At 46.7% G+C, this 71,698-nt stretch overlaps 3 protein-coding genes and 4 pseudogenes across 3 annotated transcripts in view; 2 read left to right on the forward strand and 5 right to left on the reverse strand.

The window, feature by feature from the left end:
• The window catches only part of LOC137145562 (olfactory receptor 6F1-like), a 2,526-nt gene extending 340 nt beyond the window's left edge, over nucleotides 1-2,186 (reverse strand). The window contains exon 1 of the mRNA XM_067536408.1: nucleotides 1,342-2,186. Coding sequence (XP_067392509.1) covers nucleotides 1,342-2,186 — 845 coding nt within the window. The remainder of the gene's footprint in view (nucleotides 1-1,341) is intronic.
• An 18,812-nt stretch (nucleotides 2,187-20,998) lies between these two features.
• Nucleotides 20,999-21,958, reverse strand: LOC137145553 (olfactory receptor 14A16-like). The gene has a single exon (XM_067536405.1). It carries the CDS (start codon nucleotides 21,956-21,958, stop codon nucleotides 20,999-21,001), a length of 960 nt encoding a protein of 319 aa, XP_067392506.1.
• Nucleotides 21,959-26,627: 4,669 nt separating this feature from the next.
• On the reverse strand, nucleotides 26,628-29,476 carry LOC137145557 (histo-blood group ABO system transferase 2-like; annotated as a pseudogene).
• Nucleotides 29,477-37,482: 8,006 nt separating this feature from the next.
• On the forward strand, nucleotides 37,483-38,380 carry LOC137145554 (olfactory receptor 14A16-like; annotated as a pseudogene).
• Nucleotides 38,381-44,865: 6,485 nt separating this feature from the next.
• Nucleotides 44,866-48,807, reverse strand: LOC137145558 (olfactory receptor 5G9-like; annotated as a pseudogene).
• A 2,236-nt stretch (nucleotides 48,808-51,043) lies between these two features.
• Nucleotides 51,044-51,997, forward strand: LOC137145560 (olfactory receptor 6B1-like). Its single transcript, XM_067536407.1, has 2 exons — nucleotides 51,044-51,508; nucleotides 51,695-51,997. Exons 1-2 carry the CDS (start codon nucleotides 51,044-51,046, stop codon nucleotides 51,995-51,997), a joined length of 768 nt encoding a protein of 255 aa, XP_067392508.1.
• A 10,028-nt stretch (nucleotides 51,998-62,025) lies between these two features.
• Nucleotides 62,026-62,975, reverse strand: LOC137145561 (olfactory receptor 11A1-like; annotated as a pseudogene).
• Nucleotides 62,976-71,698: the final 8,723 nt, after the last annotated feature.

Here is a 71,698-nt window from a genome sequence, read left to right on the forward strand (position 1 = left end):
ATGTTATGCATATGTTTATAGTTAGAAGAAGTATAAAGTGTAACGTTAATAGTAATAATAATAATAATTTAAGTGTACCAATAAGCATTAAGAATTTATGCATATATAATTTCTTTGTTTGTGTTTGTATAAATATGCAAGAGAGCATGCCTTCGGGGTCTCACACTGACCACTTGTTGGGAAGTGTCCGACCTCTGCAGAAATAAAACTTGGAGACTGCCCAACTACCTGCGTGGATCTCTTTTCCTGGTGCAGGGCTAACGAACCTCATTTGGATATTTTTCCAACAATTCTGGTGTCAGAAGTGGGATTGCCTTGCAAACCGACCCTGAGTTCCTGCGCCAGCCAACGCCCCAGCCGGCAATAGGGTGAGTTCACCCAGAGGGCTTTTGGACGGGGTTTGGAACTCGAGGGAAGGCTGTAAAGCAGTTGAGACCTTTTGTAGTCTCCCAGTCTCCAAGGGATTCAGGTACCTGTATGTTTTGTGTTGTGTCTGTCCGGTTTTCTTAGGAGATTCCGAAACGGGCACTGTCCTTGACAGTGGCCACGCGCTGGGCCTAAGGGCTATTAAGCGCGGAAGTTCTGGGTGGCACAAGGGTTTTTGTGCATGGAATCTCCTCAGCTTTTCTATCTGTTTTGTTTAGGACCAATTATTGGGTCCCTCTCGGGTCTCTCTGGCAGACTTTGTTTTTCTTTTCCCGCAAAGAGACCATAGCTTATTCTATTCTGTCACTTTGTTTTTGCAAAATCCTCCGGAGGTGTGTTGTTTTAAAGAGATAAGCGCATCCCCGATTGTTCTGTGCACAGGTCGTCCACGAGGTATGAACGGGAGAAATAAGTGCTAGTTTAAGTACTAGGATAAGGACTCGGATCAGGTTCACTGACCTGTCCTTAAGAGGACAAAAGCCGAGGCTGTGTTGACACAGAGAGTGTGTGGGTGTGTGTGTGTGGAGTGATAGTGGTGGACGGGAAATGGGGCTCGGAGGAAGTAAAAAAATCCCCGAGGACAGTCCCTTAGGGACGGTGTTAGCAGCATGGGCTGCGGGTAATTTACCGGTACTAAAAGATATGAAGAAAACTCGAGTCCTAAAACTAAATACAGAATGGCAGAAATATTATTACAAGGATGCCCAAATTTGGCCCACCTATGGTACCTTTGATTATTGCAAGCTACAACAACTAAGACATAAGTTAGAAGAAAAAGCCCCGAGGCAGATGGATTATTGGTATTGCTGGGCACATCTCTCTACTGGAGCTTGCCCTGTAACGACAATGCCTGCAGTGAAGAGGGAAACTCTACCCCCTTATATTCCAAGCTCTTTGTTATTGAAAAGCCGACAGGAGTTCAAGGTGTTGACTATTTTGTTTAGATCCAGTGTGTGCTGTACAGAAGGTTTGACATACAGGAAAATGGTGGAGCCATACCAGATAATCACAACAGTGAGATGAGCAGAGCAAGTCGAAAAGGCCTTTTGCCATCCCTGTGCTGATGGAATTCTCAGTATGGTGGAGATAATATAAATGTAGGAGATCAGGGTTACTACACAGGTGCCCAGGAGGACAATGAAGGACGTGATGAAAGCCACCAGCTGAAGGAGTTGTGTGTCTGGGAAGGAGAGAACTATCCAAGAATCTAGGTCACAATAGAAATGATTGATGACATTGGGGTTGCAGAAGGACAACCTGGTTATGAGATATGCTGGCACACAAATAGCTAGGAAACCACACACCCAAGAGCAGAGGGCCAGCCAAGCGGACAAGGTGCTGTTCATGATGGTGCTATAGCGCAGTGGGTAGCAAATAGCCAGATAGCGATCATAGGCCATGACGGATAAGAGGAAACATTCCGTGCAGCCAAAGGATAGAATGAAGTACATCTGTGTGATGCAGCCAGTAAAGGAGATGTTTCTGCTTGTCCCCAGGAAGATTGCAAGTGTCTTGGGAACACAGGAGGTGGTGTACCATATCTCCAGGAAGGAGAGGTTGCAGAGGAAGAAATACATGGGAGTTTGCAGGTGGCAGCATGTCCACACTAGGATGATGATGGCCATGTTTCCCATGACTGTCAGAATGTACATCATGAAAAATTGCACAAAGAGGAAGATCTGCAGATAATGACTCCCAGGGAAGGCCAAGAGGATAAACTCGTGCACTCTGGTTTGGTTTGCCATCAGAGTGCCAGGCATGTGTTCCACCTGTCACAAAGCAAAAGATTGTTATCGAGGCAGTTAAATATATTGGATATAGCTGACCCTTGAAGTAGTGGTCAATTTGTGTCAGGGCTGAGCCCCGGCACCTCTCAGTTTGGCAGTTTATAGCCCCAGAACCTCGGGGTTTGCCGTACCAGTTAGGAAAGTAAAAATATTGCTTAAACACTGCCTTGAAGGTGTAAGTTCGCCATCGCAGTCTGTCAGGGTACCTATTACCGATTGCCGTGGTGACCTGGCTAGGTTATGGCAACTGTGAGAGAGGCAGGCACCTTCTCCTAGTGGCCTTCACTTGTCTAAGGGACAAGTGTATTCCATCCATAGATGTTCAAACCATCATCCTTTCTATTCATACACTTTGGGTCCTTTGTGGGCAAGCGTTTCATTGACTGTTTTCAGGTTTTGTTTTCATCTAACACAATGTTTTCATCAATTCCCTTTTTCACCAATTATATTTCCTTTCAGGTGTTTTTTTCCCTGGATGATCACTTTCCGGTGCGTCTGTGGATTTTATTTCCCTTTACTTCCCTTCTCTAATAATGTCAGCTCACAGACTCAGATCTATTTTTTTTGCTTCTCCTGACATGAAAACTCTCCTGTTTTTCCTTCTTTCTTCCTTCTCACTTCCCAGTCCTCTACTTTTATTCTCCTCTTCTTTTATTTTATCACCTCACCTCCTGCCCCAGCTTTACTTCATCCGCTAGCCCAACATCTCGATTTTTCTCCTCCTCTCACGGCTTGTTGCCATTTGCTCCTTTCTGGGCTATCTCTCCAGATCAAGCTTCCCTTTCCTTGTCCACCTCTCACCCCAGGACGGCATTCTTCGCTGCTGCATTGCAGCTGCAGCCGATGCTAGTGCCAGGGTGCAGGTTACTACACTTGACTAAGAGATATCCCGTGGCAGGAAATGTACACATCAGTGAAACCAGCAGTGGATACCTAGCTGCTATGTAGACATGCCCTGAGTGACCACATCTATTTCATAGACTCATAGAAGATTAACCTTGGAAGGGGCCTCAGGAGGTGTCTAGTCCAACCCCCTGCTCAAACCAGGACCAATCCCAGCTAAACCATCCCAGCCAGGGCTTTGTCAAGCTGCAGCTTAAAAACCTCTAAGAATGGAGATTCCACCACCTCCCGAGGTAACCCATTCCAGTGCTGCACCACCCTCCTAGTGAAAAACTTCTTCCTAATGTCCAACCTAGACCTCCCCCCCTGCAACATGAGTCCGTTGCTCCTAGTTCTGTCATCTGCCATCAGTGAGAACAGCCTAGCTTCATCCTCCCTGGAACCCCCCTTCAGGTAGTTAAAGGCTGCTGTCAAATCCCCCCTCATTCTTCTCTTCAATTACTCCTGCAGCAAGTTTCACGGGTTATTGGTACAATTTAGTCTCTTCTCATTCACTGTGGTTGTAAGTTAAGAGTAATTTCACTGAAGTGAATGGGGCTCATTCTCCAGTAACTCACTCCAATGCAAATCAGGAGTAAGTCTGCTGAAGAAAATGGAGATGATTCTCCACTTACACATCTCATTATAAATCAATAATAAGTCCATTGGCATCAATAAGGCAATTTCTCCTGTCCCTTACCCTGATGTAAATCAGAAGTCACTTTACTGACAGTGGATTTGCAGCAGTGTAAAATGGGCATGGAAAGAGACTCAGGCCCAATATGTCCTTCTATTTATTCTAGGGTTTACAGTGTAAGCAGAAAACAAAACAAAAAAAACCACAGTGAAATATGCTTACTTTGTGTATACCAGTTCAGTGATTCCTCACTCTTGCAAACCTCACTTGATGTGCAGGATGATTAGTTAGCTCCCATTTCCAGTGATGCACAATATATTTCATAATACAGAAACTATATTTAAGAGACAATCTGACTTTGGTCAAAAGAACCTATCTTTCCAGCGCTACTGACAGAGTTAGTCAACGCAGCCCACTTCCTTCACAGTCTGCGTCTCTTGATATCCTTGTTCCTTAACACACATTATATTGCTAGGAGGTTTGGTGTGTCTGTGATTCACCCAGTCTGATACATTGCAGATTTGAAGATTTCATAGCCAAAAGTTTCTGAACGATTCTGTCTATTTCTATATAGGTTAGACCCTCTTCCTCTTCAGAAGCTCAGCATCTGCTGGGAGGTTTTGCCTTTGGCTGACAAATGTATGGCAAGTGACAAGGTGGAGGAGAAACCTCCTTTTATATTCCTCCCAGCCCCTATGGATTTGTTCTCAGCAGAATTTCACAGACTTCCTGATAATGTGCTAAGCCAGGGCTGCATTTCGACACAGGCAATATTATTCATGCTTCATGTTATTACATCAAAATCTCACCTTTCACTGAGTGGGGGGAGGATGTTTTGTAGCTCTTGTGGTTGTAACAGAAAGCTGGAAAATGTGACCCGAGTGTAAGCAACACAAGGCTAGATCCACAAAGGTGGCTTTAGCTCAGCATTGCAGTACCTAATTTTAGGTGCCTGTGACACAATGTGCCCCATGTACACCCTTACGGTGTGATCAGTGTATCATTCATGTTCACCCTTATAGTGTAACTGTGTATTGTTAAATGCAAAGTGTGTCATGTAAGGTGTTTTTGGAACGCTCATGACACAGTGAACATTGTTGTTATGATAGTGTGCTTCTCGCAGTGTCACATGCGTGGTTATGGAGCTCTGCTACGTAATGTTCCCAAATGTGTGTCTCACATTGTTTGCAGCAGATCCAGGCCGACAATGACTGCAGAGTGAGAGCTGACGCCTTGCTGAGGCATGCAGATAGGAACAATGGACTGGCCTGAGGTCTGATAAGGTGATGCACATTTGACTCAAGTGAAGAAAGCCATGCCAGACATGGCCGATCACCTGACCAGGGGGTGGCGAGGGGAATCTGTTAAAATGAGAGGCATTTTGATCTCTGGAGCACTGTCCTCTAATCCACCTACAAGACAACACCAAGACAAACTACCTAACGGGGGGGAATCTGGTTGGGGGCCGACCAACTAGCCTATGGTGAGAATCGTCTAAGACTGTAAGGCTACTAAAAGTGTTAAGCTTAGTTTAGAATGTGATTTGCTTTTATTTCTTCCCGATCAAATCTGACTCCTATTATTCTGGTTTATAGTCACTTAAAATCTTTCTGTGCTTAATAAACTCAGTTGTTTGTTTTATCTATAGCAGCACTCGTGGTTTGGGTGTGCGTAGAGACTTTGTTTAGAGTGACAGAGCTGGTGCATATCAATTTCTTTGATAAATTGACCAACCAGTGAGCTTGCAGAGTCCAGTGGGCAGCACTAAATGCTGTAAAAGGGCAATTCCTAGGGTTACATCTGGGACTGGAGATATCGATTGGGGGTCATTCTACTGCAGAATCCTGTGAGTGGCTGGCCAGAAGCACTCACTCACTAAGGTAGGAGTCGTTTATCTGCAGGAGTCTGTGAGTGAGCTGACCCAGGAGTGGGTGGTTCGCACAGCAGGGCAAGTGCAAGGCAGGCTCCAGAAATTAGGTATTGGGGTGACACAACTATGTACCAGTCCAGATTGCAAAGATTAACATCACAGAGCCATGCTGCATTTTGGAGTAAGGCACACAGGCTCGCCATATGCAGTGCATGGGGAGAGGAAGGCACCTAAGAATGGGTTGCATAGATGCTAGAATGTGGCATGAAAAGCTGGCTAGCTCACCAAAAGAAAAATGACCAGGAAAGGAGAGCAGCCTAGACTCTGCCCTTCAAAGGAAATCAGGTGATTACAGCACTCATATGCATATGGAAGACCCCATTTAAATCCCTGCTCCACCTGACTCAGAGCAAGGACCTGAACTCCAGTCTCACGTGAGTGCCCTAACCACTAGGCTGTAGGGCTTTTGGGAGTGGGTCTCTCTTGATCTCGTCTGTTGCAGATGTTCTGCTTTTTATAAAATAGCTAAATATTCATTGGGCCAGAAAGAAGGAGAGAGAGTGAGAATGACTCTGTAGCCTAGTGATTTGAATATTCACCTGGGAACTCCAGGTTCAATCCCTGCTCCAATGAACCTCATCCCTGTAGATAATCTTGGTCAGATCAGTTTCTCTAAGCTTCATTTTCCTGAGGTGCTTCCACATGAATTGGAGCTATTAAGGTTAATGATCCTCTGTTTTCCCTCTTCTGGGTAGCATGTGTTATAGCCCTGACAGCAGATTGCAGACTCTACATACACTGATGGATGTAATAATACCACAATTTCCCAGGCTCAACCAGAATTCATAAATTATAAATAGATTCCTCAGTCATCAGCCCCAAAGAGTTATTTCCCTGCATCTCACTGATAACATGGAGATCATGGTTTAAAGTTTGATCACTTAGGTTGTATTCCATCATTTTGTACCGTGTGTTACCAATGTACTTTTAAATGATGCACTCTCCACAAAACGAGGGGGGGAAAAACCAAAAATAGAAACTTTATTTACCATTTAACAGCAAGAATGGGCCAGATACAAATACACAGAAGTAGAAAAGAAGAACTGAAATAGGCTTGGAAGAATAACAAGGGAAATGTGCCAAGATGCATGTACAACCAGTCCGAGATATTTAAATTAACCTAAGAGAGTTTGGGCCAGATTTTTAAAGGTATTTACGTACCTAGTGGGATTTTCAAAAGCATCTGGTTGCCTAACACTCATAAGTGTGCTTCTGATGCTTTTGAAAACCCCAGTAGGTACCCAAATGCCTTTTAAAATCTGGCCTTATAGCCCAAATGCCTTTTAAAATCTGGCCTCATAGGTATCAAAATCTTCCAGGTGACTTTGATAAGATCAGCCAAAGTGTCAAATGAAAAATGTTCAACAGTAAATAATGTTCATGTCCATTCCTGCTGTATAATAAGGATAATGTAACAACAGTTTAGTTACATACTTATGTTTTCAATATGTATTTCCCATATAATTTCTATAAAGCACGTAACTGATTGCATTATTAATACATTTGGCTGTTCTTCATGATATTTTCAGGGCTTATCTTCAGCTGGTGTGAACCTAGCATAGCGCCATAAGATTTACATCTGAGGAGGATCCAGCTCAAGTGTACTAACCAAACTGTATTGATGCTGGCTATGATTATTAATAGCATCTGGGTGCTGAACTCTGGCAGGCTTCCCAGAAAATCCCAGCCCTTTAGAGGCTTGGAACATATGCTTAGGAAATAGTGGGCAAGAAGCTGGATATGAGTCAGCAGTGTGCGCTTATTGCCAAGAAGGCTAACGGCATATTGGGCTGCATTAGTAGGAGCATTGCCAGCAGATTGAGGGAGGTGACTATTCCCCTCTATTCGGCACTGATGAGGTCACATTTGGAGTATAGTGTCCATTTTTGGGGCACCCACTACAGAAAAAATGTGGACATGTTGGAAAGAGTTCAACGGAGGGCAACAAAAATGATGAGGGGGCTGGAACACATGACTTATGAGGAGAGGCTGAGGGACCTAGGCTTGTTTAGTCTGCAGAGGAGAAGAATGGGGGGGATTTGCTATCTACCTTCTACTACCTGAAGGGGGCTCCAGGGAGGACGGAGCAAGGCTGTTCTCAGTGATGGCAGATGACAGAACAAGGAGCAATGATCTCAAGTTACAGTGGGGGAGGTCTAGGTTGGATATTAGGAAAATCTTTTTCACTAGGAGGGTGGTGAAGCACTGGAATGGGTTACCTAGGGAGGTGGTGGAATCTCCATCCTTAGGGGTTTTTAAAGCCCAATTGACAAAGTCCTGCCTAGGGTGATTTAGTTGGGGTTGGTCCTGGTTTGAGCAGGTGGTTGGACTAGATGACCTCCTGAGGTCCCTGCCAACCTGAAACTTCTGTGATTCTATGGTTCTATGAAATGCTCCTGAGAAAAAAGGTCAAACATTCCTTCCATACTTGTTACCCCTTTACCACCCCCGTACTTTGCCCTTAAATCTTTCATTTAGTTTACAAATTCCCCATTCCTCATGTGAACATCCCTTTTAAGATTTCTAAATTTCACCCTGTATGTTTTGGGGGGTAATTCTAAATTGTTTCTAAACCATTTCTTTGAATTTGCCATAATTTAAAACATCTTCCACCGGCATCTTATTGAAGATATCCAGAGCTTTACCAGTTAACTTTGCAACCAAAGTGGGGATTTTCTTCTCCTCAGGGATGTGGTGAATCACACACAGCCTCTTAAAGGTTGAGAAGTACTCTGCAATATCATCTGTCTTTTTGCTCCAATTTGTGGATTTTTGGAAGAGTGGGAATCAGTGGTGTGTAAGGGTTCTGGTTCTTCTCTAGCAAGTAGAGTTGGTGTTTTCTTTCTCTTTCCTTCTCCTTCATCGCTAGTTTTTGCTCGCTTGCTCGCTCTTTCACTTCAGCTTCTTGTTTCAGCTCTAAAGTCTGCCTATGTGCTACTTCCATAGCTTTCTTCTGGGTCCTCATTTCCAGTTCTTTTAGCTGCAACAGTCTTTTGTGCTCTTTCTCCTTTTCAGCTGCCTGCATCCTGCACAGTTCCAACTTCACAGCTACCTCACTTTCATTCATCTTTTCTGCTTTTTCTGTCTCTTATATTCCTTTCCAGAAATAAGCAAGAAACAAACAAACTGGTAACCTTCCCTTTAACTGTTTTCAGCCACCACACTTAAATCTCACTCAAAATCTTTGCACCAGTGTATGAAGTGTAAATCTCATTCAGAACAACATGCCGTGCAATTCACCCTGCTTGCTGTTCCACTGTGACAGGATCCCCGCCTCCCCTGGTGCAACCTGGAAGCTCTGGAAGCACTGTGCCCACTTAACTATCTAGCTTGGGTTGCCTCTCACAATGCTTTTCTGGTGACAAACAGCAAGCCCCTCTGGATCCTGTTACAACCTAACATGACAGCAAGTGTAGCCACAGACCTAACTGAGTTACATGAATGCTTTCCAGCCATTCACCAACCAAGAATGGATAGCGGCACCAGCCAATTTCCCCCAACTTTTCGGTACTGCACCCCAGAATTGTTCCGCCTTGCTCTGGTCAGCAATCTGCTCAGAGTAAGCTCATCATTTAGTCCACCCTTCCCTCGATGTGAAGAGAACATGCACCAGTCCTTGCTAAATGAGCTGAGATTGTCCAAACATGACACAATGTTTTAGGTAAAATTATAAAACAGATTTATTAACTACTGAGAGAGAGATTTTAAGTGATTGTAAGTGGTTGGAATAAAAGGTCAGAGATAGTTATCAAAGAAATAAAAATAAATTTGCAGTCTAAATTCCTGTACACTAAACACGATTTAAATTAGCGATGTCTCACCCTGACTGGTGACACAAGCAGGTGTGGAAGAAACGAAGCTTCACTCTGTGTTTTTAGTTGAGGCTTATCAGATATCTGAGACTCTTTTATTATTATGAAGCACAAGCATATGCAAGGGGAGAGCCACTGACAGAGTTGCCTCTGGTCAGTAAAGGGTCTCTGGCTTCAGGCAGATTTTCACATATATTTATAACAGTGTTAGAATCACAGCATTCATTCTTCTTATCATTAGTCAAGGTCACAGACATAAGCAAACTGCAGTACAAGCATTGTTTCAGTTCAGACTGTTACATTTTCAGCACTTTCTCACTCTCTGTTTTACCCCCTTCCTTTATCCATAAGACATACTTTTCTTGACCAAAGTTTAAGGCCTAAGCAGTTTACTTCAACAATTCCCCCCTTTGGTGCTGTATAGCACCATACTACCTTAAACATCCGCATTCATTAAGTCTTCAGCTTCTTTCTTCACTTGCTCATCCCATTCTTTTATCTCAGCATACATATTATATACTGCTGTTTTCTGTTCTGGGCTCAGCATACCTGTTTGCATTTCCTTTGCAGTACATTTGAAGCAACATTTTATAATTATTATGAATACTTGTATACACACAAAAATGCCAAAAATACCCCCAAATACAAGTAACACGATGTAGAAAATTTTGGACCCCCATCCTTCAAGCCAAGACCGCAGGCTCCATTGTTCTGTTTCATGGAGCTTTGCTACTTCTTTTCTAATGTGCTCGGCTTGTGTGAAGATGTCATGGGTGTTATTTGGTATGTAAACACAACATTAGGGTCCTATCAAGGCACACACTCCTCCCTTGCTTGCTAGGGTAAAGTCTAGGGCCATCTGGTTCTGCAGAACCATTTGTCGTATACTACCCATTTTAGTGGCTATGTTTTCAAAGCCCTGGGTAGTGGCATTGGTCACTTCTTCAAGCACCAAAGCAATGCGCCTGATTTTCTTGATAGTGTATGCAACTCCAAGGTGAGGCAAGGTGTCACCCCAATATCGTTGGGCCTCGGTGATTGCTCTTTGGTTCCGGAGCCTGCCCTGGGGTAGTGTGGGTGTGTACCTAATGTCAGGGACGATAGCTCCAATGTAGCAGGAGCCTTCCCACCACGGGGGTAATCTCTTATGGGCCTTATTTCCACAAATAAAATAATGACCCACTAAACCTATGTGTTCTTGTGAGTAAGCTACAGAGCTTTGCATTAAGTGAATGCCATAATAATTGATGTTCAGGGGGTAGGGAAAAGAGCCTCTAAAAGAGCTCCCATTCAGGGCTATATACCCTGTAGAGTTGATAGTAAAGGTAGAGTTACAAATGCTATAACCAACCTTTATACTTTTGTGGAGTGCATTCTTCCCCCACATGGAGCGGTTGGACTTAAAGCAGTATTCCCCTTGGGCCTCATAAGCTAGGCGGATGTATTCTGTTTTATTCCGACCCACGTCAGCCCAAGTTTGTTTCTTTCCAGGAAAAGGAATGGTAACTCCTTGTACTATTTGTGTGGTGTTTAACACAATCGGAGCCATGGATATATCTTCTCCAGAATGCAAGGGAACATGACTGCAAATCCAACAGTTAGACACATTTAAGTCTTTTCGTAGTTGGTCAATTACTTGTAAAAATGTGTTAGTACAATCCAAGGAGCGTTTTCTTCTATGGTCCAGTCGCTTAGTTTTTAATTGTACCTCAGAGTCATCAGGTTGTCGGCCTTCTACCCAACGGACCTTGGGGATTTCCTCGACAGGTGTGCTGGAAATCAAGAACCTTTTTTTTTCCTGCTTAGACCAAAGGAGAGCCATCCAGATAATGCCAATACAGAACATCCAGAAGATCACTAGCCATACCCATTTAGGGAACCAGTGACTTGGAGGAATTTTAAGTCTTTCTCCTGCGGTGGTAGGGTTGACGTTGTGACACATCCTCTTCGCTCTGGAGTAGCAAATCCTTTTCTAGAGCAGGGGAGAGGTTACAAGCACTTGCACCCTGCTCCTCTGACCTTATTTCTACAGGTGCAGAGGTTTTTTTACAATGTGAGGCATGTATCCAGGACTAGTGACCTCGGCACTTCACAGCAGTGTTGGTGGTGAGGAGTACCTGGAATGGGCCTTTCCAACGTGGTTCCAGGGCTGTCTTTTTCTGGTGGACTTTTACATGGATTCAGTCACCTGGCTGTAGATCGTGACATGCTTCTTGAGGTTCTTGGGGAAAGGTTTCTTGTACCTGTGAATGAAAAGCCTTAACACACTTCATTAATGCCTGACAATAAGCCAAAACAGTTTCATCAGCTAAATTAATATCCATCATGTGAGTTGATACTGGTGGAGAACTAGGGAGCCTCATGGGTCGTCCCATTAGGATCTCATATGGTGATAGTCCAGTCTTTCTGTTACATGATGACCTCATACTCATAAGGGCAAAGGGCAGGGTGTCTGGCCATCTGAGGTAGGTTTCATTGCAAATTTTGGCTATTTTATTTTTCAGGATGCCGTTTTGTCTCTCCTCTGCCCCTGCAGACTGAGGGTGATATGGACAATGAAAGTTCTGTTGGATACTGAGGGTCTTGCAAACTTCTTTCAGAACTTGGCCTGTGAAATGAGTGCCTCTGTCACTGTTGATAGACAGAGGGATCCCAAAGCGAGGGATAAATTCTTTCAAAAGTCTTTTGCTGACTGTAATAATGTCAGCCTTTGCACATGGGTAAGCTTCTACCCATCCTGAAAACATGCATACAATTACCAGTACATATTCATATGAAACACATTTTGGCATTTGAATGAAATCAATCTGAATATTTACAAATGATCCCCATGGTGGGGGATGTGCTGCCCTTTTTGTTATTACTGGTTTACCCACATTGTGAGCCTGACAAATAGGGCAGGTTTGGCAATATTGGTGAGCTACAGAGGGGAAAGTAGGGGCATACCAATCCCGTTTCACTGCTTCTATCATCCCCCCTTTGCTCAGGTGGGCAACCCCATGATGCACTCGATCAAAGTAAGGGAAAAGGACCATGGGTGCCGCCAGGCGGCCGTCCGGGGAGCGCCACAAATGGTCTGGGTGTAAAAGGCACCCTGCCAGTCTCCAATTCATCTTTTCACTTTTTGGGGCCTGATTCTGGAGGAGTGCAACATCCTCAGTAGTACCCATAGGAGACTGGACTGATGTGAACAAAAACATGGATGTGACCTGAGGTGCAGAAAGAGCCACAGCCTTAGCAGCAGAGTCTGCCAAAGCATTCCCATGAGTAATTTCATTATAAGGAATTCGGTGAGCTTGACATTTAACAACAGCAATGGTAGAAGCTAACTATAAAGCATCTAATAAAGCAGCAACATAAGATCCATTTTTAATATGTGAGCCTCCCGAAGTGAGGAAGCCTCTTTGTTTCCAGAGTTGACCATAATCATGGACGACACCAAAGGCATACCAGGAGTCAGTAAAAACATTAACAGATTTACCTTTGGCCAGGATACAAGTCCTAGTTAAAGCAAAAAGTTCAGCAACTTGGGCAGAATATACAGAAGGGAGAGGGTTACTTTCAATGACCTTGTGCTGGGAACAGACAGCATAGCCAAACACAAGATTACTTGTAGAGTTTCTTTGACAGGAGCCATCAACATAAAATACCCAATCCGGGTTCTGCAAGGGGTATCTTTAAGATCAATTCAAGGCATGGTGAGGTGCGCGGTCACAATTAAGCAATCATGGGGTTCACCCTCCAGAGGGGTGGGTAAGGACTGGACACCGGGTGAGTGTAATATGGCCTGCAGACAACAAAATAATTTCATATTTTGTTAAGTGAGCATTTGACAAATGCTGTGTTTTGGTTTTCAACAACAGGGCAGCAACAGCATGGGGAACAGCAAACACTGGCAAATTTACAGCACATGGCCTTACTAGCACCCCTGCTGCCCTTGGCACAAAACACAACCGGATAGCAAACAACAAAACAGGTCACACAACCCACTTACTACCCAATCGGTCCCGACTGGACCCGCCGCATCACTATCTCAAGCATGTCACAAAATCTTCCGTGATCTTCACTACAATCCACCCCTTGACAAGGCGGGTATGGTTTGGCCATAAACAATACACTGCAAATACAAAACACTTTTATAAACCCTTTTCAACTTATAACAAACATATATATATATATATATATTACAAATATTAACACAATCACACCTAACATCAAAACAATTGGGAGTAACATCAAACTTAAAAATGTGCTGGCTCTCGGGGACCAATTGGTAAACATATTATACCGATAATGTGTAATTAACTATTGAATATGGTGTGCTGAGTGAACCACCCCTTGTCTGTCAATTGTCATTTTGAGGGCAGCTGCTCTGGTGATCGCCTCAGCCTGGGCAAACAACCGTTTCCCACGCAGCCCTTCCCACTGCAACTCAGGGACCCGGCAGGGAAACATGATATACTTGCAGCCACTGGTGCGGTAGAGCAACCTGCAGGGTCCTTGCTTGGATTTTACAGATAATCAGCATAAAGCACAAAACACAATCTTTATTGCAGTAATAAATTCATGGTGGTGTTCTTCAGCTCTTTTGCTGATGCCCACTTTTCCTGAAGTTTTGAAATACAAAAATAACATTTTCTACCCCCCTTTGGGGGTGGCAGAATATTGCTTAAAATACCTCTTTCTTTCACAAAATCTTCTTGCTGATTGCAGGCAAAACAGAGGAATTATCTCCATATTTTCCTGCATCTGGCTGACTTTTCCACAGCCATACCTTTGGCTTTTAAAAGATATTGAATTTTATAAAGCATAGAAGTACCCAAAGGGTTACTTTGCTAACAAAAACATATCACAACAAAATAGGGTTTTACAAACCAAAAGTGTTAGTTTAAATCCTTAAACCCTTACAAATTTACACAATATACTTACACACACAAAATTTCTTCTAAATATTATAAAAATAACACTATTACCCTCTGAACATTTCCACAACTGTTACCTTTGAACATTTTCACATCCCTTAACTGTTTAATTCCCTTCAACTTTTTGTAGTATTAATTTCTTACAAAAGCTACCTTTAACTCCTCTCCTTTGCTTAAATTACTTACTTTTGCATTTTATTGACTATATTTACACTTTATTCCATTATTCTTGGCTGCCATAATTTTAACACTTCACCGGCAACGTAGTTCTGTGATTTAAAACCTTCCTTTTTTTTTTTTTTTTTTTTGGTATTTATCAGTTACTGTTTTTTTTACTGAGCTGCATTCTTAAGGTGGCGTACTGTGATTGTAAAACTTGAGCCACCAAGCACAATATTTGCAATAAAATCAAAAGTGCAAATGTGTGTGTGGGGGGAGAAAGAACACTAAAAGAATCTACTATATCTTCGGCCGGATACAAAGGAACATGCGGAGTGCTAGGTGAGCAAGCCTGGCCAGGTTTACACTGGGTCTTCAGTTCCTTTATCTGAATTTTCAATTTCTCTTGGGAGTCCTTTAGACTCCTTACCCAAGATTCATGCAGTCTTTTAAAGGTTTCCTCATACCAATCAAAATATGCATCCCATTGGTGACTGTAGGGCTCCACGGAGGTGTACAATTTTATCTAGATCAAAAGTTCCAATCAAAAGAAACTACTTACTAGGATCCTCTCTGGTATACCCATTCCACTTAGCCAAATATCTGCAAGTATTTGGCCATAATGTGTACACATATAAAATGCTGGGGTTCCCTTTGGCTGGACGGAGGCATCCTTTGACCCTCCGACCCCCATTTTCCTCAATTCACACGGGTACAATCACACAGGGAAAGTTCATAAAGGGAGTCCTGTTGCCAACAGGGCGCATCCGAGGGAAATGCCAAAGCACTCCAATGGTGTCTCCTACTGTGGCTTCAGGCTCATTACCGTGGATAAAGGGGAGGAAAGAAAAACAGTCATTCCCACTGGGTCACAGGGTTCCACCAAGCCCCATTGCGATCAGTACTGCCTTTTATCAGAGAGCCCGGGGGCGGCTGAACTCGGCTTAAGTCCTAGACCTGGTCAGCAGTTATAATCTCAATTCACACAATATAATCTCAATTCATACATCCCAGATGGTTTTCTCAATTCACACACTGGTTATGATCTCTATTCACACACCGGTTATAGTCTCAATTCACACACTGGTTATAACCACAATCACACAACCCCCATCTTTTACTCTTGACTAGTCACCTTTATACCTTAACCAGTATGACTGATGAGCCTCCTTTCAAAAAGTTCGGATCGCGTCAGCCACAGTTCAGGATTTCCAAACCCACGGGCAGTCCTACACCAAGCACTCCATCAGAGATTTCAAAAGGTCTCTTACCTTGGTGTGGTGCGCCGGGGTTCGGAGGGAGACAGCCCGCAGCCTGTGGGGTCCTGACTGGGCATTTAGTGATCCGAGTCACGGCACCAAGAACTGTGGAAGAACCGAGGCTTCACTCTGCGTTTTAGTTGACGCTCATCAGAGATCTGAGACTCTTTTATTATTATGAAGCACAAGCATATGCAAGGGGAGAGCCACTGACAGAGTTGCCTCTGGTCAGTAAAGGGTGTCCGCCTTCAGGCAGATTTTCACATATATTTATAACAGTGTTAGAATCACAGCATTCATTCTTCTTATCATTAGTCAAGGTTACAGACACAAGCAAACTGCAGTACAAGCATTTTTTCAGTTCAGACAGTTACATTTTCAGCACTTTATCACTCTCTGTTTTACCCCCTCCCTTTACCCATAAAACATACTTTTCTTGACCAAAGTTTAAGGCCTAAGCAGTTTACTTCAACACCAGGCTGCTATGGCTGCTTGAAGTTGGTCACTAGGAGGTACCCAGAGGCAAAGACTAAAAACTAAGGGCTGAGTCCTCATCCAGTTACACTGAGTTGAGTTTAGTTGGGGATATTTTCTCTCACTGGGGATACGGGCCTTTGATTCCCGTTGAGGTATCTTCATTTTCAGGATATGGCCAATGACACAGTTATACATCCACATTCTTTGCCCATAAATGCACACACAATGGAAACACACACACAATAATGCATATTCACAACACACATGCAGTTACACAATACTTTTCACTAATACACACACAGTGTTGTGTATTCACAAACAGGCACAGTAATGCACACTCAGAAACACACTCCCTTTCCAGAACAAACACTGACAATCACACAAAAGTCACACACTGTTTTTCAGTAACAAACACATGATATTGGACATTTGCATCAGGTAGGTAGGTACCCAAGGACTCACACAGGCCTGTAAAACTCACTACTTACAATGTAATCTCACAAAAAGAAATACATAAGAAAGACCTGCACTAGAAACTTTCTCCAGCAGAGCCTTGTTGGTTAGGAAGTGTGATTTTTTTTTTTTGCAAACAGCCGACTCCACCCTAGTGGGTCTCACGCTTCTGTTGCTTGTAGTGGGCCAGGGCATCTCCAGTCACCCTGTCTTCCCCGAGGAGGGGGTAGGGACCTGGGCCCACCAACTCTTCCTGGGTCCCAGGCCAGGGGCCCTATGAGAAGCAGCTATGTGCTGCTGGCACCGTGTTCCCAACTGCAAATTCTCTTCCCCTGGGCTAATTTTCCCCCTCCTTCTGGCTTCTTGAGCCTGGTACCTTCCTCCAGTCCGCTCCTCCACAGAATCTCTGCACTCTGGTCTGCTCCTCCTCACAACTCAGCACTCCTATAATATAATATAATATAATACAGCACAGCACTCCTACTCCTCTCATCTCGTGACCTGTCTGTTTGGGTCAGAGGGTTTTTATGGAGCACCTGGCTGGTCCCTAATTGGCCTCAGCTGCTCCTAATTGCCCCCTAACGACTCTCAGCTAAACTGCAGGGAACAGAGGCCTGAGCATTCTGAGGCTTCCCTATCTCCCTTCGATGACTTTCCTACAGCCTTCTGCCTTCGCTATATCACAAACATTTCTATCCCAGTAAAACCCTTAGTGGAATTATGGTTAAAGTAGCTTAAAAGTGCTTCTGTGGTGTGGCTTGTTTATCTCAGAGAACCAGTATAAGCTATCCCAGCAGAACTACTAGTCCATATACACTGGGAGACTTTGTTTGTATTGCAATATCGGGAAAGCTTTTCTAGGGTAGATCTGGCTATTCGTTGTCTGGTTATACATTCTCTTTCTCTCTTTTGCTCTCATATAAACACACATACATCACACACAGATTCTTCCCCATTTACTCCGAATGGGTAAAATTATTAACTTCCCAAGTGATTTAGGTACCTAAATCTCATTTTCAAAAGTGACTTTGGCACATATAAATATAAAACGCCCAGATTTTGATAGCTATTTAGGTGCATAAGGGAGATTATCGAAAGCACCCAGGTGCTTGAAATCCATGGTGCCTAGGTTTGTCCTTTAAAATCGCACAAGGCACTTTTGAAAATGGAACCTTGATTCTCTAAGGGTACGTCTATGCCAACCCCAGATCGATCTTTGAGCAGTCAGTGTAGACCCACTCAATCGATCAGGAAGTCGACACAGTAAATCCATTCCTTCAAGTGGCATAGCACTGCATTGTCGGGAACGCGGTTCCCATCGGCTCAGTGCAGTGAAGATGGCGCACAGAAGGGAAGCACAGCAGTCGACGCGAGTTACGCAAGCTATTCTGCGTAGCTTGCGTAACTCCCATCGACTGCCATTGAATTTCCAAGTAAGTGTAGACCAGGGCTTAGTCATTGATGTGCTTTTGCAAAAGGGGTCCTCACTATGTGACAACCAGCAGCCAGAGGCGTATTGCAGCAGGTCTCAGATGATCAAATAGCAGTTGAAGGACATGACAACGAGGTGGAAGAGGTCATTGAAGCCCACCAAGAAACAGAAGTAGAGTTGGGTGTGAAAACTAGGAAGAAACTGGTCCTCCGATTGCTCGCCCCGTTGGTCAACATCTTGGGGATGACAATGCTGGTGAGCGGGACCTCCAGGAGGTTGGGGATGAAGGGACATAACGGGCTGGTGAGTCTGCAGAAGAAGGCCCAGGGATTCTGGCTTCACAATAATCTTGTTATTTTATGTAAAGAATTCAGACCACAGAAGGAGAGAGTAATTCCAGTGCACCAATTGTAGTTTTATTTGACTGGGAAAGGAGAGAAATGGGGACACTGTCAGCTTCTGATTCAGTTTGGTGTTAGCCTTAAGCCATATCCATAACCCTAACCCATAAACCAGCTGGGATTTAAGCATGAGTTCATCTTTAAAACTTGAATGGGGCCAATCTGATGTTTAAAGTGAAGAATGGGCTGAAGTGACTTGTGGGATCAGGGCCTTTGCACAGGATACTCAAAGTGAGTGTTAAATTCATAATCACAGGTATTTGGACCACATCGTCCAAATTACGTGTAAATTCTCAGAGATCTATTGACATCAATAGAACCAGGATAAATTAAACCCGTTGAGAATTGGCCCCTTGATGTTTCAGGAACCTGAGTGTGAAACTTCCATTTATTTAGAGAAGCAAAGCAGAGCATATTTAAAATGTATCCAGTGTAAACAGCTCAAAGCTCAAACACCGAGTCCTTATGATGAGCTCTTTGTAAATGAGCGATGGAGTAAGATATAGTCATAAAAAACCTTGTTAAATAATATTTAATAAGGAGTACTTATAAGAAAATTATGATCTGAACATAGACAATCATTAACAGGAAAAGAAGCACAATAATGTGCATGGAATAATTATCTAGCTACTTACCTAACATAATCCAAAATCAAATAGAAATCTATCATTATGAGGTTGTGTGTTAGGACAAGAAATGGTCCTATCTCCCCATTTCTCTATCTAATCACGTGCTTTCTCTGTCATACAAGTAATGTACACAGCCATGCACAAAGATGGTATCCTAATACTACTAACAGACCAACCTCTGAGACACTTTCTCAGCTTGGAAGTGAGTAGATCGAATCACGATGGTGTATGGAATAACAGATCAGAGCGTGTGATGGCACTTTTCCACCTTTACCCAGGCTAGAACAAAATGACCCCAGTCAAGTAACTTACACCAGGGTTTAGGTCTTTACTGAGTGCAGAGACTCTGGGCTAGAACCTCATCAGTGTTAAACTGATGATTGTAGTGGGTCTAGTCTATGTGGGTGGTGATCTAGATGAGTCGGGAAATCAGACCCTTATATCTCCATCACACTCACTTTCCCCAGGGAGCTCTCAGCCAAATCTGGATGATTTGTGTATATAGGTTATTGGCCAAATCCTAATCACTTTGAAGTGAAGGGCTAAACCCCAGTGACTTCCATGGAATCCAGATTTGGTCTCATTACGCCGAGTGGTGGAGTCTCCATCCTTAGAGGTTTTTAAGAAGCGGTTTGACAAAGCCCTGGCTGGGATGATTTAGTTGGGATTGGTCCTGCTCTGAGCAGAGGGTAGGACTAGATACCTCCTGAGGTCCCTTCCAACCCTCATCTTCTATGATTCCATGATTCCATGAGTTAGAGTTTCTTTAGAAAACACTGGGAAAAGTTTCTCTTCAAGGCAGTCTTTCCACCATAGCCAGACTGACACAGCTTTACATAGAGAATGTGGGTGAAGTAAAATCTTTCATTGGACCAGTTTCTCTAGATGAGAGAGATGAGCTTTTGAGCCACACAAAGCTGGTAGGGTCTGGGAAAGAAGAGATCTGTGTAGCTCGAAAGCTAATCTCTCTCCTCAGCAGAAGTTGGTCCAATAAAAGATATTACCTCCCCCACCTTGTCACTCTAATATCCTGGGACTGACAGAGATCCACTGCATACAGATTTGACATAGTCATTGAGGGTTAAAATAATAAATAGACACCACCTGAGTTTCTTTGTCCCTCAACACATCATCAATAACACAATAATATCCCAACAGTATAATCATTTCAGGAGGAACTTGGCCATGAAGAAACCTCTTTTGCACCCTTTATCATTGTGGGGAGAAAACCTACAGCTCTCTCAGAAAACCCCATTAAAGAGAAGACATACGGGCACCCTCAAGAGAAGTCAAATATTGAAAATCTTGTCTAACCAAACACTGACCATCTCTCCAGGCCTTCCCCCTTCCAAACCCACCTGGAACACAGATACAAAGAAAACTAACAAACAACTAAGGAAAGATAAACTAAAACTGTGACTAACGAACAAAAAACACAAAGAACAAATGTGCTCATATCTCTGTCAGAGTTTTTATCCTTAAAATTAAGAAGAGCCACAGACCACACAAAGGATTTTGTTATAGTTAGTATGAACAAGGTGCTCAGATACTATGGTGAGGGCAGCAGTACATGATAGATAGATAGGTATGTAGATAGATAGATAGATAGATTCCAGTCTTAATTGCATTAACGTAAACCTATAGTAGTTACTTTTTTTCTTGAGTTATATTTTCCTGGATTTTCACTAGTGTTAAAACCCAATACTTCATAAACAGATTGCACAGTATGCTCTCAGGGAGGCAATAATGTCATCAGATGATTATATTTATAAAGAAACACCGAAGGAAATTGCTACCGAAGGAGACATATGGACATTTTATTCTTGCTGAATAACCTCCAGCACATCCATTTACTCACTGCACCATAGATCTCCTTGTTCCTCATGCTGTAGATGATGGGATTCATCATTGGTGGCAACACGGAATAGAGAACAGCCACTAAGAGATCCAGCCCTGAGGCTGAGCCAGAGGTGGGCTTCAGGTAGGCAAAGGTAGCAGTGCAAAGGAACAAAGTGACCACAATGAGGTGAGGGAGACAGGTGGAGAAGGCTTTGTGCCGGCCCAGCTCAGAGGGGATTTTCAGCACTGCTCTGAAGATCTGAACATACGACATAGTTATGAAAACAAAGCAGCTGAAGGCTAAGCACAGACCAAAGACAATAACTCCAACTTCACTGAGGTAAGAGTCAGAGCAGGCCAGCTTGAGGAGCTGGGGGACTTCACAGAAGAACTGATCCACCGTGTTGCCTCCACAGAAGGAGATTGTGAAAGTGTTCCCGGTGTGTAGCGCAGAGTTGAGAATGCCACTGATCCAGGCACTGGCGGCCATTTGGACACAAGCTCCCCTGTTCATCACCATCTCATAATGCAGTGGTTGGCAGATGGCGACGTATTGGTCGTACGCCATGATGGTCAATAAGGCAAAACTTGCTGAAGCAAAGAATGAGAAAAAAAAGACTTGGGCGACACATCCGGAGTAAGAAATGGACGTGGTGTTCATGAGGGAATTGACCATGGATTTGGGGATGGTGACGGAGATGGAGCCCAGGTCTAGGATGGACAGATTCATCAAGAAGAAGTACATGGGGGTGTGAAGACGATGGTCGAGGGCTAAGGCTGTGATGATGAGAAGGTTCCCCATCAAGGATGCCAGGTAAAGCACTAGAAACACCACAAAGTGTAAAATCTGCAGCTCCCAAATGTCGGAGAATCCCAGGAGAAGGAACTCGGTCATGGTGGTTCGGTTGGACATTTTTTTCCTCAGTCCATTGTGTGATGGCTGTGGAGGGAATGAGACGGGTGATGGTTATGTGGAATCAAAGAAATAAGCATTACATTTATTAATAGAATGCTTGGTCTGAAACTGGTCATAGAAGGCCTGGCCTGAAGTTGTAGCCTGAAACTGAAATAGAAGGCCCAGGCTAAGCCATTAACAGAATGCCTCAACTGAAATTAGGATAAAGATGTTAAAACCCCACAAGAGGTCTCTGAACCACACCCGAGAGGCAAGTCTCTGTTATGGGCCTTAAGCTTTATTGAAGTGTGAACAGACTTCACCTGTTTTGATAAGTACCAGTACCTGCCCCCCTTTGTCTTACTGGCCCCATAGAAACTCACTCCATACAAATTAGCATTTGAACAGGTATTAGGTAACCACCCATCTTCGGGTGTTAGCCAGGGTCCCTGAAAACCTGATTGTATAATCAAGTGACTCATTGGGCTTTCCTGTGAGGGCATCTGGTGTGCCCCACTGTGCATTGTGATTGTCTTTTCTGTTAAGTATAAACTGTTATTCAAATTCCACTATACGATCAACATGTAAATGAACCTAAGCAACCCCTATATAAGTCTTTTGTATCTGGTAGCCAGGTGAAGTACATTTGCCCAGCATCCAGACATGCTGCTTGACTTCCCTATAGCCACCTGGGTTTTCCCTATGGCTATAGTATTCCCCATAGCTATGGTTATGTGATTGTGTGTGTCACAATTAAAGCTGCACCCGATCCAACTCTAAAATGTAGCTGTGTGATTCTTTTCCACGACAGTTAGGATTAGAGCTACAAAGGGAATGGGCCGGATTCCCCTTTCCCTGAGATCTGATTGCATGAATGTCAAAGGTGCAGAGCACTCATCGTTTACAATGACTAGGTGTTGTCAGTGCTCCTCACGTTGACAATCAATCAAGCGTGTTCTCACACTGGTGTACATTGGATCAGCTCCTTTAAAATCAATGGAGCTTTGTTATTTGACCTCATCTGAAGCTGCGTCTCAAGGAGTGGCTTGTTCAAATGCAGAGTGAAGGATGGAACAAAGTAAAAACCAAATCCAACAATCCTCGCAAAGAAGGGCCTTCCGTGGTGACCATCACCAACCTCACACCTTGGCCATGAAGCTGATAGACTAAAACGCCAGCACCGCCTGATTCCCACGCTGCAGGGCAACATGATGTGGACTCCTCCAGCATGGGAAGTGGCAGCTTTTCTCCCCCAGCTCTGTGCCTAGACGGCTGCTGCCTGCTTCCCAACTGATTTACGGCACCAAATCCCAGCTGCACTTCTGCCTGCGTGTAACAATGGGCCAGTCTCATCCCTCCATTACCGCTCTGTTGCATTGTTTACTCTGTGCTGTGTGGTGCGGTGGTTGCCAGGACACTTGGGCTCTGTTTTTGTTCCTGCCAGTGACCTGCTCTGTGACCGTGGGCCAGTCATTTCCCCTCTTGGTGACTGTTCCCCTCCCTCCCTTTCTCTGCCTTATCAACTAGGCCTTCAAGATCTTTTGGTGAGGGGCCCTGGTCCATAATTTAAAATGTATTGTGGCCCCTAGTGGGATTTTCAGAACCAGCTATACACTGAACAACCCTTCAAATCAATGAAGTTTACGCTCCTAGTGCTTCTGATAACCTCATTAGGTGCTTAAATACCTTTGGAAACATCACCCCATGTCTCGTTATGTGTACGTTCTGCACACCTGTTTACGCTCAGCCAGCAACAGTCTGGAGCTCAACCAAGAGGTAATTCTCTTCCCTATGAGCTCCTATTTATCCTTGAAAGGGGTCATGATAGACAGGCGTTTGCTGCTTGGTTCAGCTCGAATCCAGTGTTTAAAGGGGCTAGTTCATATAAAATATTCTGTGTGCTCTATCAATTTTACTAGTTATTCAGTTGTTAGCTCCTGGCAACTATCCCTTTGAAAGAGAAATCACACAGATGCAAGAGAATAAATGGGTTTGAAATCAAGAAATCGTAATGTTCGCCAATTTTATTTAAAGTTTAAGGCTGGGTGGAAATGTTTGCTGCATTGTTCTTAAAGGGGGTTGGGTTTTCAGCTAAACAACAAATCTCAGAATCTGTCTGCTTTTCTCCAACATTTTAGGATTGTTTTGTAAAGAAACTGAAACCTCAAAAACAAAACGCTTTTGGTTTTGTGATTTAAAAACCCTCCAGTTTTTGGCAGAAAGTTTTCAGTTGCCAAAACTTAAAAGAAAAAGGAAAGGATTTTGAGTTCTCAATGAGAAATCAAAATTTTCCTGAAGGGTGGAAAAATTCCAATCAGCAGCGGGTATCTGATTAAACTGAGAGTAAAAGTCTTCATGAGTTAATAGAGCAATTCATATTTATCATCTTAATTTCCCCTATATTTTGATCCCCCAACATATTTAATTGAAATAGCGAACTTACTGTACGGGTCTTTGTGGATTTTTCCCCAACAGGTGATGCATCCAGTCATCCAGCACCAGGATTCTTTGATCAATATCCATCTCTGTACCAGAATCTAGAAGCTGAAGGCACAGCTATCTGAGAATCCTTCTCCCTCATTCTAAGACTGTCCTGACAGAACCAGACTCAGATCTGCCACTCTCCGCAGATGAGCTGTGTGTAGCTGGCTGTGAGCTGCACTGACATTAAAGAAGCAATGCTGCGGGAAGGCAATTTATCCACATCTGTTTGCTAAGGGCTAGTGGGACTCACTCCCTGGAGCCCTGCACGGCTCAGAAGCAGAGGCCCATAGGCAAAAGTTCAAGACAAGAATTAAGGGTACCTGTTCATGTTATAGTCACTAAGGAGGGAATATTCAAAGAAGTTTACAGGAGTTAAGTGCTTACCTCCCATTAAATCGGGAACTGGGCACTCCTTGGAAGTTCTTTGAGAAATCACAGGCGACCTTTTAGTCAACGGTTGTTCTCATGTAATGAAAGACTTTATCATAATGCATACCCAAAGGAACACAGTCAAGGGGGGGTTGTACATATTACTGCATGTCACTGGGAAAGCAAAAATTACTATGGTTTTGCATACACACAACCGGGCAAAGGGCATTTGGGGTGCCTGGTAGTGCAAGTTCTTGTTCAAGTCACTTAAAGAGACAGATTTAAAAAAATCCCACAGCGTATTTCTTGTTATATGCTAGGGTCAGATGTTTAAAGGTATTTAGGTGCCTAACACCCATTAATTTCAATGAAATGTAGGATCCTAAATCACTTGGACATTGCCATGTTGAGTGGAGCAATGAGTAAGCACTTTAAAAATCTGGCGTATCCAGAGTCCCCAGCTGAGATCAGGGTCCCCTTGCGCTATGTGCTGCAGACATATAACAAGGCAGAGTCTCTTCCCTGAAGAGCGTGCCGTCACACCTGTGTTTTCCCCCTCTGCAGTCCAGCAAGGCCACCCGCTCTATGCTTCCAGCTCCGCAGCCTTCACATCTCTAGGGTGGAGACGTGTGTCTCTCTTCCTTCTTATCGGGGAACTCCCTGCCTACACAAGAAGCTGAGCTTTTGCCTAACCAGAGAGGAGACATTTGCATTCCCCTCCCCCTGGAGATCCCTTGGGAAACCCTCTTTTTGTCTAGCCCTTTGTTTCAAATAATCCTTAGAATCTTCTATCACTTCCCAGGGTTTGCACTGGCCACGTCTGCCTCCTGCAGGCATTACACGTAATCCCACAATAATACATACGCTTTGCATTTGTAATACAATAAACCCAAAGCTACTGAAACGTCATTCCATTAGATTTTTCAAGGATATTGCAGGTAATGGCGATATCTGTCACACATTCTTAGTAGACAAGACTGACAAAGGGGAGGGGAAACTGAGGCACAGAGTGGGGAATGGTTCTGTCCGAGGCCATGCAGGAGGTCATTGTCAGAGCAGGAGCTATTTACTGGATCTTGATGCTTCTCCATAGACATTTGGAGGATTTTGTCTACCTATTTATCCACCACCGTACATTACAGGTCGGAGTATGCTCTGATATTGAAGACTCACTGCGCAGCACATATCTTCAAAAGGCTGGGTTTCTGCATAACCAGAGGTGGAAAATTTACGTTCACGAGCCATTGATATTCCCCAGGCAAACTACTTCCTGCTGTTTGTTCCAAAAGTCCATTCTCATCTGGCACATTGCTCAGTATAGTCCCTTGAAGTCCATAACACATCCCAGGGCTCACATCCCATCTCCTCCTCAAAGAGTTTACATACAATCCCTGACCACTATAATATGTAAATTTAATGCAACAAGGTCTTTCAAGGAGATTGTAGAAAACTGCCAGATTGTTCATGCCATTTCGGCTTCAGGAGAATTCTCTGGTTTTCTTTAGGATTTTGTGGAGAAGTCAACAATGGAGGGGCACACATAATGGCATCAAATTAAAAGAAAAGAGTTGCAGAATAATGTCTAATACAATGAAAAAACAAACAAATGATTCACTTGCTGATGGCCTGTGAAGTTTAGGAGGTGGAAAAGAGAGCTGGAAAGCTATGAAAACACCATCCCTCTCCTGGCTCCCAGAAGTCACATGACCTTTGCATTTAATACAACAGACTCCAAAGATACTTAAAATTTAGTGCAATGACACTTTTTTCAAGGGTACTGCAGGAAATTGCCATATGCATCACAGCATCCGCCCATCTTTCTTTTTTCCTTCCCTCAGTACCTGATTTCTTTCAGATCCTTGTGTACCGAGGACAGTCTCTACCCTTGACAATGGGAGGTATGATCAGCTCCTCATCCCAGTAGTACTCCGGGGACAGTAGGTGTGTGGGCTTGTGGTACACGAGGTATTTATTCAGGTGGCTTTCCTCGTGCCACTTGGCTTCGATGCCGTTGGCTCTGTCCTCCGTGACCCCTTTGAAGCAAGCTGTTGTCAACTTGTAGACCTCAGACATGCTTCCGCCATAGAAGCTGGCCGCATAGTAGAAATCCTCTACCCCGCTGGGGATGGTGGCTCGTGACTCCGGCCATCTCTCATAGGAGTTGTTCTCCCGGGGCTTGGTGTATTGCCAGGAGCTGGTGGTCCCCACCAGCGATCGATGATCTCCACCCCAATGTGCTCGAACTGCTGGACATTGATGTCCATGGAATAAAGATAATCTATTTCATAGCACCAGCGGCTGCGGATGTAGCTGCTGCTGATGTCCATGCGGTTCATGGAGATGTCCTGCCACCCTTCTATGAACCAGAAGTATCTGAAAGGCAAATGAGTGCAACAGTGAACGAAATGAGTTATTAGTGTGGTTTTAGCTGTGAATGTCTTTGTAAACAGGTTATAAAGACTGTCTTGTGTTCACCCCAACCACGGTGTCCTGGGGATCTAATTTCCACAATCTGCAGCTCATTCTTGCTGATGCTACCATGACAAGATCCCTAGAAGAACCTCCATCCTGCTTTTCTTTCTTCTGAAGCACGAGGTGACCTCAGTTTCAAACCTCAGGCCTCTGGATCAAAATGGTTAAAACTTTTCAGCTCCTGGATCCTTTCAGAGTCAGGAATAAGACACACAGGGTTGGTTTCCAATGGGGCTTCAGCATCAGGTGAGTCTCTGGAACAGGTGGACTGGGTTTTGTGTCTTCCTTATCCTGGGTGATTGCTCTAACCCAGCGGTGCTCCAACTTTTTACGAAGGTAACCCATGACTGTGTTTTGTCTTTTTTTGTGACCCACCTCCTCTGCTGCCACCCCCTCTTAGCTCAACGAAGGGGACATTGATCACCTGCAGCACCCCCTCTGCTCAGCATCACATCCCTAATCCTGGCCCCGGGGGGAGACCCAAGGCTGTGAGGGATGGTTTCCAGACTCAACCTGGCTGGGCCCAGCTCTCTGCTCTATCTGTTGCAACATAGCACACGAGGTCAGTGAACCACTCAGGTTTGGCCTGGATGGAGTTAGGTGTCTCAGTACATTTTAAAAATCAGGCCCTTAAGGCCGTGTTGTAATCCCCGGCTTTATATATTATTGTTGCTTTAAGTACCTGCCTCTAGTTTCCTTTCATAGTAGGAAATGGAGATCGGAATCCCCCCTTCAACAATCTTATTTTAGGGCTTAGATCAGACTGGGGTCCATTGGGCCCGATAGCCCCTCTTCGTCATTTGTTCTGGAGAAGATGCAGGTGACCATCTTGTGGACAGTTATGGAGCAACTCATCCATAAGTGACAATTGTATCTACCTACCCACCAACACTTCTATATAGTCTCCTGTATATTTGAGCACACGACATAACAGGCACAAATAATTGGAAATTTCATGACATTTCACACAAACATGTTCACATTTTCCTTCCAGGATCTTTTGTCACTCAGAAACAATGTACGATGTTCACAATGGCTTGGGTTTACAAAGGAGCAGAGAGGAAGGAGTCACATTAAAACATAGTGGCTTGACTGTGTAGCGGCCTTTGAGAAGCCAAATGAGATGACAATTTTTATGCATTGGGAAAAGTGGAAGTGGTAAATGATTTACATAGGAAGCCAGATCAAATTCTAAAATGTAAAATGATAAAAAAAAAAGTTGCATTTCCCCCCTAAAATAAACTCCTTTAAGTGAAAATCGGCCTTTTGCACTTAAAAATAGTGTTTTCTAATGAAAAAACAGCCAACCAAAAAGTCACTTTTAAACAAACTGGCAGTTTTCACAAAATCAAATTGAAATAATTCCGAGACTTCTCTCTATCTATTTTATTACATTGGCAGGGCTAACGCTCTAGGTTCTTACAGTGGTATCATCTCGAATTGCTGAGTTGTTCTGACCTACAAATAATTTTTTAATTTTTAAAAAACATTTATCCACCTGAAAACAAACTGTCGGAAGGGCAGAGCTACTGAGGCTTGTCCACACATGGCTGAGGATATGACATTCTGCTGAAAGAAGATATGCATTGCTGGGATGTAACCATCTGTATTTAGTGCTTTAACCTTCCATAATGGCCAGTAAGAATGAGTTAGACATGGGCAAGTGTACTTTATTATGGGCACTAGAAAAATGAGTCTGGTAGAGTTGTATTCTACGTAGACCGATTCTGGGAGTAATTCCCTTTTAAGGTAATGGCTAAAGAGACATTATTCCTCTCTATGGGCCAACCAGCGAACCACCATAAACATGCATGCTATGGAGACAGTGGAAGATCTCAGAGAAGAGCCATCTTCCACTTTATCAAGCCCTTATCCAGACTCAGTCCTTCTATATATTTATTGCCTGTGTAGCCCACAGAGCTAGCTTTAGCATTTATTTTATTGAGTAGTAACGCAAGGAACCTACAGGTAACCTGTGAGACTCTGACTTCAGCAGTTAGTAGAAGGCCTGAGGACTACGACCTTTGACACAGATAATCACCCCTGAATTTTGGGGAATTGGAAATCGAGTGTTTAAGGGGGAAGCTTGTACATAACGACTCCAGGCAGCTATAGGAATATGAGCTAACACCGGCTTTTGGATATTTTAGGATAGAAACACCTGGTGATGGGGAGGAAGGTGATGGTGATGAAGAAGACAATGAGTAACATTTCCGGCTGTTCTGCAAGGGATGCTGTGAATATATGGATGTTCGGCTGTTCATTCTGTATTATCTCTACCTACTTTGCTGGGTTACAGTGTTTGTGACTTTGCCGAATGCATTAATAAACTATTTAAAACACAGAAAGATACCTGGAGTGTGAGTATGGCAGCTGTGCACATCGAGATTCCCAACTGAACAATAATTTTAATAATACTGGGCCTGATCTTGGGACCAGAATCTGTCGAACCTCAGAGTGATAACTGGGAATGCCTAAGGAATCGATATAACGAATACACAATTCATAGATCAGGCTATACCTCCATGGACCGTCTTTGCTTTGTTTACCATGGCCACAATCTTAACTATGTATTTTGCTCTCTGTTAATGAATGCAGAGCACCCATCCTTGCGGTGGAAGCACCGAGAAGGTCTCATCCAGGTCAACTTGTCTAGGAATGAGAAAGAAAACAGAGAGAAAGAAAGCAGCGGGGACCGGCTGCATACATCGAGGTTCAGGAGAAGGGAAGGGGTGATGGTGGTGGCCGGGGAAGGGGACATTCTGGGAATGGGAGGGGCAGAGGGTGTGAAAGCTGCTGGAAGTGGGGTGAGCCCTCTGTGGGGGCTGCCAGGGTAGGGTGTTGGGGGGGAAGATGCAGGGGTTTGTGTGGACATGTCAGCGCCCCTGCCCCAGGGCTGCAGTGATAAAGGCCCTGATTAGTCTAGAGCCCAGATCCTTTAGGCTGTAATATCTGTGAGGATCTGAGCTGTAGGAGACTTGGTTCAGTGGAATATTTTACTCTCTCTCTCACACACACACACACACCCCGAACTGTCCTCATTCCCTCCAACAGGGAGTAACACACACACGTACACACACACACAAACACACACACACACACACTCTGAGCCATCATCTTTCTTAGTAGAAATGAAGCATTTCAGCACCGTCAGAATGAAATGTTTTGTTTTGATGTGAAATCTTTCATTTTGATCCTCAGCCTTTTGGCACAAAATGGCCAGAAGACGTCGCGACCCGAGTTCAAAACTCTTTTCCAACTCAGGCTGAGAAAGATTTCAATGGAGGCCTTTGATGTCCCAGATCAGCTCCCTAAGTGTAACAGCGGCTAACACCTCAGAGGGATGTTGAATTGTTTCTACCTGAGACCATGTCTACGCTACAAAACTGAATGACCCTAACTGCCTAGCTGCCACTGAAATGACATTGCTTGGGCATGTCTACACTTTGCCCCTTGGGTCAGCGGTGCGCGTTCGCCCCAGAAGTGATTGTACCGATTGTACTGTCAGTGTGGGGAATTGGGGGATGGCTTCCCAAAGCCAGTAACAGTCAACGTCAGCAACACCATGTCTACACTGACACCGCGTCGACCTAACAACATCGATCTTGACTCTACGCCGCTCGTGAAGGTGGAGTTATTGAATTGGCGTAGTGGGCCAGTTACATTAGGAAGAACCAAATTTAAGTGTAGACACATCACTTGTTATGTTGCTGTTAGCTGCCTTGTGCTGACTTAACTCTGTGGTGTAGACCAGGCCAGTGTATTAAGGGTTATATCAAATCATTTTTAAAAAGCATTTTTTTTTCCCGACATCTAGAAAGAGAGTCCAGAGGAAACGTGGATGACGATGTCAGCCTTCACGTATTAGGAAACAATGCTGGCTTACACTCTCTTCTTCACATTATAAACAACCCTTCAAGCTAGAAGGGTTTTAGCTAACCTGAGCTTGGAGCAACTTTTGAACTAGCTGTAAATGTCCTTTTCACTGTTAAGCCCTTCACATTCTCAGTCCATAAAATCTGTTCTCCTGGCTTGGATGGTGGCCAGAAGAAAGGGTAGAATCTCTGTAATGGAAAATTATGGATTAATTAACAAAGATGGAAGTTTTCTTCATAACTCCTGGTTGTTAAAATTTGCTTCTGCCCTGAAATATAAGGATTTTTTCCCTATAAATTTCCGTCCTAGATGTTATAATGGTGGACAATATTCTTATTAAAATAATTCTTTGTCTTTTTTTTTTCAGTCCTGCTGAATTATTTTCCACACCAGTAAGTTTCACAGGTAAACAATATCACATGAAATCGATGCACAGAATGACTGCTGTGATACAAATTACATGAATTGAAGAAGGAAACCCCACCTCAGTTTTATGCTATAATTTATTAATTATATAGTAGTATTATTTTATTACTTTTTTTGTAATAAACAATTGTGAACAATCAGCAACTTCACACCTGCAAATACTCTTTCCCAGTTCAAACAGCCTCTCCAGCATCCCCCAACACCCCCTCTAAATCCTCCCCCCTCTAGATCCTCCCCACTCCCTCCCCCCACGGCAGTGTCCTGTGTTTGGGACCGTGAAGTAGGCTCACCCTAGATAAAGTTGAATTTTAAAGGCACGTTTTCTGTTCCCTTTCCTGGGGTGACTGCACTGGGACCTGGCTCTGGAAGTCTGGATGAGCCACAATTCCAGCTGGGTCTCAGGGGGCAATTCCAGGAGGGCAGAGGGATTTCCTGCCTGGCCAGGGCAGAGGGAGACATGCCCTTTTCACTCCCCTCACTCTGAAGTCTGGGCCTGGAGCTGTGTCACAAGGCTGTGTGAGCTGGGTACATGCTGGGAAAAGCCCTGAGTGGGGGGCCTCAGGCTGGTGCAGAGAGGGGATGAGAGCTCGCAGGCCCCCAGCCCAGCTCTCTCTCTCCTTCCCCTCTCCACCTCTGGACCTTGTGTGCCCAGCTGAGCTGGGCTGAATCTCCCCCGGGGGGCCCAGCCGAGGGACACCCCGTCTCTCTCTCGCTCTATCCGGGTCTCTCTCGCAGGGTCAGGGTCACCCTCCACTGACGGAAGAGGTGCCTGGAGGTTGCGCAGAGTCTCGCTTGCTCAAGTGGGGATGGCTCCGTCAAAGGCAGAGTCGCACCTGCCGACATTCTCCACTCCCGCGGGGTCTGTCCGCCAGCTACCTCGTCCCTGGAGCGCGGGGTGTCCCTCTGCCCCACACGGAGGGAGCCCTCATTGCTCATTGTCCAGCAGGGGGGTCAGCTAGCCTCCTGCACAACCAGAGCAAGAGCCTTGTGTCCGGCAAGTGTCAATGGGAGTGGTTCCCCTGGGCTTTGTCTGTGGGTCTGGGAGCCCAGGAGGGGGCCATCCCTCACTCCCAGGCTGGGGTGGCCGCACGGCCAGAGTGAGACTGCTGTTAGCCCTGCCCCGGGGGGCAGAGAGATGGGGGGCAATCGGAAGCTGCTGGCATTTGATGGGGGAGCTCGTGTCCCCTTGACTCTCACCTCTCAGCTGTTGGTTCAATTTCAGATTTTACTTTTTTTTTTAACTCTTTATTTCAAATTTTAAATCTTATTTTTCATATTTTTCAACTTTTATTTACTTTGTTTCTTTTATATTCTGCTTAGTCCACACAACCAGCCAGCCCCATCTCCACCCCGTCCCTCTGACCATCTGACCAGCCGGCCCCGTGTCCACCGCCTCCCTCTGATCACCCCATGAACCTCTGGGATTTGTCACATCAACTTATTCTGGCCTCTCCTTACACCAGCCCTCTGACACCCCCCCCCCCGCCCCACCAGCCAGCCCCTCCCATCAGCCCCTGTCCCCCACACCCGCCAGCCCCTCCTGCCAGGTCCCTACCCCCCCCCCCAACAAGCCTCCAGTAATACCCGTGGCCACCCCTGACAGCTCCTCCAGTCATACCCCAGGCCCCCCACACTCTACGCCGCCCCCTCCAGCCAGCCCCATCTCCACCCCCTAGTCAGGCCAGACCAGCCGGCCTAGCCAGGCCCCTCAGCCCCACAATCTGGCCAGTCCTTCCAGCCAAGCCCCCCCCAGCCCCTGCAGCCCCTGCAGCCTGACCCCTTGCCTCCTGCTCTGGCCTGCCCCCATAGCTGGGCCTCTCCCCCACCTCTCTGCACACTCCAGCTGACCCCTCCAGCCAGACCCTTCACCCCCCTCACTCTGGCCAGTCCCGGCTGCCAAGCCCTTTTCCTGCCTCCCCTCCCCCAACTCCTTCGCCAGATCTTTCATCCCCCCCGCGCACACACTCTGGCCAAGCTGCCCAACCAGACCCCTCGCCTCCCATCCCACTGCATCCAGCACCTGCCCGACCCCCCACAGCCAGACCCCTCGCACTGTTAAACAGGACTAGAGTCCTTCGCTTGCTTGCTTGCTTTTTTCCCTAATCCTAACCTCACTCCTCATCTCCCCAGCCAGGTTGTATCTGTTGGGTGAGGGGGTCGGCAGGACTGTAGTCCGCTTCCCCTCCCCCTGCGCACCCAGTCCCCTGCTGGGGTGGGGCTGATGGGGTCTTCCAGAGCAGTGGGACTGGGAATGCGAACCCCTGGAGGTATCTAGGGAAGTTCCCTCTCCCAGACCTATTGTCTCAGGCTCTGGGCAGACTCAGGCTGGGCTGTAGTGGCTCTGGGCAGACTCACACAAGCTGGTGTTTCAGGCTGTGGTGGTGCAGCATGAGGTGCTGGCTGTCAGACCCGGGCACTGGGCCTGTTGATCGGACTCTGTTTGAAGAAAAGGGTATTTCACCCATATCTACAAACATCATCAAATAAAACCCCACCCTTCACATCCGAGCTGGTGCTTCAGGCTGTGGTGGTGCAGCATGAGGTGCTGGTCCTCAGGGTGTCAGTGTGGCAGACCCTGGGAGCTGGCAAACTGGGGACTCTGCCTGTTCCCACAGGCCCAGCCTGGTGGGAGGGGCTGGTCCAGAATATTAATGAAATGGTAAAAAGTTTGCATATCAAATACATTTAAAACTTATAAAAATGTTTGAAGAAAATGTGACGATATTTTGCCCCCCAGGGCACCCAGATCTACAAACATCCAGTAGGAGCTCAAATAAAACTGACTCATTCAAATAACCCTTATTTACACCATCCATTGTGAATTCTTCCTCCAGTGCCCGGTCTTCTCCCCCCGGTTACAGTTGGGGCAACTGAGGCACAGACAGCTGAGCTGATTCAGTTGCATAGCTGGGCTTAGATCACAAGAGCTCCAGGTGACTTGACTTCCTCTCTATAACCCTTGCTGCCTGGCTGCCCTTGTTATCGTTGTAGGCTGGGATTGTCAAGGCAGTCAAAGGGAGTTAGGCCCCCAAGACGTGCATGCCTTACTCTCCCTTAGGCTCCTTTGCAAATCCCAGCCTTCATATTTCTGGAAGTCAAGAGAAGCCCAGGCCTTGGAAGATGCCAAGAGAGACCCAGAGCCAGAATTACAAAGGGGTTTAGGCATCTAAAGAAGCTGATAGTTGCCTAGTGGGATTTGCAGTAACATTTCAGCAAGTTAGGTGCCTAACTCCCATTGGATGTCCATGGGACTTAGCTACATGGCTCATTTAAGAGCTTTGATACATCCCAGTGCATCCCTGTCTCCATCTTTAAGTGCCCAAATCACCCGGTAATCCTGACCCACTGAAAGCACAGAAGCTGGAGTCAGGAAATCCTAGGGCCAGGCAGGGGGTCAGACTAGAGGAGCAGAATGGCCCCTTTTGGCTTTAAAATTAATGAGTCTTTGAAGTTTTGCCTCTGGGCCTCTGCTTCTGAGCTGTTCAGGTCTCTCGGGAGTGAGTCCCACAAGCCCTTAGGAAATAGACACAAGTAAATCACTTTCCCGTAGCATCGCTCCTTTAATGCCAGTGACGCTCAAAGCCAGCTACACACTGCTCAGCTGCAGAGAGCAACCGGTCTGAGTCTAGTTCTGTCAGGTCATGCTCAGCGTGAGGAGTGAAATGACTCTTACACACTTGTGTCCTTGGTATCTAGATAGATCGATCGATAGATAACGACCGAAGAATCCTGGAGGTGGACGACTGAATCCATCACTTGTTGGGAAAAATCCACAGCGGCCAGTACAGTAAGTGTGCTATGTCAATTAAATGCGTGTGGGGGTTAAGATACAAGGGACACAGATCAGACTTTTTGTCAGAACTCATTTAAGCATTTTCCTATTAAGTTACTCAAACAAACAGAGATAGTCAGAAGAAAAAAAACTCCTCCTGTAGAAAATGTGGATTTTTCATCAAAAAGCCCAAACCCTTTTTTTTTTTTTTTCAGCTTTAGGCAGCTGAAAGCATCCAGGTGAAATTTGTAGATTTTAGATGAAAACCAAACAAGATTGCTTTTTGAGTATTCAGCTTTCCAACACAAGAACAGATTTTCAAGGAAAGCAGATACACTTTGTGAAAAATGTTGGTTTGCTAAAAACCCAGTTTTCCTCCAAAAGAGCAACCAATCAACCAAACACCCAAAATTCAACTGAAATTGTCCAATAAGATTTAAACTTTAAACAAAGGTGGGAAACTTTAACGTTGTCTAATAACACTGTAACAGGAAACACACTGGTTCTGTTGCCTCTGCTTTGATTTCTGTAAAACTGTGTGAATAGCAAAGCTGATACCCACAGGATATGTTTTCCATGGATTAGGACTTTTGAACCCAGTTTCAGAGTTGACAGCCCAGCAGCCAAATCTATCTATCCTGACATGGAGCTTAGATAGACAAGGAGGAGGTCAATGGTGTTAGAAATAACCAAACAGGTTGTCCCTGGGGTGGATTGGGGAGACAGAACCCTTTATTGCCTGCTCGTTCTACCTCGACACCACAAGTGAGCAATGAGGGGGGTTACTTTACAATCCTTTTACCCATAACAGTATGTAAATGTATACATTTCCAGCAACTCCCCATAGACCCTTATTTGGTTACATGGACTCCTATAAAATGAATATTAACAACTACATAATGAATATGTTTGTGTTTAAAGAATTACCTCACAGAGTGCAGGTGCATTACCTTAAAAACTAACGTTCTTTAAGATACGCAAGGGAGGGAAAGAAGATAATACTCTTTTCCCACCAAAGGCCTTGCACAGGAGGGGAGATAGTTATTTTGTTAGCCTTATCCCCTGAGCAGATGGCCAGGAAGGGAGGGAAAGAAAAGAGACAACACAACTCTAACTAGAACTCACACAATTACCAGAAACAAGGTTTGCCCGTGCCATGACCCCGTTCCCTGTAGCTTAGGCCTGACCATTTGTCCAGCTTTAACTCTTCACTCTCCTACAAATGGGACTAGAAACCTCTTTGTCAAGCACCATATCCAGGCTCCATCACTGCTGGCAGCTGAGCACAAATATAGTAACTAGGTGCACAGAATAGACATATCATAAGGCACAGCCCATCCCCCAAAGAGCTCAGAGTCCTAGTAGACAAGGCAGAGGAGGGGAGAGAGGGAAGGAGAGTCCCAGGGAGGACAAGTGACTGGCCCAAGGTCACACAGCAGGTCAGTGGCAGAGCCAAGAACAGACCCCGGGTCTCCTGACTGCCACTGACCCTCACTGCACAGACATAAAATCACAAAGGGAAACGATACAGCACAGCAGTAACTGAGCCATGCTACTAACGCATCGTGACATCGCTATGTAAACGTGGGTGGCCCTGGGGGCCATAAATCCATGTGTGATCTGGCTGCAGGCTGTCTGTGTGGTGCTGGGGTAGAATCAATACAGCAGAGCTGCCATGTAGGACACTGGGTGTGTCTATGTCGTATTTCCCCTGGCAATGGGGCTCAGGCTGGGCTCGTGTTTTAGAATTTCAGTTCCAGGCCCAACCTTCCAGCCTGCTTTTGGTCACAATAGAGGGACTTTCTTTCTCTGGTAGGAATGTAGGATTCAGCTTGTATTTCGTTCCATCTTCTGAACCAGCCAGGTCGTGGCTCAGATCTTCACAGGTGTGAACTGACCCAGTTCCCAAGACGTGTGTGGATTGACATCAGAGGGATAACGCACCGCACTAGTCATCTCATTCTCCGCAGCGAGGAGCCCTCACCGCCCCTGCTCAGTGGGTGTGATCAGGGCTGTGCTCGGACAGTCACATCATCAGTTATTATGGAGAAAGGAATCGGGGTCATTCCCTCGGTCACTCTAATCCTCACCGTTGCCCTTCTCCTTCCCTCCGCAGGCAGGACACAATGTGCTGAGGAAGAAAATGTCCAACCGAACCACCGTGACCGAGTTTCTTCTCCTGGGATTCTCTGAGGTGCGGGAGATGCAGATTTTACACCTTGTGGTGTTTCTAGTGGTTTACCTGGCAGCCCTGATGGGGAACCTTCTTATCGTCACAGTCACAGCCCTCGACCGCCACCTTCACACCCCCATGTACTTCTTCCTGAACAATCTGTCCATCCTAGACATTGGCTCCATCTCTGTCACCATCCCCAAATCCATGTCCAATTCCCTCATGAACACCAGGTCCATTTCTTATGCTGGATGTCACCCAAGTCTTTTTCCTCATTTTCTTCATGGGAGCAGATCTTTTCTTTCTCACTATCATGGCGTACGATCGCTACGTCGCCATCTGCCAGCCGCTGCACTACGAGAGAGTGATGAACAGGGGAGCTTGTGTCCAAATGGCAGCTGGGGCCTGGGCCAGCGGTGTTCTCTATGCTGCACTGCACACTGGGAACACATTTGCAGTATCCTTCTGCAGAGGCAACAAGGTGGATCAGTTCTTCTGTGAAATTCCCCAGCTCCTCAAGATCACCTGCTCTGACTCCAACCTCACTGAAACTGGGGTCATTCTCTTTAGTGTCGGCTTATTGTTAAGCTGCTTTGTTTTTATAATTGTGTCATATGTTCAGATCATCAGCACAGTGCTGAGAATCCCCTCGGAGCAGGGCCGGCATAAAGCCTTCTCCACCTGCCTGCCTCACCTCACTGTGCTCTGCTTGCTAGTTTGCACTGCTGGCTTTGCCTACCTGAAACCCCTCTCCAGCACGATATCATGGCTGGATCTCGCGGTGGCTGTTTTCTATTCCGTGCTGCCTCCAGTGATGAATCCCATCATCTATAGCATGAGAAACAAGGAGATCAAAGCTGCCTTGAGGAAACTGACAGGGTGGTGGTTACCCACTAAAAATTAAAGGTCCATCTTCCTCCTTTGAGTGTGATTTCATTCTGTGTCTGTATAGAAATGTAATCAATAGATGACATTAATGTCTCTGTGAAAACATGTTTTGCAATCTCCTTACATGCAAAGGGGTATTTACACTGACAAAACTGCAGACAAACTCAAGTCAATGGAGTTACTGTAGATTTACAGAAGTGTAAATAAAATCAGAATCTATTTATCTATCTCCATGTCTATCTTAGGTTTTTGTACTGCCACCCATCCCCAGGCTATCTGAACACCTTCCAGATAAAATCAGTACCCAGATCAAAGTCTAGTGGACTGCGTGAGATCTCTGAATCTTCTCCTTTTGGGTGTATAACCTCTGCTTGAGGTATGATGGCTGTTGGTTTAGTGTTTGCTCATGTAACTCAGTGGGATATGACGGTATGAAATGTCATATCTGTGGATTTATTGGCAAGCTGATGGGACAAGGCCGCTCTTTCTCAATGGCAGCGTGTTGTGCTGTATTCCAGACAGCTGCCCTGCCTGGGACAGGTGTTTGACACCTTGCTGAAGGACCACCACTGACAGCCATCAAGACTAGTCTTTGGGGTCATTGATTTTTATGGTCTCTGAATGATTTCCCTTCCCCCCTCCAGGGAAAATGATCCGATAGCAGATAGAACATCACAGTTTGAACCCATATCACAGAGACAGGGGCCTGGTGAACAGGGCGTTTTTGCTCTGTGCAGGGAGGGGCTGAGTGTAAGGGGACTGTTGGCCCCTTACTGAAACTTAGTGGGTCATCTTAGTGGGCCATCTCTCAGTACCAAAGGACAGGGGAAGGGAGGGTGGGAAATCAGGGCCCTGAGATGGACAGCCCCCAGGGCCAGTGCAGAAAGGCCAATATCCAGATCTTCCTGATTGACAGGGCGGGCAGGCCAATGTGGGGGGGGATGTCCTCTGTGTGAGCTGGAGCTGCCTGCAGAGAGCGGGGCCAAGCAGAGAACAAAGCAGCACCTGAGACACGGGAACCAGTGGCTGGGAGGTCAGAGAAGCCCAGGGAGCTGAGCTGAGCAGACCCACCGCAGCAGAACCAGAGGGGCCCGAGGTGCAGCCCAGAGAGCCAAGCTGAGCTGAGCCACATTGAAGCAGGGCGGGGCTGGAACTGGGACTGGAGCCGTCTGGAGCCGGGTGTGGTGAGCATCTGGGGAGAGCGAGGGGGATCCTGGGCACAACTGAGAATTGAAGCCAGTTCTCCTGAGTCTCAGACCACTGCCGGCCATGAGATAAATGCCAGTGGAGAGAAGAAAATTATAGGGCCTGGGATTGTTAAAAGGGGCTGAAGGGAGCAGATGAAATTCCAGGGGATCTGGGCACCCAAATCCTTTCAACCCCTTTGAAAATTGCACTCATAATAGAGGGGATGTTTGATCAGCTTTATTTGGGAAAAAAGCATATTTTACAAAGGACAAATCTCTGCCCTGCTGCTTTCCTGCATGTGGGAAAACCCGCAGTGCAGAATACAGGCAAAGAGCTCAGGAGGGGATGGATGCAGGCTGACAATCTGATGGTTCACCATGCCCCGAACAGAGACTTCCATATACTTGGGTGTGTTGACTTCAGGGGAATTCCCACGCCTTCTGGAAAAGCACTGAAATGCTCTGCGATGTTCTCATTGGCTGCAAAAGGTCAAGGAGTCCATTAGGCCACATTCATCCTCAGTCTAAATCCATGGGCTTTAGTCATCATGGCTGGCTAACTGGCCATCAGGTCCCTAAGTCGCTTTTGAAAATGGGAGCCTTTTAGGGGCAGATTTTTAAAGGTCGTTAGGTACCTAAAAATGCAGATGGGCACCTCAACGGGGTTTTCAAAAGAACTTAGGCCCTTAATTCTCCTGTAAATCAATGGGATTTGGGAGCTTAACCTTACGTAGGCACTTTTGAAAATCTCACTCGGCACCTAGGAGTCTTCAAACACCTACCTGGCTTTTAACAATGACCCTAAGGCCAGGTCTACAGTGCAGTATAAGCCTCAGGTTTGAATTTAGGCTCAAGCGTAATCCTTCATCCATCTGCACACAAGTGTTGGGAAACCAGCACTTGGACTCAGGGCCCCAGAACCCCATGGGGTGGAGAGTCCAAATCTGAGTGAATCCAGGAGCCAGAGTTCAAGCCCTATTGCTTTGAAGTCTAGATACAGCCCCCACTGGATTTGTAGTCTGGGAGTCCGCCAAAAATATCCCACAATCCCAAGAGCCAATTTCTTTTGTCCACTAGACAGTCCAGTGTGGTTGACCACTCAAGTTTTCCCACATGCACCATGAACATAGGGCTAGAGTGGCCCCGGTTTGGAAGGGCGCTAGGAAGTCTGGGCAGTTGAATTCAGGCACAGATAATGCACGGTAAATGCTGAAGCCACAGTTTGGGACCAGGGTTCGACAAACTAAACCTGGAGCTGCAAATGAATGTAGATGCTCAAGCCCTAGGTTAACTAATCCAGGGTCTGCTAACTCAAGTTCTGCTATCCCTGAGCTTACGCTGTAGTGTAGACAGACCCTAAGTGACTTTGGCACCTAAATTCCATGTTCACTGAAAGTTACTCCAATGTTTTCCCTTCACAAGGAGGGTTCATATTTCATGCATAAGCCGGTGATGAAAATGAGAAGTTTTAGATTGTGATTTGCTTTGGAGAAGTAACGCATGCACAGATGTGAAATGAGACCCTTGGTATCAAAACCCCAAGGGGAGGATGTAGGCAGAGTGTAAAAAAAATAATCCCAGGAATAAGGTAACTAGACAAAACTCCAGTTGAAGAGATGGGCCTGATTCACCTCTATACATCAGGACAATTTCTCTTCCGCTCTTGCTCTCATACATATCAAGCCCCACCTCTTCCTCATTTACTCTCCCATTTAAATTATCCTTAATTTAAAGATAATTAATTTAATTTATCTTTAATTCTGTCATTCAAAACATAGGAAAAATCATTACATAGATAGATAGATAGATAGATAGAGCGTAATGTGGTTGCAATATCTAACAGTTTTGAGAATTTATGAATAACCAATATAGAGCGTACCAAGCGTACCTTACTCCCGATTCTGTGCCTACACTTCACATTCTTGAGTGACATGGAAATTTTCTTGGGGCCTGGTGATTTTTAATTCTTGTTTGTCTGGGTGCTGGATGTTGATGTGTGTGAAAGGTGCATTTGCTCTGTTCTTCCTCCATTTGCTTTAATATAATACAAATGAAAACCCTAAAGAAAAGACAGGTCTTTCTGTTCCACTTTGGATAAATGATGAAAGAGCCATTTGGCCAGAAGGAGAGAGGGGAAAGAAAAAGTAAGAAAGAAAAAGCAAATGACTCTAGGCCTGTTCAATAGTGCGAGGGGTCTGGCTGTGGGTGTTGGGCAGGTGCTGGGTGCAGTGGAGTGGGGGACAAGGGTTCTGGCTGCAGGGGGTGTGGCCAGAGTGTGTCGGGGGACAAGGGGTCCAGCAGCAGGGACTGGCCAGACTGAGGGGGAGGGGACGCAGCTGGGAGTGACTGGCCAGTACAGGGGGTGAAGAGTCTGGTTGCAGGGGCTGACAAAGTGGAGGGGCAGAGGTCTGGCTGGTGTGGGGGGATAACGAGGGGCTTGGCTGGAAGGACTGGAAAGATTGGAATAATGAGGGGCCTGGCTAGGCGGGCTGGTCTGGCCTGACTAGGGGGTGGAGATGGGTCTGTCTGGAGAAGGCCAGCCGAGAATGTGGGGGGCCAGGGGCCTGGTGGGATGGGCTGGCTGGTGGTGGGGGGGGGGGGATGTCAGAGGGCCTGGTGGGAGAAGGGGCGAGAATATAAAAGAAATATAAAGTAAAAAATACTATTTTTTCTAAAGAGCTTTGAAATATATATACACTAAAGTTTCAAACTTAAAATACATAGTAAAATACAGAATTCAAAAAAGAGTGAAATCTTCAACTGAACCAACCCCTGCCGGGTGTGTCAATGGGACGTGAGCTCCCCCATCACACGTCAGGAGCTTCCCAGTGCCACCCAGGGCAGGGCTAACAGCAGTCTCACTCCGGTCATGTGGCCACCCCAGCCTGGGAGTGAGGGGGGGCCCCCTCCTGGGCTCCCAGACCCACAGACAAAGCCCAGGGGGAACCACTCCCATTGACACTTGCCGGACACAAGGCTCTTGTTCTGGTTGTGCAGGAGGCTGGGTGACCCCCCTGCTGTACAATGAGCAACTTTACTCTTTACTTCAAGTTTCAAATTTTATTTGACATTTTTAAACTTCTTAAAAATTAAATTATTTCAATTTACTTTATATTTCTTTTATATTCTGTCCAGCCCCTCCCACCAGCCCCCTGATCCCCTCCCCCCACCAGCCATCCACTCCCACCAGCCCCATCTCAACCCCCCCACCTAGGCCAGACCACCCAGCCACGCCCCTCACACTCTGTCCACCCCTTGAGCCAGTCTCTTTACCCCTCTAGCGAGCCCCTCCAGATGACCCCCTTATTGCCACCCCCTCTCCAGCCAGCTCCTCCAGCCAGACCTGCCTCCCGACAGCCTGCCCCAGATGGCCTCTCAGCCCCACCTCTGGCCAGCCCCTGCAGACCATCCCCCTGCCCTGACAGATTTTCAGCCCCTCCAGACAGGCCGTTCGCCCACCCCACCTCATCAAGCACCTGCCTCCATGACAACCTGGCCCCTCGCTCTAGTGAACAGACTCTAGAGCTGCTTTCTCATTTTCTTTCTCTCTTTCATTCTCTCTCCTTGTGGCCAAAAAACTCTCTTACCATCTAGCCACAGTGGAACAATGAAGTCTCTGTCTTTTCTTCAGGGTTTTTATTTTATGTTGTATTAAAACAAATGGAGTAAAATAAAGAAGAAACACAACTTTCAAACACATCAGCACCAACACCTACACAGACAAAAATAGAACATGATCAGGCCCCATGAAATTTCTGATGTCACTCAAGAATGTGAAGTATAGGCACAGAATCAGGAGTTGGGTGATCCATAAATGCTCCACACTGTTATGTATAAAGGCCCCTTGAAATTACCATTTTCTGGAGCAGAAAAAAAATAATTTGGTTGCCCTATCTATCTATCTATCTATCTAGATGGCTGGCACAAAGAAGACATATAATTAGACTATGGAGTTCATTACCAACAAGGGGAGACACTGAGACAAATAAATGGAGCAACATTTGGAAAAAGATTAAATGAGAATACCAAAATGTTAGTCTCTGTGCTTAAAATGAAATTAAAGACAGTCTATGACTCAAAGTGCTTAAATATAATAGATAGAGACACTGGAGATGATGATGATGATGATGATTGATGATGATAAAGTAGTCCAAAATTAGTGGTTTGGTTCTGTACAAACATTGGAGATGGCCCCAGGAAAAAAAAATTTCCATCAGACAGGAAATTCTATATTTCAGTATTTGTTTTAAATCCCAAAATAGGCCCCAAAGAAGAAATGTGAACATTTTTACAAAACGAAAAACTCTAAAATGTTTGGCTGCAGAAATGTCTGAGGCATATCATTTTGACATTTTTCACTGAAACCAAACATTTCCTTTCAAGTGTCCGTTTCATTTGAAACATTTCACTTGGAATGAATATTTTGACTTAAAATGACGTGGAGATGAATCATTTCATTCTCAATTGGCAATAAAATGTCAATTCAAAATGAAAGTTGTGATTTAAATTTGAGATTTTGAAACAAAAAAACAAACATTTCCTGTTGAGAGGAGAAGTTGAAATGGAACCTTGTTCTACTACTACTTCTACTTCTATTTCTTCTTTCCAAGGAAAATCACAGCTTTTTCTTCAAAATTCAGATTTCCCCACAGAAAATTTCTATCATGATATAACCAAATGTTCAGACTGGGGGAAAAAGCAGAACTAAGAAACATGAAAGCACTCATGACTCCTGGCATGAAGAATTTACAGTGCAACAGAGTAAGGCGTAGGACACCCTACGAAAGCAGGAGGTGAGAGGGTAAAAGTTGTGAACATTGATGAGAAAGAGAGACAGGTTTCTCCTTAAAATATTCCCATTTTTCAACCAGCTGTATTCATTTTGTGTGTGAAAGAAGAAATTCTGCCAGTGAAAATGGGAGAATTGTTATCTGGGACCAAGGTTATTCCATGAACACTAACCGATCACGGGAAGAGATATGGCACTAGCAGTGGGCACACAGATGGAATTGTTCTTATGGACTTTAGATTGGGACTGGGCCAATCAAGCTCCAATGTCCGGCTCTCCACAGCCTTTTCTGGCTGAGCCGTAGGCACATTTCTGGGACTTAAACCATCTAATTGAATTGGAGTTGGGCACCTAACCGCTGTCGGCACTTTGAAAACCTCAGCCTATTGGTTGACCCCTCATTTACCCCAGTCCACATCCTCTTTCAGCCAAACTTTGACTACAAGTGTTGCATTCTGAGTCACATCTTTATACACAGAGGCAAGATCCTCAGCTAACACATCGCCGTGTAGGCCTGTTGATTTTGGGGCAGCTGAGAGACTTGCATTTCACCAGTATTTTCCCTAGAGCTGTTTTCACTTCCTTGTTTTTCAGGCTGTAGATGATGGGGTTTAGCATGGGTGAGAAGATGATGTACTGGATGGAGAGCATTTCATCCAGCAACACAGAGGAGACTGAGCTGGGTTTTGTGTACCGGATAATACCTGTTAGGTAGAATAAGCCCACCACAATCCGGTGGGAGCTGCAGGTGGAGAAGGCTTTACACCTGCCCTCTGCTGAGCGTATCCTCAGGATGGAGGAGAGGATGTGAATGTAGCAGACCAGGGTGAGGAGGAAGGCGCTCAATCCCAGTATCACAATACAAGTAAGAAGCACCACTTGATTGGTGAGGGTCTGAGTGCAGGACAGTTGTAGCAGAGCAGGGAGCACACAGCTGAAATGGTTGATTTGATTGGGCCCACAGAAATGCAGCCTGGGGGCAAACACTGTGTGAAGCAGGGCTTGGAAGATGCCAATTGCCCATGCACCACTCACCAGCTCAACACAGATCGCTTTGCTCATCGTCTCCACGTAATGCAACGGGTCACAGATGGCAACGTAGCGGTCACAAGCCATGGCCGAGAGAATGAAAATTTCTGTACCAGCTGCAAGGACAAAGAAGAACAGCTGAGCAATGCAGCCCTCGACAGAAATGGTTTTGTGCTCGTCTAGGGAATCACCAATATCTGAGGGACAATGGCTGAGGAATAGGAGATATTGACCAAGGATAAATGGAGCAGGAAGAAGAACATGGGGGTGCAAAGGCAGAATCAGCTCTTATCACCAGCATGATCATCATGTTCCCCCACAGGGTGATGATGTAAATAACTAAAAAGAGCAGGAAGAGGAGCTTCTGTCCTGGCTCTGTCCCCTGCCTCGTCTGAAGGCTCAGGCTCAGCTGGGCACCTCAGCTCTCTTGGGTCCCTGAGCACATGAGAGACATGCTCACACTTTCTCCTCTTCAGCCCAGACCCCCACTGGACACTGCCACCCACCCATCAGGGTGACCTGATGCAGTTCCCAGAGTCTGGCCCAGTCTCAGCTGCCTCTGCAAAATGCCCTTGGAGATGGTTCTGGTTGGGGGTGATCTGAGACATCCCCCCACAGCAGTGGGCCAGCCCAGGGCCAAGCTGGCTGGAGTGGCTCATGAACGTGAATACCAACCTCCGGGCAGATGGTTACCAGCCATGGCACAAACCCCAAACTGGCTGCATGACCTATAACTAGATTTCACCAAGTACCAAGTGCGAACGCCTGAAGCACTATAAGAACCTCAGCATGGGGTCACAGACAGTCCCTTGGGCACTCCGGCCTATCTTGCCACCTAGGCCAGCTTGCTTTTGTGATAGACGGTCCCTTACACCAAGAATAACAACACTATTCAGGCTAACACACACTGATTCCCAGTCCCACAGGTGAGCCAGGCTGGGTTCCAGTCTTCCAGTGTTCGGTGAGGCCTACGGGCCCTGACATGAGCTGGTGCCTGATCTGCAAGCACCACTCCCATGGAGATGGCTGTGTTTCCTCCTGGGCTCCTCATTTTATCAATACTAAGCGTGAATCTCCATGTGGCTGGAGCACAGGACTTATGAGGAGAGGCTAAGGGAACTGGGCTTGTTTAGTCTGCAAAAGAGAAGAATGAGGGGGGATTGATAGCGGCCTTTAACTACCTGAAAGGGAGTTCCAAGGAGGATGGGGCTAGGCTGTTCTCGGTGGTGGCAGATGACAGAACAAGGAGCAACGGTCTCAAGTTGCAGGGGGGAAGGTCTAGGTTGGACATTAGGAAAAAGTTTTTCACTAGGAGGGTGGTGAAGCACTGGAATGGGTTACCTAGGGAGGTGGTGGAATCTCCATCTTTAGAGGTTTTTAAGCTGAGGCTTGACAAAGCCCTGGTTGGGATGATATAGCTGAGGTTAGTCCTGCTTTGAGCAGGGGGTTGGACTAGATGACCTCCTGAGGTCCCTTCCAACTCTAATATTCTATGATTCTATGTGCTTCTGAGACCCTTTGGAATTTTACAGATGTTTGACAATAAGAAGTTATCCAATTCATGGCTTGTGCTAAATTCGTCACAAACATCTTCTGCGGCCTCACTCTGGTAAGTAAGCCATGTTCAGGAAAGGGGCACCGTGACATGCAGGGGAGGTGCTGGTGTGAGTAAGAACTTCCTGAGTGAAAAAGGGTACCTTGGAATGAGAGCTAAAAGTACTCAGTGCTGCATTTCAGACATTCATAGCAAGCAGCCCAGCCTGTGCTTATACAGCACCAAGCGCAACGTAACCCTGGGCCACAACTGGGCTCCTGTGTGCTACCCTAGCACAAATACTAAATAACCTTTATCATATAAGCAGGAAAACTGGTTAGAGTATTTTTTCCCGCAATTAAATTTTGATGAAAATATTGACTATCCACCAAAAACTGGAAACCTAACATTTTCTGCTGAAAATGGAAAAATATTTTGGAAACAAAACAAAACAAAACAAAAACCAGAGAAAGAAAGAAAGAAAGAAAGAAAGAAAGAAAGAAAGAAAAAGCAATTTAACACCCCAAAATATTAGTGCAATAACCAATTTTTGGACACATTTTTAGCTTTTCCAAATAAACTTTTTGAGGAAAGCAGACAATTAGTCTAAACTTTGTCCTGTACTCAAAAACCCAATTTTCCTTCCAAAAAGGTTATGACAGAAAACGTTTGATGAGCCCCAGTGAGGAGGTGGAAGCAGAGAGATGTCAGGTGGGTTTGGAAAAGTGGCTGCGTCACAGCTGTTGTTTGTGCTATGGACACAAAAGTCCCAGCAAGAACTCCCCAGACTCAGTCATTTAAATGTCGCTCACAGGCGCAGTCAAGGGAATCAGCCTGCTGCTGAAAAGGTACAAAAATCACCACTTCAGCAGGACCATGTTGTTCCAGAAGAGATCGCAGCACCTGCACATCCCTCCATGGATACCTGGGCTCTTTATGGGGAGAATCCTAGTTCTAATTAAACTGAGCCATGGGTCCTTAATCCTGGTCACCTAACCCTGAGAAATAGAGGGCATCACTTCAAGCTGCAAACATCCTGGAGCTTCAGGTAAGATCTATCCCCGACAGTTCCTGCCTTGCACTGATTTTACTCCTTCCAGTCAGGGCTACCCATCGTTTGTAGGGTTTTTTTTTCCAAATTGATTTAGGTTTGTAATTTGTCTCAACCCCACCTCATTTTGCATTAAATAGTTTATTACAATCTATGTGCTATTCTATACGGATTCTTATACAACACTTTTCACTGTTGTATCCATTGGAAGTCGCGGCTCGATTCTCCCCTGCTTTCTGACATGTGTTGTCAGTTACACATCTATAAAGTGACTGCGTCATCTCCCTTTCATCTTTGAGCTCATTAAACGTGCTGCTGTCTGCAATCACTGACTGGAGTTCCTGTTTTCCAGTACTATCCTACTTCCTCTCTAATCTGCTTTCCATCCCTTGCACTCCACTGAAACCCCTCTCACCAAAGTCTCAAATGGCCTCTTCCTAGCCAGATCTCACAGTCAGTTCTCCAGTCTCCATTCTCCACCGCTTTCATCTATCAGCCACTTTCGAAAGCACAGACCATGCTTTTTGAAACCCTGTTCTGCCCTGGTATCTGTGACTCTGTCCTCTCCTGATTCTCCTCCTACCCTCTAATCACAACCTCTCCAACTGACAACTGACGAACTTACCTCTCTACTCCAGACCTGTCTCCTTCTGTCCACACTGCAATCTTGCCCCATCTCTCTGACACCTCCTTGTGGCTGTCTAGCCATCAGCTCAGCATGGATCTTGGATCTGTCCCCCGCCCCACGTCCTCCCCACTGCATCCTCTTGGCATCACTGTGGACAGCTCCGTCATCCTGCCTGTCACTGAGGCCCATCACCTTGGTGTCATCTGCAACTTCTACCTCTCGCGAAGGCCTCACACCTAGGATAGGTCTAAATCTGGCAGATTCTTTCTTGAAAACGTCTCTAAGATACGGCCTTGCCTATCCCCCCATCACTTCTAAACCTCTCAGCCAAGCTCTCCTCATCTCACACCTCGATCACTTCAACATCCATCTCTCTGGCCTTGAGAAATGCAAGCTTGCCCCACTTCTATCCATGCAGAACGCTGCTACAAAGATCATTCTTCTAGCCTGGCACACTGGCCATGCCACCCCTCTCTTTGCAGTCTTCCCTTTCTCTGCTGCATCAAGCATAAGTTCTGTGTCTTTACTTTGAAGGCCCAACACAGGCTGTCCTCACCTGACCTACGGCCTATAATTTGCTATCAAGATGTCGACTGCCACCTCCAGTCAGCCCTGGCTGCCGTTCTTCATTGCCCACCGCTGGTTCTCAGTCTTGTGCACTGTCCATGAGACACCTGCCCTCTTAACTTTCCTCTTTGGGTCTGCTACAAGGGCCATCAGTCAACCAAGCTCCATCTCACCTAACTCAGATAAATTGAGGAGGCCGTGTCTGGGACTGACAGAATCCCTTAATTGTTGGGTTTCTCTAAGATACCATGGAAAAAATGAGGGCTAAACTAATAATCTTCATTGCAATGTTTTGTGCAATGAATATTCACCTAGCTCAGTAATGGCCTCTGGACCAGTGTGAATCCAGTCCCGTCAATTCCACTGGCAGAAACTCACTGACACCTGACCTGGTCTCTGCATAAAACTGGGGGTGGGCTGTCAAGACTAGATTGAAGAGGGCGAGATGGATGGGAGAGGCAGTAGCTATCCTGTTCTGAATTAAATGCATCCAGTTCATTAAACACAGCTACAGTTTGGGGTTGATTGAGAAACGTCTGCCAGATTTTCTCACCCGCTTTCAACAGTTAGCAACTTTCACTACATGAACTCCAGCTCCTCAACCACAATTCGAAGATTAACAGGCCTGTGGGTAACAGGGGGAAAGGAAGAATCAAATGCAATTCAGGCTTTCATAAACTCATAGACGTTAAGGCCAGAAGGGACCGTTGTGATGATCTAGTCTGACCTCTGGCATATCACAGGCCAGAGAACCTCACCCACCCACTCTCGTAATGGCCTAGAACCACTGGCTGGGTTACAGAACTCCTCATATTTTGATTTAGACTTCAAGTTACAGAGAATCCATCATTCACTCTGGTTCAAACCAACAGATGACCCGTTCCCCATGCTGCGGAGGAAGGCAACCCTACCCTCCCTTTCCCCCACCAAATGGTCTCTGCCAATCTGATCTGCAGGAAATTCCTTCTCGACCCCAAATATGGTGATCAGATAGATCCTGAGCACATGGGTGAGACCCACCAGCAGACAACTGGGCAAGAATTTTCTGTAGTAACTCAGAGCCCACCCCATGTAGTGTCCCATCTCCGGCGGTTGGAGATCATGGCAAATAGCAGTCGCTTGTGGGTTACACGCCACTGTAGGCAGTCTCATCACACCATCCCCTCTATAAAGTTATCAAGCTCGGTCTTGAAACAATGTAGGAGTTTTGTCCCTGCTCCTACCCTTGCAAGGCTGATCCAGAACTTCACTCCTCAGATGGTTTTAAAGCTTCATCTAATTTCAAGCCCAATTCATTGATGAACAGTTTACATCCATTTGTTCTGGTGCCAACATTGTCCCTTGATTTAAATAACAGTTCTCTCTGCCTGCTATTTATCCCTCTGATGCATTTAGAGAGAGCAATCATGTCTCCTCTCAGCCTTCGTTTGGTAGTCTAAACAAGCCAAGCTCCTTAAGACTCCCCTTGTAAGCTGGGTTCTCCATTCCTGTGATCATCCTACTTCCTGTGACTGGGACTTGGGCACAAATCATCCTTTGCCAATCATTTCCTGGGTGCCTACATCTATTAGGATGCATTGGAAATTGCAGCCTCAGATGATAATGATATATTAAAGTTGAACACTATGATGCTCACATTATATTGCACTGTTTGTTTAACCAGATACATCCCATGGCAGACACTGAGTGGAGAAATCAAACATCTGTCACGGAATTCATCCTCCTCGGCTTCAGGAATCTCCCTGAGCGGCAGACCCTTCTCTTCTTGCTGTTTCTAGGGATATATATATTGCGACCATTGCTGGGAACATCCTCATCATTGCACCGCTTGTGGCCGATTTGCACCTTCACACCCCCCATGTACTTCTTCCTGGGGAACTTGTCCTGCTTGGAGACCTGCTACATCTCCACCATCCTGCCCAGGCTGCTGGCCAGTCTCCTGCGTGGGGACAGGATCATTTCATTTAGCAGGTGTTTCGTGCAATTTTATTTCTTTGCTTGCCTGGCCGGTACCGAGTGTTATCTCCTCTGTGTGATGTCTTATGATCGGTATTTAGCAATATGTAAACCACTGCATTATTCTGCCCTTATGAATGGCAGGTTTTGCCTCCAGCTAGCAGGTGGATCATGGATAAGTGGGTTTCTCGCTAACTCCATAACAATATTTTTCATGTCACGATTAACTTTTTGTGGTCCCAATGAAATCAATCACTTCTTCTGTGATTTCAGCCCTGTTATAAGACTCTCCTGCAGTGACTCCCATTTAATGAAACTTCTGGCTCTCATTCTGGCTTCTGTATATACACTGCCTCCTTTTATATTACCGTATTTCCCCATGTATAAGTCACTCCTTTTTTCGAAAAATTTGGGGTCTAAAAACTGGGTGCGTCTTATACAGTGGTATTTACCGGTGATGTACCGTAATACATTTATTTTCAGATTTTGGGCCCCAAAATTAAGGTGCATCTTATACATGGGAGCATCTTATACATGGGGAAATATGGTAACTCTGATGTCCTATGTTTATATCATGATCACTCTCCTGGGAATCCATTCCAGCATCAGGAGGCAGAAAGCTTTTTCCACCTGCTCCTCTCACCTCATTGTGGTGACAATTTTCTATGGGACCCTGACCATGGTCTACGTGCTGCCAGATGCCAACACACTGCGAGACCTACACAAATGGTTCTCTGCATTCTACACGGTCCTGACTCCCATAGCTAACCCCCTCATCTACAGCCTGGGAAACAGAGAGGTCAAGAATGCCATTAGAAAAACTCTCAGGAGATTTAAGGTTTCCCAAGAATTTTGAAGTTCCAAGCACTGAAGTTCCAAGAATGTGAGTTGTTTCGGAGCACCAGCTGGTTGGTTCTGGATGCTCCCCTGCTATGGTTTATTGTCTAATCCTAGGGGAAGAGAGCACATTTTGGGGTTATGGGTAGTTTCTCACTCTCACTTGGAGTTGGGCTTCCTGCTTCTTCTGTAGGGTTGTTTTTCTCATCACCAGCAATGAAAATCCTATGACGCACCACATCCTCCTCCAAGAAATGAAATTATGATGCATCGTGGGAAATGTAGTCTCACCACAACCCAGCCTGCAACATGCAGTGGGAGCATGAGCCACCAGCACTTCAGCTCCCACGAAACTCCGTGGCAGCATTTCTGAGTTGAAATATTTCTTTCTGTTTCCGTATGGTTGGAATGATTGTTATAGCTATTAGTAATACACATGTACGCCCAGACACTAAATCAAATTCCTTTATTAAATCCAGAGGCCAAATTATGTTTGTACAATTGCTCTAAATATTTTTAGGAACCTAAATAACAAGCAATTACTGCACCCATCCAGTAATAAACATTTATAGGTAAAAAGTTCCAGAGGGGTAGCCGTGTTAGTCTGTATACAGCAAAAACAACGAGAGTTCTGTGGCACTTTAAAGACTAACAAATTTAATTTCTGCAGGTAGGTAGTGATCAAATACAAAAGGACCAGAGCAGGACTAGACCCAGCTAACTCCATGTTAGCTGACTCCAACTTAGTAAGGCAGGTACTAACAACAATTTAAAGAGCTCACCCTTTTATAATTTACTTATTGCCCCTACCTCACTGTTTGAGAATTTATTTATTTGTTTAAACCACTTGGAAGCATCCATAATTATTTGGGCTTCTTCTTCAATTTGGGCTTCTTCTTCCTCTGAAAGTTTCTGGATGACATCAAGCTGTGGGTAGTGGTAGATATGCTGGAAGTAACGATAGGATACAGAGTGACCTAGATAAATTGGAGGATTGGGCCACAGTAAATCTGATGAGATTCAACAAGGACAAGTAGACAGTCCTGCACCTATGACAGAAGAATCACATTCACTGCTGCAGACTGGGGACCAACTGGTTAGGCAGCAGTTCGGCATAAAAGCACCTGTGGGTTACACTGGACAAGAAGCTGGATATGTGTCAACCGCGTGCCCTTATTGCCAAGAAGGCTAATGGCATTTTGGGCTGTATTAGTAGGAGCATTGCCAGCAGATCAAGGGATTATTCCTCTCTATTCAGCTCTGGTGAGGAAGACCGCATGAGGAGACCCTCCACAGATGACCACCTGTTGAGAGATCCACCCACCTCCCTGGTATCCTTGGGGATGTCAGTATGAAAATATTGATGCTGGATATTTTACGGTATTCCTCCATCTTCGTTCATGGATCGATAACTGTGGCATTCATTATCTGTGTATTAAAGCTTTTAAGAAAGGGAAGATTGACAACTTGTGAATGTTGTTGTGGTCACTGCTATCATTCCTCGTCTGCTTCGAGAGTCTCCAGACCTAATGATATTTCTAATAGTGGGTCTCACCTGTTCATTTTGGTACCATAGGGAGCGTGAACCTTTGGCACAGGTTAATATGGTTCAACATACCACTCATAATATCAAGCCATCAATATTATAAAAGCAACATGGGGCTCCATGCAGATCCAGCCTTAGCCATATAAGGACTTTTGTGCTTTTATTTACACCACTCCAGAGTCACTACGTTATCATCTGGACTCTACTTTGAAATCTGGAGTTTCCTCATTGGGGTCTAGAATCCACCCCCGTGAAGTACTACCGGGAGTAAGTTCTTGGCCCCACATATATCTGGACAAGTATATGTACTGGGGTATTTCTGACTGACTGATAATCTGAGGACTGTGTTTCATGACAAGATTTTAAGTAGACTCCCAAAAGACTCTTGGGCCAGTTCCTCAGCTGGAATAAACTGGTGTAGTTCCACTGAAGTCAGGAGTTGGCCAGATTTCGTCCAGCTCAGGATATGGCCCTTTCAGATGGTCCAGATATTGACAGCATGGCTCAATAACCAATGAGCGGTCAGTCAGACAAGAGACTTGACGTTAAATCCTGATCTCACGAGAGGTGGTGTAAACCAGAAGTAACTTCATGGAAGCCAGTGACGTCACAGAGATGTAAAACATGGAATAAGTGACAGACTAAACACAGCACAGTCTCTTGCACGCTCCCCCCCCCCCCCACACACACACACATTTCTCTGCCGTCCTATCAGATTCTATATCACCAGTTTGGTCAGATTTAATTGGAGTCATGCTGAGAGTAGCGGTATTTAATTAGCCTCAGCAGTGACTCACAATCCCTTTCCCTGTTATCTGTTGCTGCCCTGCCCTGATTTTTTAATAGACTTGTTAAACCTGAATCTAACCACGTGGTTACAATGGTGCAACTCCAATAACTACAACACAGTCACTCCCAACCCAACAGACCCAGGTGTGAGAGGAGAATCAGATCTACTCACTTAATGGCCCATTTAATGTCATGGCAAATCCTGTAACTTTTCATTTATGCCAGTGTTACCTGGGTCAAGTGGTAATACATCATTGGCTTCTTTCTTTCTTTCTTTCTTTCTTTCTTTCTTTCTTTCTTTCTTTCTTTCTTTCTTTCTTTCTTTCTTTCCAATAACAGAAATGAAAATACCTAGCTCTTACCCAGCACTGTTCATCAGTAGATTTCAAAGCACTTTACATAGGTCAGCGTCATTAGTCTCATTTTACAGATTAGTTTATTGTATAGGAAAATCCATTGTGCCCTTCTTAGATCTCTTCTCCTGAACATTTGTGTAAACAGGATTTGGACTGGGTGTTTGTAGCAGTATGGCATGCCACCACCACTTTCAAACTGGCATCTGGCTTTTGAGTTCCTTAATTTAAAAATTGCCAGTGCTGAAAAATCCACCACGGACCCAAATTGAGTGAAATTCCTTACCCAGTTCCCTTACGCTGAGTCTGGATATCAGGGCACAGCAGAATGCAGAGGAGGAAATGATATTTGCTAGGGCTGGTTGCAATGTTTTTTTTAATTGAAAAAATCTTTTTTTTTCCCAGGAGAAATTTGATGGCTGAAATATCTAGGACCGGTAAGTTTACATAGGTATATAAAGGGTTACATTAGTTTGACTAGAACAAAATAAGGTTTTTGTAGGTCTTGCCAAGTGCAGGTGCTTATCAATTGTGGAGAGGTCTAGGAGGGTGGCTCTGACTGGTTGACTCTGGGAGGATGGTGTGACGCTGTCTGGAATACGTAATAATTTATAATATTATTAATATCAGTATTGCAATAAATCTTGCAAAATATGTGGTATCAGGTACCATTGGAAAGGTTAGAATTTGCTAAGTATAACAATATTGTTCATATTTATGTATCCATTTTGTATTATGAGCTCTAAATACGGCTGGTATATTTGAATTGCAAACTTGTGCTGTGTTTCTGGGTGACACCCCCAGACAGGAGGGAGCAGCACTGAGCCTGCTAAATGCCCCATCAAGGGAACTCAAACACACAATGAATCCGGTGAAAGAGTCATGGTCCCAGGGACTGCATCTTATGATTCACCAGTACATGTAACAGCATGCCTCTAGACAGGGGACTCTGAGGCTTTTCCATGCCATGTGCTGTGTGTGGGGCTGTGTTTGGGACTAAGGAAGTACCAGCTTCATGGCAGAAACTATAAAATGCAGCTGCACCATCTCCATCTTGTCTTCATTCCTGCCCCCGTCCTCTGGATTAACCCATCTACAACTGAAGCAACAGACCAGCCAGCCTCACCTCAGTCCCTGGAAAAATCATGGAGCAGGTCCTCAAGGAATCCATTTTGAAGCAGTGGGTGGAGAGGAAGGTGATCAGGAACAGTCAGCATGGATTCACCAAGGGCAAGTCATCTCTGACCAACGTGATTGCTTTCTATGAAGAGATGACTGGCTCTGTGGATGTGGGGAAAGCGGTGGTTGTGATATACCTTGACTTTAGCAAAGCTTTTGATACGGTTTCTCACAGTATTCTTATCAGCAAGTTAAAGAAGTATGGGTTGGATAAATGGACTATAAGGTGAATAGAAAGCTGCATAGATCATCGGGCTCAACGGGTAGCGATCAATGGCTCAATGTCTAGTTGGCAGCCAGTATCAAGCGGAGTGCCCCAGGAGTCAGTCTTGGGGCCGATTTTGTTCAACATCTTCATTAATGATCTGGAGGATGGGGTGGATTACACCCTCAGCAAGCTTGTGAATGACGCTAAACTGTGGAGAGTGGTAGATGTGTTGGAGGGCAGAGATAGGACACAGAGAGACCTAGACAAATTGGAGGATTGGGCCAAAAGAAATCTGATGAGGTTCAACAAGGACAAGTGCAGAGTCCTGCACCAAGGACAGAAGATTCCCAGGCACAGCTACAGACTGGGGACTGACTGGCTAAGCAGCAGTTCTGCAGAAAAGAACCTGGGGGTTACAGTGGACAAGAAGCTGGGTATGAGTCAGCAGTGTGCCCTGGATGCCAAGAAGGCTAACAGCATATTGGTCTGCATTAGTAGGAGCTTCACCAGCAGATGGAGGGAAGTGATTATTTTCCTCTATTTGGCACTGGTGAGGCCACATTTGGAGTATTGAGTCCAGTTGTGGGCCCCCGCATCACAGGAAGGATGTGGATAAACTGGAGAGTCCAGAGGAGGGCAACAAAAATGATGAGGGGGCTGGAGCACAGGACTTTTGAGGAGAGGCTCAGGGAACTAGTCTTGTTTAGTCTGTAGAAGAGAAGAATGTGGGGGGATTTGATAGCAGCCTTTAACTACCTGAAGGGGGGTTCCTGGGAGGATGGAGCTAGGTTGTTCTCAGTGGTGGCAGATGACAGAACAAGCAGCAATGGCGTCAAGTTGCAGTGGGGGAGGTCTGGGTTGGATATTAGGAAAAACTTTTTCCCTAGAAGGGTGGTGAAGCACTGGAATGGGTTACCTAGGGAGGTGGTGGAATCTCCATCCTGAAAGGTTTTTAAGTCCTGGCTTACCAAAGGCCTGGCTGGGATAATTTAGTTGGGGTTGGTCCTGCTTTGAGCAAGGAATTGGACTAGATGAGCTCCTGTGGTCCCTTCCAACCTTAGTCTTCTATGATTCTCAGCTGTAAAACAAAGCACTGAGAGCCATCCAGGCACTGGATATACACCAGAGGAACTGTACAAGCCTGCAAACTCCACAGTTCTGCTGAGAATCTGATATATATATAGACTTTGAAGTCCTTTGGTTTAATTATTTAACATCTCTCCTTATTTGTTTCTTTCCTTTGTAATAAACCTTTAGTTTCAGTTACTAAAGGATTGTCTGGCAGTGTGGCATTTTGGGTAAGATCCAAACTCATATCGATCTGACAGTGTGACTGACCTTTTGGGGATCAGGAGAACGTTTTTTGTAAAGGAAACAAATTTTTAATAACCTATATCTTTACTGGACCTAGTTGCTAATTGAGGCCAGAGACTGAAATGCAATAAAGCGGGCTGTGTAGCTACTGGTTTTTAGCTTCTTGAGAACCAGTGGGGGGATCAGAAGCACTGTTTGAGATTGGCTGGTGAATCTAATGAAAGTTTGGGAGAATCAACTCTCCTTTTTGCAGCCTACCCTGACCTTGGCATTTTGAGGTGGACTGCCCTATGCACAGACCAGTTAAAGATGGTATCCTTTGTAAAAACATAGAACTTGGAAAGTATCTGAGAAGATAGTACGAAAAGTCCTTGAAGAAGAGGCCCTCAATATTAAGGATGGTTCCAAGTGCTTTTAATGAAAAAATAAATTCTCAAACAGCCAGGGAAGGGCAATAAGTAAACTGTAAAAGGGTGAACTCTTTACGTGTTTGTCGTTAGTACCTGCCTTACTAAACTGGAATCAGCTAACTTGGTGTTAGTTGGTTCTAGTCCTGGCACTGGTCCTTTTGTGTTTGATCACTACCTAGAAATGTTTATTACTGGATGGGTGCAGTAATTGCTTGTTATTTAGGTTTCTAGAAATGTTTAGAGCAATTGTATAAACATCATTTGGCCTTTGGATTTAATAAAGGAATTTGACTTAGTGTCTGGACGTACATGTGTATTACTAATAGCTATAACAATCATTCCAACCATACGGAAACAGAAAGAAATATTTCAACTCAGAAATGCTGCCACGGAATTTCGTGGGAGCTGAAGTGCTGGTGGCTCATGCTTCCACTGCATGTTGCAGGCTGGGTTGTGGTGAGACCACATTTCCCAAGATGCAACCCAATTTCTTTTCTTGGAGGGAGGATGTGGTTCGTCATTGGATTTTCATTACTGAAGATGAAAAAAACATCCCTACAGAAGAAGCAGGAAGCCCAACTCCAAGTGAGAGTGAGAAACTACCCATAACCCCAAAATGTGCTCTCTTCCTCCAGGATTAGACAATAAACCAGAGCAGGGAGCATCCACAACCAACCAGCTGGTGCTCTGAAACTACTCACATTCTTGGAACTTCAATGCTTGGAACTTCAAAATTCTTGGGAAACCTTAAATCTCCTGAGAGTTTTTCTAAGGGCATCCTTGACTTCTCTGTTTCTCAGACTGTAGATGAGGGGGTTAGCTATGGGAATGAGGACTGTGTAGAACACAGAGAATAGTTTTGTAGGTCTCGCAGCATGCTGGCATTTGGGAGCTGATACCAGATTTGCCCGTCACCTTGAGGTATACTCATTTATTAGGGTTACCTTCCTGGAAGGGGGTGTGTGATTCTATCAATGTAGTGCTTGTGTTACTGGTGTGTTCATATGGCTACAAGTCCCTTCCCAATGGAGCTATCCTGCAGGACCTAAGGTTTTCAGGGCTGGGTTCTTCCAGCCCCAGATTCAAATAAACCCCCCACAGATACACACACACATTCCAGATTAACCGAGTGAGTCTGAGCAGACCGGGCTATCAGCACTGTCAGCTGACCCCTTATGTGTCCCTGAACTCAGCAGGCTGGGTGACACAGCACTTTCAGTGCCCAACCTTATATGCCCCTTTGCACCACACCAGAATAGAGCGCACTTCTGAGCAGGCTGGGTCCAAACAGCACTTTTTGGCTACTCCCCTTATTTGCCCCTGGACTCAATCAGGCTGGGTCAAACAGCACTTTCAGCCACCACCCTTATTTGCCCCTGGACTCCGTAGGCTAGGCAGAGCAGCACTTCTCACCTGTCCCCTTCATATGGCCCTATGCACCACAATTGTTCTAGCAGGAACCCCCTTGATGAGCAAACCCCTTAGGATTTTGGGGCACTCCAGGGATCTTTGGCTTAGGTAAAAGAAGTGTTGCTGCAGAGCAAGTTAGGGACCAAGGACACAAAGGAGGAAATGAAGTTTAGAGAGAGAAAGTGGCAACCAGCGTGATTATAACAGTTATTTTATTGCCAGGTATATAAAACTTATGATACTAACAGTAATACCAGACAAGGAGAGAAAACAATCAAACACTTACAATACTACACAATTACAGTTGGGGTTTTGGAGAAAGCTAGCCCAGGTTTGATTACAAAATTAGAAAGTTATACCTGGATTAAAAGAGAGAGAGAGAGAGTTGGGGGAAGGGGAAATGGGAGGGTCTCCCCACTCCGTGCAGCTCAGAGGTTTCCAGGAGACGGGCTGTTCAGCTTAGGGTCTGGAGCACTTGAGACAGGCAGAGTCCCCGACACGGTCAGTCAGGGAGAGGGGAAGTTCCTGTGGGACTGATGCAGAATTTGGATCCAGGCATCAGAACAGGGGTTTGAACTTTGGTAGGGGTTTTTGTAGAAACCAGGTTTGTTTATGGATAAACAATGTCTCAAGGAAGTACCCCAGAGGGGTTTTCTTTATGTTGGACAAAAGGAGCTGATCATTCCTGGCTATGGGCAATGTTCCTTGAGTGAGCTCACAATGCAACCAGGCATATTCAGTGTTTTACATATCAATAACTAGACTGGACTGATAACTGCGGAGCTGGGTGTGTGCAGGTGTGAGTTCATTTACATCAAGAGCAGAGATCTCCCATCATGCAGTGCGTCCCTGCTTTACCAATCCCAGAGTTCAGTGTGGTCCCTGCTTTGCCAATCCCAGAGTTCAGTGCGTTTTTTCATCTTCGATGTAGATGAGGCTTCTGTTCTCCATTTGATGTGCTAATTGAGATGCCTCCTTTTTACATCTTTGATGTAGAAGAGGCATGGGGAGTTGTATCACTCTTGATGGGAGGGTTTTAGGTGTATCCACTGCCTTTTCATATTGAGATGCCTTTGGTTTCTGGTTCAAGCAGGGGCTGTGGGGGGGTATTCAAGTGAGCAGGAGAGAGAGTCTGGGTTTTGCACCCTGGTACCCCAAGAACACAGAGCTGCTAGGTAACGAAACCCAGAAGTCTTACCTGCAGCTGCAAACACCCCAAACTTTTCTCTGGTCAGAATCCTTCCTCCCATAGCAGGCTATTCCCAGCTCTTCCGGGCTGGAGCAATTCACCCAGTCGAAGGGTTTTCCCTCACTCACTCCCTGAAATTTCACTTCAGCCTCCTGCGCTTGTCGCTTACTCTAGCTCCTTCCAGTTCTTTATTGCAAATTGCCAGGATAGCTAAAGTGGTGCAACGTCTACATGTAGACAAACTTTTACAAATTGATTTCTCACACTAGAGATGAAGGGGACAGACAATGGGAGATCTGACAACAAAGACGACAGAAAGAGACATTTTTAGCTTTGTTTAGTTTTTATTGATCTAGGCTTTTGGTAACAGACACAGAGTTATTGGTGTTTCCTAGATAATGGTAAAACATGAGGAGGAGTTGGTGGAAAACATCCCCTGGGCGTGGGGGGAATTCTCAGGATACTGGTTTGGCTGTAAATGTACAGGCTGGGTTTTCCAATAAGAGATGATGTTAGGCACCTAAATCCCACAGCCAGTGAATGGGAGTTGTGCACTTAACACCCTTAGGTGCCATAGTCAATTACAAGTGGACATGGTGGAGCAGACATTGTACTGGACTAGGACTCTGGATGGCTGGTGTCTGTGCTATTCTCTGCCACTTGCCCACTCAGATACCCTGGGCGGTACCTGCACCTCCTTGTGCCTTAGGATATAACATGAGGATGAGGATGTGGGCCTAGGGCTGGAGTCACAGAACTTCCACTTTTGGCACCTAAGCCCCAGAATCCGGCCTCCCAGGATTCACAAAACCCTGCTCAGCTGCCTGCGACCCTGTAGGCGCCTAAGTTTTTGCATCAAAAAGGCCATAGCCCCTGTGTTTCTGTCTCTAGCCATGACCTCTGCAGCCTCACACCGGGCAGCTGGACACTGAGGCCGCAGAATGAATCAGGGACCTGGGGCAGGGAGACATTCCCTGCCCTGACTCACCTGCAGGGCCCGATCCGGCAGGAAAAGTGCCCAGATGCTTTTGAAAAATCCCACTGGGAATCCAAGTATCTTGAGAAACTGGCCCTATGTCACTGCTGAGAATGGGCCAGTGATAGGCCTGTGCTGGGCCTTGAGGCACAGGTTAGATGGTTTCCTTTAGATTCCTGTCCCTTTGGAGAGAAACCTGGGGATGAAATACACTACAACAATCAAATGTTAATTATACAATTTCCTAACGCTGGAGTTCCAGTCTGATTTTGCCACCATATATTTGTATAATGTAGGCATCACAGATTTATGTGTGTGTGTGTGTATCTAAGAATCTCACAGGGACCAGATGCCCAGGTGAGTCTCTTTTACCTCCACCGTTTCACTGAGCACAATCCCCCAACATTGACTGAACTCTGAACAGCCACTAGTTCAAATCTCCCACCAGCCCAGTCGCACCCAGCTGTGGCATTTGATAAAGACCCTAACAAGAACCAGTCACAGGTTCCAAGAGTCTGTCCGTCTGCACTTCCTCCCTTGGCTGTGACTCTAAGAGCATGAAAGAGAGTCAATAAGCGAGTGGAAAGAGCCTTAGATTAAAGCAGACATCGGTGCAGGCGCTAAACCAGCCTCTGGCATATCTATTTTATTTTAACTTAAGGCACCTGGTCGGCTACCATTGTCCTAACATGAATTTCCTGCAAGTTTTCCTCAAGGCTCCCTTGACCTCTTTGTTTCTCAGGGTGTAGATGAGGGGATTGACCAGGGGAGTCAGGACCGTGTAGACAACAGAGAGAACTTTCTTGCAGTCTCTCAGCGTGTGGGCTGTGGGGAACATGTAGACAATTAGCAGAGTTCCATAATAAATGGACACCACGATGAGGTGGGAAGAGCAGGTGAAAAGGCCTTTTGCCTCCCGGTGGTGGAAGGGATTCTCAGGATGGTGGCGATGATGCAGATGTAGGACATCACGGTCAGTAGGAATGGGACTGCTAACAAAAACAAGCTGAATGTGAAAGCCAACATTTCCATCAGTTGAGGATCATTGCAGGAGAGTTTTACAAGGGGGATAAAATCGCAATAGAAATGGTCAATCCTATTAGGGCCACAGAAAGTTAACTGAGATATTGACAATGCTGTTATGACACTAGCTAGGAAACCACCTACCCAAGAGCCACCTGCAAGCTGGAGGCAAGATCTGTCACTCATACGGGCTGCATAGTGAAGTGGTTTGACTATGGCTAAATACCGATCGTAAGACATCACTGATAGGAGAAAGCATTCTGTACCTGCCAGAGAACAAAAAAAATAATATTGTATAAAGCAACCAGTAACAGAAATGGTTCTGTCCCCAGTCAGGAGACTGGCCAGCAGCCTGGGCAGGATGGTGGAGGTGTAGCAGGTCTCCAAGCAGGACAAGTTCCCCAGGAAGAAGTACATGGGGGTGTGAAGATGCTGATTGGTCACAACTAGCACCATGATGAGGATGTTCCCAGCCATGGTTGTGATGTAAATCACTAGAAACAGCAGGAAGAGAAGGATTTGCAGTTCAGGAAGGGTCCCAAATCCCAGGAGGATGAATTCTGTGATGGACGTTTGATTTCCCTGTTCTGGGGCCGCCATGGGGTGTGTCTACGGGAAAGAAATTCACTCTGTGACATAAAACTACATTCACTCTACAATATGTCAGCTTTGTTTTTATTGTCTCTCTCTGCTGACTACCAGAAAAATAGCTGTGTGAATTATGGAGACCAAGGGAGGGGAAACGCCATCTCTTGGTCTCTGGAACAGATTTCCTATCTGGGCAGGCTACAGGTTCCACAAAAGTCGGTTTCTCTTCAAACACAAGTTGTAACTTGACAGTGAGCACCAACGCATTCAAAGCCTACATAATGGAGCTCGGGTACAAGAGTAGAGAAACACAGAGATTGGTTCAAATCGACCTTTCACATCCTGGTGAATTAAAGCAGAACCATGTTCTTTACAGGTTAGAGTTCCTGTGGTGAAATGGGTCAGGATTTTATATTTTACAGCAAGCCTCAATAAAGAAACAAACCAAGCAACTAAAGCTCAGATATGCAATGGTTGGGCAGCCAACTCTAAGTGAACTGCAGTGGACATGCACCACCTAACTCTATTACAGCCATTTGAAAATTTTTATCTCATAAATACCTGTCCTTTCCTAGGACAATATTTCCTTGTCCTGTGTGTGACACTGTACATAGATACTCAGCCTTCACTATAAATGAGCAAAAACTAAAACTCCAGGAAGAAAGCACCCTTTTGGCTAGAAACATATCCTGCTTTGCAAGAAAAAATTCAATTTGAAATGTGAACGAACTGTGCTATTTTCATATAATGAAAGTGGTGTGTAACCGAAATTTCCATTTCATCTGCAATTTCATGATTTCAAATGTTAGTTTTCATGCCCAATTTGACTTTCTAAAAATGTATTTATATATTTTAATTTTATTTCTAGCCTATTTTTTATTTTATATTGAACTGAATTTTATAGTTACATTTCTATTAATTTAGTTTCATAAAACCATATACAATAACTTTTTTCCTAAACAAAATTTTGTAGACATTCTTATGTTCCCATGGAACATTTTCATCTCGATCCACAAAACATTTTTCCCCTTAGAAATGCCTGTCAAATTTTTATCAGCTCTCCACTTTCTTCCTTATTTCGGTTAGAAACATATCAATTCTCTGCTGTGGGTATATTGTCTGCCATTACTAATCCTTATTAACTGCTAAATAAGTAGAGAAGCATAGAAGATGAAGGTAGGAAGGGACATCAGGAGGTCAATTAGTCCAAACCCCTGCTGAGAGCAGGACCAACCCAACTAAACCATCGCAGCCAGGGCTTTGTCAAGGACTTGATCCCATTCAGAGTCATTCGGAGATAATTTTACACTCTGTAAATAACTCTGTGCCATCTGAGCCTTCCCTCTCTGAAGGCTAAGATAAAATTTCCACTGACATCATTCATGGGACCCTCTGTTTTTAATGGCATTTGAACAGCTAACCCCCGGAGCCTTCTTTGAAACTTACAGCTCGGCTCGGCAAGATTCGATTTCAATCAATAGACATCAGTAAATGTCGATATCGGCTGAAACACCAAAACCACCAACAAAAAATATAACAGTGGGCATTAGTGCAGCCTCCCCCCCGTGCCTTGCGCTTGCAGGGATGGTCTCACTGGCCTTGCTGCCATGCAGGGAGTAAAAATTAAATAGTTACTAATTGAACCCCCCCAAAATTAATATTAGTTGTCAAATTGTAGCCCCAATTTGTCAAATCCCACTCATAGCCAATGTCTGCTCCCTTCAGACTCAGCACCGTAGCAAATATCAGCTCTGCTTTACCCACATCATCTCCATGACCCTCTGAAAGCTGCTTATGTGACTTTCAGACCAGATTTTCAAGGGTTGATATGTAATTACAAAGGCGCAAGGATGCCTGAGTAGGGTCAGAGACTAATGCCCATCGATTTCAAATCCCAGCAGGTGTGTCAGTGTTTTTTGGACATGAAATAACTCCATCCATCTGTCCCTCTGTGTGCCAGTCCTCCATTTGTAAAGCCAGGGAGAACAGCACCACACCGGGTGCTGGGATGATAGATCCGTGCAAGACAGAGAGGTGCCCAGATACCATGCTGATGGAGCCAGGTAAGGCGCTAGGATAGCAGTGACCTGGCAGGTGTTGTCTTTTTCAAATTCAGTCATTTTCTTTGGGTTGGGAACTTGAGAGCGATCATTGCCCCATTGCCCTTGGATTGCCACGGGATTAGTTACCTAGCAAACTGACATGCCTTCAAAAACCTGCAGACTCAAGAACCAGGGAGGGAAAGGTAGATTTACCTCTAGGGCGGGTCTGTGAGCAGCTGGAGTCGGATGTCACCTCCCCACTCAGCATTTCAGGGATCAGGGTCTTGGTTATTCAGTCCATCGTCTCTGCCCACTGCAGTCACGTACTTCCCTGGTCCCAGTAAATAGAACGACATAACCCAGATGGGCTCCCCTGGCTCTGTTATGTCTGGTAACGTGACCTGTGCATCATACTCTGCGCCAAACGGGGAACATCTTTTCTGATTCATCATATATCCTTCTGCGGGAAGGGGCTGTCTCCCGAGGCACGTCTGCTAACGGAACGTAACAGGCAAGGGAAAGTTACGGTTTATTTTAAGACAGTGTCAGTACAGTCAAACTTGTAGTCTCAAAGGGAAAGTCATGAAATACTTTTTTCTCTTCATCCTAAAACAAATCTGTTTACTGGGTGAATGTTATTCGGATTATGAAGAAATAATTCACTAGTTCTATGAAGAAAGTTTACAGCTGATATTTCCACAGCAGCCTAAGTGATTTAGACACTGAGTTCCCATTCAATTCCCTGAGGCAGATTTGAAAGTCTCAGCATAGTTAGCAAAAAGAACCTCCTGCTGCTCTGAATACCCAACAACATCAGATAATCAGCTCGGTAACATTTGAAAAGGTGTCAAACTGATTTAGGTGCCTAAGTCCATTTTTCAAAATGGTCTTCAGCTGCTGAGCTTTAGTAACTAAGTCTCACTGAAAGTCACCAGGACTCAGGCACCTAAGTCACTTTGGATATTCACTTACGTGTTTTTGAAAACGTTACCCAATTGTTGCTCAGATAAAAGGCAGGTAGAACAAGGAGTGTAGCCGGGAGGGCTGGTTCCCCTCTGAAAGAGGCCCAGAGGGAGAATCAAACCCACCCTGGCTGCTAGAGCCCAGAACATCACCGGACCGGAAGCAGGGAGGCGGGGCCAGGCCTTCAGACGCCGGACGGGCACCACCTGACCGGAAGCAGGGAGGCGGGGCCAGGCCCTTAAAACCCCGGCCTGCAAACTCAGTCGGAGGGCGACGGCCGAGGGAGAAGGACGCGTCTCCCTGGAGGCTCCACACTTAGACTGGGCCTGAAGCTCAGGCTGAAGGGGAGAGGCCCGTCTCGACCCCAGACTGGGGACTGACAGAGAACCCACCGGAATTCCCCATTACCTGGGAGTCGGACAGGAGCCCCCCTGAGTCACCTGCTGCCCGGGAGTCAGAGGAGGAGCCACCTAGACTACCCGCTGCCAGGGACCCGGAGAACCTACCGGCCCTGCCGGCAGCCTGGGACCCAGAGAACCTACCGGCCCTGCCCAGCCTGGGGGCCGGAGGACTAGCTCCCCTCCAAGGAGGAGCCCATGGAGTTGCCGGAACTGCCCCCTGTGGACGAGGAGGGCCTGGTGGGACTACCACTTGCCGGCGTACCTGGGGGTACGGGGAGGAAGGAGCCCAGGGACAGCCCTAAATGGGGGCTGAGTCAGAGGCAACCCCGGGCGGCGTGTTGCGGCCGGAGCCCCGCCGACCCCGTGGCAAATGCTGTTGCCACTGCCAGGGCCCTGGGCTGGGACGCAGTGGAGAAGGGTGGGCCTGCGTCCCCCTCCCCCTTCCCAAGCCCCGAGAGAACCTTACCCTCCTCACCGTCGCCACTGCTAGACTGATTGTTTGTGGCCTCACCAGCCCTGCTTCTGAGCTGGGCGCTAGACTGATTGTTTGTGGCCTCATCAGCCCTGCCTTCTGGGGCGAGCTGGGCCCTGCCTAGACTGATTGTCGCCCGCCCTGCCTAGGGCCTCATCTCGCCCCCCTGCCTAGGGCCGGGGGTTGGCTTGGGGCCGAAAGACTGTTGGCTCGCCCGCCCTGCCTAGGGCCGGGCCGAAAGACTGTTGGCTCGCCCGCCCTGCCTGGGGCCGGGCCGGCTGTTGGCTCGCCCGCCCTGCCTGGGCCGGGGCCCTCCGCCCCCCACCAGAAAGGGCTCAGAGGGAAAACCCCGATGCGCATTCCCCAATTTGCAGGCCAGGATGGACCTGGACCAACTCTGCCAATGGTGGGCCGAGACGCAGCAGCAGCAGCAAGCAGCCCACCAACAGCAGCAGCAACAGCTGCTCCAGTCCCTAGGGGCCCAGCAGCAGCAGCTTGTTCGTGACCTGGGGTCGCAACACCAGGAGCAACAGCGCCAATGCCTGCAGCAGTTGGCCGCCCTGCTCCCCACTCCGAGCGGCGCAGCAATAGGAGGAATGGCAGGCCCAGGGGTTGCCCCGATGCTGCTCCGCCTAACCAAGCTGGGCGCGGAGGATGACCCGGAGGCCTTCCTTGTCACCTTCGAGCGGGTGGCATCGGCCGCCGGGTGGGCCCCTGCGCAGTGGGTCACCCTGCTGGCCCCCTATCTGACTGGGACCCCCCAAGCCGCGTACCGGGCGCTTTCCGAAGAAGAGGCCCGAGACTATAAGTCAGTGAAGGCAGCGATCTTAGATGCGTTGGATATCAGCCCGGACACTTTCAGGCGACGGTTTAGGGGGAAGACGTACCCCCCAGGGGCGCGGCCCCGAGCCGTGGCCCAGGAGCTGAAGGACGCCTGCACGCGATGGTTGCTGCCTGACCGCCGATCGGCGGCAGAAGTCACCGATATAATAGTGACAGAGCAATTCCTGCAAATCCTACCGCCACGCGGAAGGACTTGGGTGATGCGTCACCGCCCCGCCGCATTAAATGACGCCATCCGCCTCATGGAGGACTTCCTGGCGGCTGAGACCCCTCCGATGCAAGGGCCTCCGACGGTCGCCCGGAATTCTCCGCCACACAAACCCGGGTCGCGGCGCCCAGCACAGCCGGGGCCTGCTGTAAGGGACAGGCAGCATCAGTCGTCGGCCGCCGCCATGAGGGGCAGACCGGCCCAGTCGTCAGCCGCCGCTGTCCCAGTGACTCAGCGGGAGATGCCCCGACAAAGGCCAGAGCGGGACTCGGGGCCCCGGGGCGGGCCCAACCCGGTCCGCGATGGGAGGATCACACCGGGGAGACGAGAGGTCGGCCCCTGTTTTACCTGTGGGCAGGCAGGCCACCTGCAGCGGGATTGTCCTCGGATGGACTGATCTTTTGGCCTTGTCTGCACTGGGGAGGGACGAGTCCGAAGGCAACTGCGGCCTGCCGTAACGATCCCCGTGCAGCTCCCGGACCGGGTTGTGCAGGCCCTGGTCGATTCGGGGTGCGGACAGACATTGGCCCGCCCGGAGCTGGTCCTCCAAAGCCAGAGAACCCCAGGGCGGGTCCACCTGCGGTGCATACATGGGGACCTGAGAGAGTACCCCACCTGTCTGTTGACCCTCACCATAGCCGGCATGACCCAGGTGGTGCAAGTAGGAGTAGCCGCGGGGCTACCCTATCCCGTCATCCTTGGTCGGGACTGGCCCGGATTCACGCAAGTCCTCCAGACCGTTGCTCACCACGACGGTACGGTGCGAGCGGCCCTCGTGGGAGACACCCCACAAAGGGGTCACCCAGAAGCCGAGGACCCAAGGCCCCCAGCGATCCCACGTCCGTCCCGCAGCCCAAGCGGGAAAAGGCAAGAGAACCCGAACCCGCAAGTTGGGGAGGACCCACCTGCGAATTCCCTGGGGGACTTCAGCCAAGACCAATGCAGCGATCCCACGCTGCGCCATGCCTATGATCAACTCACCTTCGTGGATGGTGAGGCGACTAATCCCAACCAAGCTGACCAGTGGCCCCGCTTCGAGCTGCGGGCGAACCGGCTATACCGTGTGGAGAGAGACCCCAGGACCCGGGAGCCCCGAGTGCAACTGGTGATACCCCGACTGCACCGGCGGGCCGTGCTCCGATTGGCCCATGACGTCCCCGTGGCCGGCCACCTGGGGTTAGACAAGACCCTCGCCCGGATTCTGACCCGCTTCTATTGGCCGGGAATCAGGCAGGAGGTAAAAGACTATTGTGCCTCCTGCCCTGAATGCCAACTGGCGGCTCCCCCAGGCATACCTCGAGCCCCCCTCGTACCTCTTTCCGTCGTCGGGACACCCTTTGAGAGGGTTGCGATGGACCTGGTGGGACCCCTCCCCAAGAGTACTGCCGGGTTTCGATACATCTTGGTCGTCATGGACTACGCAACCCGCTTCCCAGAAGCAATCCCCCTTCGAAATGCCACTGCACGGACGGTAGCTGCGGAGCTATTAAAGATCTTCGCACAAGTGGGACTACCTCGTGAGATCTTGTCCGACCAAGGGACCAATTTCACCTCCCGACTGCTCCGGGAGGTGTGTGGCATTTTGGGGATAAAAAAACTACAGACCTCCGTCTACCACTCCCCAGACGGACGGTCTGGTGGAACGATTTAATCGAACGCTGAAGGGAATGCTCCGCAAGTTCTCCCCTGATGAGCTCCGCCGATGGGACCAGTTGCTTCCCCCGCTCCTCCTAGCAATCCGGGAGGTGCCACAAGCCTCAACGAACTTCTCCCCCTTTGAATTGCTTTATGGGCGGCAGCCCCGGGGTCTACTTGACCTCGTGAGAGAGACTTGGGAGCAGACGCCGCCCCAGGATCACGGACTCCTGCAATACGTCCTGACATTACGGGACCGATTAACCCAGGCCGGGGAGTTAGCCCAAGAAAATCTCAGGGATGCCCAGAGGACTCAGGCGCACACCTACAACCGGGGCACCCGCACCAGGACCTTCCAACCCGGGGATCGGGTCCTGGTCCTCCTTCCCACCGAGGAGTCCAAGTTGCTGGTCTGGTGGCAAGGCCCATACGAAGTCACCCGCCAGGTCGGTCCCGTCAACTATGAGATCCATCAGCCCCACTGCCGAAAGCCCCGACAAGTTTACCATGTGAACCTCTTGAAGCCCTGGCGCGAACGAGCGGCCCTTACGGTGGCGCCCTATCCCCCGGAACCGGAGCTGGGGCCACGAACCCCGGACCCCGATGATCAGCAGGAACCTACACTCGGTGAAACTCTCATTGAAGGAAAGCGGAGGCAAGTCCAGCACCTCCTGAGGACCTTTTCCAGAACCTTCACAGCAAGGCCTGGTCAGACCACCCTGGTGTCCCATTGCATACAGACCCATCCGGGAGAGGTGGTCCGGGTCCCCTCCAGACCCCTCCCGCGACACTTACGGAAGGCCATAGACGAAAAGGTAGAGACCATGCTGGAACTTGGGGTGATTGAGCCCTCGGAGAGTGAGTGGCGGAGCCCAGTCGTTCTAGTCCCCAAGCCAGACAGGTCTCGCCGATTCTGTATTGACTTCAGGAGGGTCAACCTAATTGCGAAATTCGACGCCTACCCCATGCCCCGGGTTGACGAGCTCCTCGAGCGGCTTGGGGAGGCCCAATACATCTCGACCCTTGATTTGACGAAGGGCTATTGGCAAATCCCCATGGAGGCGGGATCCAAGGAGAAGACCGCCTTCGCCACGCCCAAGGGGCTCTACCAGTTCACGAGGATGCCCTTCGGGTTACACGGGGCCCCCGCAACCTTTCAGAGGTTAATGGACCGGCTCCTGCAGCCCCACATCGAATATGCGGCTGCCTACCTAGATGACGTGGTAGTGTATAGCTGCCGGTGGGGAGACCACCTCGAGAACATCGTGGCTATTCTTGGAGCCCTACAGCGTGCGGGCCTGACCGCAAACCCGAAAAAGTGTCGCATCGGGTGGCAAGAAGCCACCTACCTCGGATACACCCTGGGGCGAGGAGTGGTCCGACCATTGATTGGGAAAGTCCAGGCGATAAGGGGGCAGCCTGCCCCGACCACCAAGAGACAGGTCCGGCAATTTCTGGGGCTTGTGGGCTACTACCGACGATTTATTCCTGACTTCACCACCAGGGCAGCCCCCCTGACTAATCTCTTGAGAAAGACCGAGCCGGTACGGGTCCGCTGGACCCCAGAATGCGAGGAGGCATTCCAGGCCCTCAAGGGCGCGCTCTGCCGGGAGCCAGTGCTGTATAGCCCGGTTTTCGGAAAAGGCTTTATTGTACAAACGGACGCTTCCACGGAGGGACTGGGTGCTGTCCTGTCCCAGGAGATTGATGGGAAGGAACACCCCGTACTATACTTGAGCTGAAAACTCTTCCCCCAGGAGCAAAGGTATTCGGTGGTGGAAAGGGAGGCCCTGGCCGTAAAGTGGGCCATAGAAGCCCTACGGTACTACCTGCTCGGCAATACCTTTATAGTCGTAACAGACCATGCCGCCCTGAAATGGCTACACCAAATGAGGGAAACCAATGCCCGCCTTATGCGATGGTACCTCGCCCTCCAACCCTTTGCCTTTACAGTGCGGCATCGGGCGGGCCGGCACCATGCGAACGCGGACGCGCTGTCCCGCTTAGGGATGGGCGAGGGGACTAGCCCCGGAGGTCGGGAGATGAACTTGAGGGCGGGGGAGTGTAGCCAGGAGGGCTGGTTCCTCTCTGTAAGAGGCCCAGAGGGGAATCAAACCCACCCTGGCTGCTAGAGCCCAGAAGATCACCGGACCGGAAGCAGGGAGGCGGGG

This window comes from Emydura macquarii, unplaced genomic scaffold (assembly GCF_026122565.2).
Source record: "Emydura macquarii macquarii isolate MOO-44397 ecotype Brisbane River unplaced genomic scaffold, CSIRO-AGI_Emac_v2 contig_3571, whole genome shotgun sequence".
Taxonomy (NCBI): domain Eukaryota; kingdom Metazoa; phylum Chordata; order Testudines; family Chelidae; genus Emydura; species Emydura macquarii.

What these genes read in the sequence shown, in the direction of transcription:
- LOC137145553 (XM_067536405.1), bottom strand. Translation starts at nt 21,958, where the DNA reads ATGTCCAACCGAACCACCATGACCGAGTTCCTTCTCCTGGGATTCTCC.
- LOC137145560 (XM_067536407.1), top strand. Translation starts at nt 51,044, where the DNA reads ATGTACTTCTTCCTGGGGAACTTGTCCTGCTTGGAGACCTGCTACATC. An exon ending in CACTGCCTCCTTTTATATTA is followed by an intron (nt 51,509 to 51,694) that starts CCGTATTTCCCC and finishes AATATGGTAACT; the next exon opens with CTGATGTCCTATGTTTATAT.